The following is a 72,089-nucleotide window of genomic DNA, read 5'->3' on the forward strand; positions in this document are numbered from 1 at the left end:
AGAAATAAAGGGGACCGCGGTGGCTCAGTGGTAGAGCGTTCACCTCTGGTGCGTGGGGTCCCCGGTTCGATCCCATCTCGCGCCAAGTGAGCTTTGTGATGAACAGACACCGTCTGCGTGGGTTTTCTCGGGGTTCTCCTGTTCCCTCCCGCTTTCTTCATTGCACAATTTCATTCATTTCTCATCATCACCGTCTCCCTTAGCTTTGGCGCATAATCCTGGGACGTTAAACTAAATATATCATTTTATTTCATTTCATTTCTTTAGAAATAAAGCTTGACTTTTCGTGCCTTTCTTTCAATATGTCTGATTTACAATTGGCAGAGAACATAGATTTAAAAAATTTAAAATAATGGTTGCCAAATGTTTGTTGATATTCAACTTTTGGTGAAAAAAACTTAAGAGATGCAGAAAGAAGATATTGAAGTTATGACTTTATATAACACCATATTTAAAAATGAAGGACGGAACATACTTCGGATACACGCAACTTTAAGGAGGAATGAATGAAATTACTCTTCATTACGAAATTAATTCTCAAGCAACGAATTTCAGGGAAGCTCAGGCCCCATGGGTATGGGCGTGATCTGTACGATCATTGACTGTTTGCATTCAACAAGTAGTGGCGTAACTAGGATTTTTAAAAAGGGGACTGAAAAACCATTTCGGGGCCAAGGTACCCAACACTCCAAAATTCCATTGTTTCGGTATTTTAGGTTTATCTTTAATCAAGAACATAACACTTTGGGGCAAAAGAATTGTGGTTACTATTTCAGTCTTGCACATTTTTAGCAACATAGTCATGTTTGTTTTATTCTTTATTAAATTAAAGCTATTGTTTCTCCAGTGGTGCCCACCCCCCCTTATGTCCATGACGCACCCCCTCAATTGTCTATCCGTAGGTGTTCTTCCATGAAAAAAATCTTCTTTTCGATTAATTTTACCCCCCCAATCAAACATATTTATATATATTTTTAACCCCCCCCAAATATTTCAATGACGCAGTTTGCGTCATAGCCCCCCCTTGTGGGCACCCCTGGTTTCTCAAAATAACTCGACAAGATTCGAGACGAGACAGGGTTCTTCCAACAGAAAAAGATACATTTTTCGAGGCATCACTTTACACAACATATTTTCGAGGCGAGACAACCTCTAATCTTATCTCGTGCGCATCCCTATTTGCACGTAATAATATTAGAATACAGTAAAAAAAGAAAATATTAGTTACCTTATAAAGTAATCAAACCTTAAAAGTCACCTATTTAAAATTTGCCCTGTGAAATAGTTCATATTTTAAGGGGGCTATTCATATAGTAACAGAATATTAATAATCAACGATCAATTACTCTGTGAAGATGCTGAATTTTAAGGTGTGTGTGCACCTTCTGTTGCATTTGGGTGCAAATTCGGTAGATTTTCTTAGTATCCTCTTTTCTAAAAGTATGTAGCATAGTGAAATTTAGCTGGGCTTGTAAGAAATTGGGGAGGCTTGAACACCCCAAATTAGACCTAGTAACGCCACTGCCAACAAGCCACCAGTCACGAAAGACAAAGGGAAATATTTAATTTAATAATAATAAAAAAGTTGAACTGTGTAAATTTAGGACTATAATTGTATATGTAAATCATTATAAATACAATTATGTTTTATATTTAATTGAGCTTTTCTCCCTATCGCGGAACTTATGTCCGGTACGGAATCGAACCCGGATAACCCAAAGATCTCTGCTTCAGATAATCGCTGGGTAGAAATGTCCTCCTTCAAATAAAATGAAATGAAATATTCAGTCTAACGTCCCATGATTATGCTCCGAAGCTAAGAGAGACGATGATGATGAGAAATGAATCAAATGGAGGAATGAAGAAAGTGGGAGCGAACGGAAGAACCCCGAGAAAACCACCGCATACGGTGTTTGTCCACCACAAAGTTCACTTGGCGCTCCTTCAAATAAAGTACAGCTACAAATAAAACATTTTCTACCCTAGAAGAAAGAATCTCCTTTACATTGTTCCGTCCATTAAATGTACATATTAACAATTACTCTACTGAAACCATCCCTGCAACTAGTGATGTGAAGTGGAAAATTTTCCGCTTAAAACTTCCCATTTCTGAAAATTTTCCATTCTAAACAAATATTCACTATCAAGTATTAACTCCACATTAAGCCATGATATTGATTGAATCCATGAATAGAAATATGACATTACAGCAAATTATAATCTTCCAACTTTCTAGGTACTGTAGTGGGAAAATATATAAATATTACTGAGTACCTGGTAATAAACCTAGTATTTGATAACACAAGAATTATATGATAGAACAAGCGAGTATCGTTCTACAGTATGAAACTACGGTAAACTTCCAAACTAGTAGAACTGGAAATAGTAGAAACCTGAAGTAGTTGATTTCTACCACTTACGGTTTAAATATTAGGTTGTCGAAGGAGATGGGACCTATTATTGAAACGACGAATCGTTTCCCGAAAACCGTTTCTCAATAGCTCTTACCGTTTTTGAGTTATGACCAATATTGTTGAAACCAGAAGTGGTTCAACATAGCTTCTGGTTTAACTCGAAGATTGGTGAAAGAGATGGAACCTATTCTTGGGATGCTGAATCGATTCCCGAAAACCGCTTGTCGATAGCACTTACCGTTTTAGGTCTAGGAATATCAATATTGAAACCAGAAGTAGTAGTGAATTTATACCACTTCCGATTTTAGTGGAAATACAGGAGCACAGGTGGTTTGTCTCCTTAAGAATTAAATCGATTTCTAAAAACTCTTTATCGCTAGCTATGTTTTATATTTATTTATGAGTTATGAATATGTTTGTTGAAACCAGATATGGTCGACTTCTACCACTTCCCGTTTAAGTAAGATTGTTGAAAGAGATGGAACCTATTCTGGCAATGCAGAATTGATTCCCGAAAACCGTTTGTCGATAGCTCTTACCCTTTTAAGTTTATGAAAATAAATATTGAAACCTGAAATAGTAGTGGATCCTACCACTTCCAGTTTTAGTAGAAATGCAGGAGTTAAGGTGGTTCCATTCATATTCACCTATTTCCGAAAACCGTTTGCCGATCGCTATTACCGTTTTTTTACTCGTGGTCTTTAATTTGAAACCGGAAACTTCCGATTTCTACCACTTCCGGTTTAACAGATTGACTGCCAAGGTGATTTGAGGGTACCTGTTAAGTAGGAGGTTGTTGAAGGAGATGCAACCTATTATTGGGATGCTGGATCGATTCCCGAAAACCGCTTGTCAATAGCTCTTACCGATTTTGATGTGATACCTGTTGACAGACAGACACACAGACGAACAGAGCCGTTCTATAAGACTTCCCTTTCATATGCATAGCGTAGTTTGGAAATCTAAAAGTAGGTATATAGCCAAAAGCAGGAAATATCTTTTTATTTGATAATTAAATATAAAGTTATTTATTGCGGCTTGCAGCTTTGTACTTTTCTTATTGAAACCTACAAAGAAGAAATAAAGCTTTTTCTTAGTTACAATTTCAGAATGAATGAATATATGAATATTTATTAGTTTCTCTTCTGAACGAATATATGAAAAAAAAACATCATTTCCTGAGAACTTCTAGTATTTTTAATGAGTTACTTTCGTTAAAATTTGAAATTTTCGGTAGCCAAAAACTTGCAGTAGATATTTTTATATATTTCGTAATTATTGTTTCTATAAAGTGAAAATATATAAATATAGAAAAGTAATAAAGTTATGAGAAACATCTTGTCTTCGCGCATGAAAAGCGTATGAAACTGATAGAATATTGATATGACGATTTTCTGTGAACGACGATTAATTCTAAGAAAAAAACTACATTACATTTTCTAACATATTTTCCAGAAATGAAGAATTGCAAGATAATTCATTTTATGAACCCTTACCCTCACCCTCATCTCCCTCACACTCACCCTCAACTGACACCCTCACCCTCCATCACACTCACCCTCCATTGACGCCCTCCACTCACCCTCCCTCACACTCACCCTCCATTGACGCCCTCCACTCATCCTCCCTCACACTCACCCTCCATTGACGCCCTCCACTCACCCTCCCTCACACTCACCCTCCATTGACGCCCTCACACTCACTCTCCCTCACACTCACCCTCCATTGACGCCCTCCACTCACCCTCCCTCACACTCACCCTCCATTGACGCCCTCACACTCACCCTCCCTCACACTCACCCTCAATTACTTTATCGCCCTCACCCTCCAACGCCCTCACCCTCAACTACTAAAATGAGGGTGAGGTGAGGGTGAGGGCGGCCCTCATGAGGGCAAAATGAGGGAGGGTGACCATCTCTGGTTTAGTTCACTAGTAAGCACGAAATATATGAAATGAAATCTGAGTTTTACGTCCCGCAGTTATGCCAGCTAGGCTAAAGCAGACGGCGATAATGAGAAATGAATGCAATGGTGGAATGAAGAAAGTGGGAGGAAACGGGAGAACCTCGAGAAAACTCACGAGCACGAAATATATACGCCCTTCCATTCTCAAGGATCTTTTGCTGTGTCAGAACAGCGATTCTAGAGACCGTCTGTTAAGCACTAGCTGTGATTTTCTTCACATAATCCTCACTGGAAACGTACCTACAGAAATTAGACCACTATTTTTCGGAGCGTCGCTTATAGCGTTAAGGAAGAAAGGTGGTAATATACGGCCCATCGCTGTCAGTAACGTTTGGAGACGGCTCTCAGCTAAGATAATATGCCAAAGAATTAGGGAACCGTTATCTACTTTCTTGTCAACACATCAGTTGGGAGTGTGCGTTCCTTATGGCTCAGAGGTTACAGCCCATGTCGCCCGACTATATTATTCTCATCCCCACGAACAAGAGAAAATTTTCTTTAATTAGATTTTCGGAATGCATTCAACGAAATCAACAGAGACTTTATGCTTACAGCTGTAAAAACGTACTTTCCTTATATATACGCCTTCATATATCAGTGCTACTCACAGCCTAGTCATCTATTTTTTGGTGAAGGTATCATACTCTCCCAGCCAGGTGTTTAACAAGGCGAGCACCTAGGACCTGCTTTATTTGCGTTAACACTTCAATCTATTGTCAGAAATATCAATACTGAGTTAAACATTTGTTACCTCGAACGTGGGACTATAGTTGGAGACAAGGAGGATGTCCTCGAAGTTTTGTCAAAGATTCGTACTCAATCATGTGACATTGGATTACATCTCAATTTCTGCAAATGTGAAGTCGGATTCCTGGGAGTCTCAAACGAACAGGCTAAGACCCTTTACTCAATTTTCAACGAAGTTGCACCTGGAATTCAACTTATATCATCCGACAGAGCCTCCCTTTTAGGTGCAGCGCTACACACTGATACTCAACGCATTTTGTTGTTGGACAAAATATCTAAATTAGATCTCTTTTTCACTCGCCTATCTAAGATATCTACCCACTCAGCTTTTTATCTCCTACGTGCGTCAGAAGCCATTCCTAAATTGTTATATTTCCTTCGTAGTTCTTCATCCTGACGTGAGACAGACCTTTTGGGACATACGATGAATCCATCCGACTTGGCCTAGAATCTCTTCTCAACTGCTGTCTCACATATTAACTCATGGCTACAAGCATCTCTCCCAGTGGATCATGGAGGTCTAGGAATTCGTGGAGCTTTTGACTTGGCTACTCCATCTTTCTTCCCATCCATGTATAGCTCTATGCCGTTGATCACTTCTCTTCTTCGCCGGCATATTCATCAGGATTAAGAAGGTGAGGTAAATGATTGTATTTCCCAGTGGATATCGTGCGGCGGACACTATCTTCCTGATCTCGACAAGATAAGCTTTCAATCTTCATGTGACGCTCCTCTTATAGACTCCAGATTATCTTCTATTTTTCAGCCCTACACCAGTCCTGAAGATAAGGCACGTTTTTTGCTACTTCTTCCCCTGAAGCAGGTGCTTGGTTACAAGCTATCCCATCTTCATCCCTAGGGCTGCATCTTCCCGACGAATGTTTTCGAATCGCTTGTGCGTTACCTTTGGGAGCAGATGTCTGTGAACAACACCAGTGCCCTGCTTGCGGAAGTTTAGTGGATAAGAAAGTTATACATGGCCAATCATGTGTTCACAGTGCTGGCAGATACTCTCGATACTCCACTGTTAAAGATCTCATTATGAGAGCCCTCATCTCTTCAGGAACGCCTTCCGTGAGAGAGCAATAGGGTGTAGTCGCTCTGATGGCAAGAGACCTGACGGGATGTCTTTGGTGCCTTGGAAACGAGGGAAGGCTTTAATATGGGATTTCACTTGTACCGATACTCTAGCCCCTTCTAATCTTTCTTCATCTTCCACAAAACTGGGACGGTTGCAACTCGCAGATAATATGAAAAGAGACGAAAATATAACAACCTCTTGGACAAATACCACTTCGTCACCATAGCCATTGAAACTTGTGGCTCCTGGGGCCAGGAAGGCCTAACTTTCATTAATGAAGTTGGATACTGCATAACTCTTAACACAGGAGACAACCGAGCTTCATCCTATCTTATAAAAAGAGTAAGTATGGCGTGCAAAGAGGGAACGTAGCAGCGATGCTAGGAACTCTCCCCTCAAGAAAAGCTTTGAACGGAATCTTCCTTTTGTAATTACTCTCCTCTCACCAAAGTCTCGCAATTGCTACTAGACGAACAATCAACCATTTTCATATATTTAAAATATTTAAAATGTAATTGGCCGTAGGACCGTGCCTTGTAGCATTCACTTCGAAAGTTTCCAATTTTGGACAGTACACTTTATGTTACCTAAATAGCTACATTCCTGAAGGTTATATAGCAGAATTTTGTGCTTAAAAAAAGAATAATTTGTTTCTGGAAACAAAGATATGTATATATTCACTGCTATACGTATATGTTTCATATTGTTGACAGTTTGTAATGAATATACTGTTTATAATGAACAAAACAATAGAAATATATATATATATATATATATATATTACTAAACAGGAATAAAAATGTTTCTAGGTGAAACTATATCATCCATTGGAGCGACTGTTATAAGGACTTAATACTGTCATACAAGGATGCTTTTCGAAAAATTGCAGAACAATTGATTATCTTTCCATGTCCTTCGAGTCTCTTCAGCTTTCTCGCGATAACGATGAATTGTGTTTTTCGCATGAATAAGTACAGGTTGAGAAGGTAGCTGTTTCATAAACTGTATTATGTCAGATAAAAGTCCCAATTTGGTTATACAATATAGAAGCAAGCCCTTTTCTAATTTGATGTCCACTAAATAAAAGTCTTGAGGCTTACTTCCCTGTACTAATTTTAAACAATATTTATTATTACCTCTACTTTTAAACGTTCATATTAGAATGTTAAATTTTTAGTCGTAAGTATAAAAATACATCAATTGCTTTCAATTTATGTAAGCTTTTCAAACAACAACATATATGGAAAATATAATATTCCTAAGGCATTGTAAAAGATGAGGTCACTCTTCCTTTTCAGAAAGGTTGCAGCAAAGGAAATGCCAGTGCCTGCCAGTATGTGAAGACTATCATTTTGAAGTTACAATGCTATCATTTTTTAGGTAAGGCGTTTAATCATAGAAGTTCTATACACAAAAGTTAGGAGCCATGTTGCATTGTCATTATTGCACTTTTCCATAAGATATGAGTGAAGTTCATTCACAACAAATTACAACGTACCACTTCTAGTTTCAGCTAAGGAGAACATGACCCTTTCGTGGCTAGATCACCATAAATTGTAATGGAATACTAATATACATATATAAAAAGCAGGAGTAACGTTGACACAAGCGTTAATATTGTTGCCACTGTTATTATCTTTGTTAATAGGTCCTACCTAATAATTGAATTATTCCACCAGGCTTGTATTTGTTATATATATATAGTGGAATGTCCCACGCGGTGTGGTATACAAACAACTTCACGCTTATGTTTAGAAACACCACCGCATGATTTTGCAAGAGGATTCTACACACAGGATGGATCCACTATCACCTGCAGACGACGGACTTTTGGTCCCTTCTACGAAGCAGACGACAACAACGGAGTAACAGCGCTACCGCCATCCGAGGACCACTAGAAATTTTATGGACGACAGCAGTCCGGTAACAGTTCTCTGATGTCCTTCCTGTTTGCAAAGAAAACTTAGGAGTAGCCTAACAGCAGGCCTCTGGTCTGCTACGGCACTTTTGGTCTATCCTTTTTCCTGGCTTAGTCTGGTACGGGGCTCTGTCGGGGATCCTAACCTGAACCGCTTAGCATGCTACAGGACCCTGTGGTCACCTAACCAACCCACTGCTTGCCACGGAGAATTGGGAACCGTAACGCCACTCTTCCTAGCCTGCTACGGGGCTCTATGGAGATCTTGTCTGCGACAACACTGTCAAGGTACTACCTATATCTGACCTTGCAAACTTAGAGAAAATCATCTTTGTAGTATTTTGTAAAGTACTGTAAATAGTGGAGCTTTTATAATAAAAGCCGGTAGTGGGAGTAGATTTCGGACGCTCTTTTTATTAACGCTCTACCTTTAACCTATATGGAACAGAGGTTTACAATATATTCTTGCACTATATATTCTTCAATTCATATTCTTGCAGTATATGCATTTATTCTGCAAGAAAATAAATATTGTTACTTGTGTTTTGTTATCGGAATAAAACAAAAATTATTCTATGTGAAATATATATAACTGATGTTAGTAATTAAATCATATCACACAGATACTCGTTACGAACGGAAAGCCAAGGTGAACGTTTTAATTAATTTGAGCATTCCATGCATCAACTGAGTTAATTTTAAAACATAGTAATTATTATGTACCCAAGAAGTAACGTCATTCTGTTACCCTATTTCCAAAAGAAACAGAGGATAATGATATACAGGTGGTTGTCAGTAATGGTAACACTAGCAGTTTGTAACACGTAAGTTGTGTCAGATGCTAGCTGGAGATACGTATGGAGCAGGCATAGGTTTGAGTAATGTGTAAAGTGCTCATTTGTAGTGCATCAGATAGAAAATAGAACGGAGGGAGATATTGAAGCAGACAGACGGTTATGATGCAGAATCGGAAACCCCTCAAACATCAATAATGTTAAATAGTGAATGCGCGGTTAATTTGTACAAGTTTATATAAGGTTGACAGTGTCTTAGGTCTTTCGCAAAGAATCATGCCTAAGGTGATGACAGCCTACAGAATACATTTTGAAACAACATCAGGGAACCGGCATCAGTGACAGAAATCGCCGAGCATTAAAGAGGTTAGTCACCAACAACGTAGGTGTGAACTTTATAAGCACATGTAAGCCTAATATTGTAATGCAACTACTACAATCCGACTCAAGATCCATAACCTGAATCCTAGTCAATTTAAAAGTTTGAAACAGCGTAACATTGCGAACAAGGCTTTAGAGCGAAGAAAATGTACGGAGAGCATGTAAAGTTTCTACGTCGATTATTGGAAGTGCAAAATATGATCCAATAAGTTATGTTTCACATTATTTCAACAACTGGTTGTTTTTATACATGCGGATTCTAAAGAAACTTATGTTCTGATTTTTCTTCTCCCTACTGTGAAAGATGGCGGTAATGTCTGAGTCACAGTTTTTTAAACTCATGTGACTATGCTCGAATGATGCGTCATTTCATATGATTTTGTGGACAATTTAGGCACTACATCATCCTATTGTCCATATGTTGTTTCTAGCCACTGGTTTTGGTAATATCTAACTTTGAAAATAGAACTACTATTTTCCTGTCAAAATTTTAGAAAGTTGGACTATAATGCCCACGTTCTATTCAGGAAAAAAGACCAACCTACCCATTTATATACAGATATGGCACAAGGAAGCCTCATCTTAGAGGATAAAGTAGGAAAAATGTTGCAAAAGTTGACTATTTCACAATATTTTATCCATATAAGGGAACAAGATCCAATTCTCCAGAGGTACATACCACGGTTCTATACAACCATAACCGTCTTTAAATTCGACAGAGTTACACTTGGCTCACCCTTAAATTTGGGAATTGTCGAAAGGTAAAGGTTGGTAATTTTATCTACAACCCCTTTTGGATGGTCCATGTAAAAAAAATCTAATTGGGAGCTTCGTGATCTAATTTATTCCATAATACGTAGTTTCATTTTAATATACCATCATATGGATGAATGGAGAGACCTATTTTGTTTCATAGGACATGAGTATCTTCAAGAACTCCTTTCAAATTTTAGGAGGGATACATTTGACCCACTCTTAAATTTGGGATTTGTCAAAAAATAAATAAATTGGCAACATTCTCTAAGATCTGTGTATAACATTTGTAAATTTGTGTGGTACAATTTGACCCCTCCCATCAGTTAAAAAGAATCCCAAATCTCAAATTTGGATTATTTTAGGCTTATTTAGGCAAGATTAGTACTGAATCTTACTTCCTTTATAAGAAAGTGCCAGGGGCGTAAATAAGGGACCCGCAGACCCCCATTGCGGGGGCCTTAGGCCATCGGAGGGCCCCAAATCGTGAAGTAGACGTAGAGAAGGGGCCCTCTTTATGCCGTCTGCGGGAGGGACCCCAAGCCTGGACAGTGTTGCCCTGGTGCACTCCATCAGAAAGATTAGCAGGGTACAATTTGTACAATGATTCACACTAATGTTTGAGAACTGTCAAAATAATAATAAAACCAGTAAAAGTTGTCTACAACTCGCAACTCTACTTTTGTAAATTTGAGTGGTTCAACGTTTGTTCTTCCTTGAATTAAACACTGCCAAAAATATGAACGTAAGTAATACATACTACCAAGTGGTCGGTTTTGCCTAATATGTTCTCTGTAGTGTTGCTTTATTACAGTACACGATCAATCTCGTTCATAAAATAGTATAAACGAGATACACCCCTTCTAAAATTTTTGGCAGGGATACAATGCCCCACTTCTTAAATTTTTTAGTTAAAAAATGGGTAAATATTCTCTAGAATTTAGGTATATACTTATGTAAATTTAAATAGATTATTGTCTTTCCTTTCATGGTTCAAAATGCCAAACTAAATTCGAAACTAGTAAATTATAATTCACGCCTTACAAGAGTTAGTTTATATCTGTATTATAACTTATGGTAGATTTAATGCTAAATACCTGGCATTCATGAGAATTACATGAAATTCATCATAGTTGACGTACACTCCCCTAAACTTGGAAAATTAAATTTCATAGATATGATTGTGGCAGGTATTATATTTAATGAATTCAACTTAGATACTGTCATTAATTTTAAATATTTCAGCGTACATTTCATGTCTTCAAAAGCGAAACTTATAAATTTACGACTTGAAATCTGATAGGTAATTATTGAAAGCAACTGATATATATCATCAATCTTATACTTTGAACCTTAAAAACAACTATCTGTCTAATATCTTTGGTGGAAACCAATCTTAGTGCTATCTAATTCGGAGATCGCTTTGACATTTTAGTTTAAAAGTTTTAGTTCACTGAAAGATTTTCAGCTTTATCTTTCTTATTTCATTTGGAATATTTGCGTTTAGAAAATCTTTAACTCACTGATTTGTTTCCCTCACCGGAAAATTTTAAAATATTTTGTTTCAACTTTGAAAAAAAAAATATTAATTTTCTTCCTTGAAAAGAGTTTACAATCGCTGCAGAAAGCTCACTTTCAAAATTTTTGGCTTGAATCCCCTTTTCTTTTCTTTCACTGACTTTTCATTCACTGAAAGTTTGGCAAGTCTAAGAATGAATACTGTTTCTAAGGAATCGGATCTTTGTTCAAAAAGAAGCTAACTCTTTAGAACATAAAAGCTGCCAACATACAAAAGTTTCATCTTTATAACGAATCTTGCATGCTTAAGTTCTATTGAGTTGATTTTGAGTTTAACGTCCCTTTCAGCAGCGAGGCTATATGAGACAGGACCTTAACGGATTCCAAGTTCATCAGTATGAATCCGAACCAGATGAGTTCCCGCCGGAAATCTAACCCAGATCTCCATGCCAAAGGCGCGTACCCAAACCACTTAGCTACGAAGCTCTCCTTGCATATCTGAATAAGTTTATAAAACCTCAGTTGAATTACATCACAACATTTATGACGTATATATCAATGTTCTCATTCAAAACAAAAGTTCGAAATAGTTGTTGAGTTGAGTTGATTTTAGTTTAGCGTCCCTTTCAGCAGCGAGGCTATATGAGACGTGGACCTACTGATTAACGTGGAATCCGAACCACATGAGCTCCCGCCGGGAATCGAACCCGGGTCTCCCACGCCAAAGGCGCGTACGCTAACCGCTTAGCCACGAAGGAGCTCAAGTTCGAAATAGTATTAATCATAATGACTTAGTGGCTATTTCTTAGCAGTCTCCAAGCACACGGTCAAATTATTTACTAAGAGTACTACTTTACAACAGCGCATACTTAGTAAAATTAAGGATAGGCCAAACATACCTCTGTGGAGTTTAAAGAGGGGGCATCAATGTATCCATGTGTTATGAAACAAATAACCATCCATAGGATCATGTTGTAACAATACTAAAACCGAGGAAATGAATGAAGATGACACCCGACAACGTGACGTCTAAGAGAATACGTATACTTACATATATACTTTTGACAATCTCTCGCTATTGAAATAAGCAACTTCGACCAACCAAACTTCAGAATTGTGTACTTTAGTTCTAGACATCAATAATTAATTTTTAGCTTTGGCTATTCCACAAATTTAAGGGTACAAGAAATGGACCCCTCCCAAAATTTGAGAGATGTGCCTATGAGAACCCATGCCCTATGAAAGAAAATGATTTCCAACATTTCGCAAGTTTTATTTTTGACAAACCTTTGAATTTAGGAGTTCACCATGCGCGTACTTCTTGCCAAAAATCGAGAGATGTGCATAAAGGTACCATATACTTTGAAAGGTAATGAGTCCTAACATTTTGTGACAAATCTTCAAGTGTAGGGAACAGCCAAATCAAAAGAACTTGCCAAGTTTTGATATATACATCATGGTGCACACAGTGCCATAACAAAACTGTTCGGGGCCCTGGTGCAAGAGGATATTTGGGTGCTCCCACAAGCGAACGAATATTCCAATATAATAGTAAAAGCAGCAAGCAATGTTACATACACACACATATACACAGAAATACTTTTTTTTTTCAAAGTGGTTCTCAACCTAATTCCTATCACGATCCCGATTTTATGACATCCTCTTGCCAGTGATCCTCTTTTTCTGGTTTGTAATAAGCTTGCGTGGGATTTTTAATATATCTATTGCGGAGATCTTACGATATCCATCTATTTCTATAATAGTAGAAACCATAGCGGATACAGTAACTTCTCTAAGAGCGAATGAATTAAAACCAAATTTGGTCAGTTCACTCATACTAAAAATATCGAATCCGATCATCTTTCATTTAAAATAATTTTTAAACAACTCTGCGCCTGTTGAAGATGTTTAGCAGACCTATTTTTGTTGTTCTAAACAGGATGTATAAAAATAAAAATATGCCTATCAGAACAAAATTCAAAATAATAATTATTTTGCGGTATTAGTTTCTAATTACATTTATCTCTTCCGCTTATCTTCGCGACTGCTATGAAACCCTCTCCAAAGTAATCTTAAATAATAGAATAAGATAGAAAACTTATATTTACATACTACATCATTTCACAATTTACGATAATTTTACAGGGCTTTTAAAAATACACAGTACCACATCAATCGTGCAAAGTAAGTGAAATGTCTTTTCAATGTTAGTCAAAATGAAAAAGGTATTAATCTCATACATTTTTTAAAGAAAAAAACAAGAAACATAAATGATATTTGCACATTATTTACAGAGAACGCCATGATCAAGAAATAAAGAGGAATATGAGGTATGCTGCACAACTGCTGAAACAATTTCAAAATAAACTTATTGTAATGGATTCAAATATTCAAACATGCAAGATACCTTAAAATACAACAAAAATTTAAAGTCGTTTGAGAAAGCTGTTTCTCGTAGCTTTAGCATCAGCAAAATCTGAAACGATCTTGTCTATGTTTAGTCTGGAAGTTTGTTTTCGTTCTACTTTTAACATATCAACATCTGTTAACTTTTTGTAAGGTATTACTTCTCAAGAAGTTCTCTATGAACTTTAATTTCGTGATCGAGCATTGAACAGAAGTAACACTTACTGTTTTTGTTAGAAAAATTACACACAGGCCCGTATGTAGATAAGTGCTATTCTGTGCTCGAGCACAGGGTGGCAGAATTTTGGGGGACGGCGAAATTTTGGATGTTTTCTTTAATTCCATATTTTATTATTACAATGGTAAAAGTAAATATTTAAGAAATGCAATCATAATGCAAGTGAAATTATAAAATGTAAAAATGACTTAACGGTTGATTAAGAATTAATTGAATGCTTTTTCTTCGTACAGTAAATTAAAACCTACATGAATAAATTACATGCCAGTGTTGAGAGATTGTGTCCCCAATGAATGAGTGGTTAGGTTCCTTGCCTTGTAATCAAAGGGTGCCGAGTTCTATTCCTGGTGGGGACACAAGTGGCTCGGATACCAAGTTAAGCTATAGATCCCATCCTTAGTATATCATCATCATCTCATAGAAGGCAGCGGTAAACTACCATGGGTTCACCTTCTTCAGGGACTTTTGGGTCAAACACCTAACTTCGGGCAGAACACATCATAATCATCATTGAGATAATTACGCTATTTAAAATTATGTTGTAACTTTTGTAAGTCGTAATACCTAAACTGCTACTCATTAAGAGATGGTATGTTTGAAAAATCATGGCTTGTTTCCTTGTTTGAGACATAAGTTTGTGCTGGAAGGGGGAAGAACAAATTATTTAGAGCACATGAGCACACAATATATAGATACACATGCCGTAAGCACAACAGGAAAAGGTGTAGAATACCCATTCTCCACTAAAAACAAAGCTATTGTCCAAGGCTACCTATTTTAGCTCTATTATAATCTCTGAACATCAGTATTTCCCGTGGAAAATCTCAGCTTACATCACTACTGTAATTCGGAGAAAAGTCAAATCCAGATTTCTGAATGTTTTCCTCAGATGCAAACAACGATGTTGCTAGAGTGAGAAAAGTAAAGCTCTGAGCACTTCAGTCATTCCGTGGAAACGGATGCTAAGTTGTGACACAATATATCCAGAATCGTATAAAATACAGTGACACGAAATATATCTTCCGATACATCTAGTCTACTATCCGTTGCCAGTTCATCAAAATATTTCTTTGCAAACATTTTGCGTTTCTCTTGAGATGTTTCTGAAATACTCAATTCTGAGCACAGGCCTTTTGTGGATTTTACAAGCTCGTCATACTTTCCCCGCATATCTTTCATTTACCGACGTGATTTCTTCAGATTTCTCTGCAGAGCAATGCCAGAAGACTGCAAACTTTGGAAGTTACATACATGGACATTAGTATATTTTTTCCAAATGACTAGCGTCAACACAAATTCAAATGAGTCTGTCATCTTTAGTGTCTCATCTTCTCTCAACACCTCTGTTTTTTTTTAACTTGTCAGACAAATTTGCTGTAAGGGATTTTTGAACATCAGCAATTCTGTCTTCAATGCAGCTAACAGATTTTGTTTCCCATCTAGTTTTACAGGGTTTTCTCAGAGTTTTCTTCTTTACTTTTGAAGCCATTTCATCACCAAGAGCTAACAGTGACCATCTAGGAGCACTAGAGCTAAAAAAAAATATATTAAAGAACATTTAAAAAAATGGAAATTATGTGGAGATTTCGGCAGCATCGGCAATAACAAGATTCAGAGTATAGCGACATTAATGAACGTACGGAGCATTTGGGGTAGTATTATTAATTCTTGCTTATAAACCACTATAAGCTCCGCTCATTACTGATGCTCCATCAAATGTCTGCCCTTCGTACCGTTGTATGTACGTTTGGTTGCTGAGTAAAATTTCACGAACGAGATCTTCTAGATCGTACCGAAGTCTTATACGTTAACCACTAGCTAGATCAAGCGAAAGATTTGCATATGCATCTTACGGAATATTTGGCTTCTTTGAGGTTTGGTTATTTCTTTTTATAACTGGTTCCAATGTCCGACGTGGGGGAAATTTTTTTCCTGTTTTAGTTCTATGTGACGAAATGTTTCTGCAAGGTCAGTGTTCTCACCTGCTCGGAAGGCAGGGGGTCTTCTCGGAAGGCAGTAGCAAGTCTCCTGGCGGAGACAAAAGGAAATCGTTTAACTACAATGATAAGGGTTGAGGAAACGGGAGAACATCTGTGATTTTTTCCAACCCTTCAACTTTCATTCCCAAATAGGTTCTTATGATCCGGGACCCGCGCCACTTTGATTTTTCTTTCTCGGTAATTAAAACGTATTTTACAGTATATATAGTTGCAAGTAAGAAGATACATAATGTGAATTTTGTAATTGAAAATTTAAAAACACAATATGGTAATTGATTGTAAAGTACTAACTTTATTTCATTACTTTCAGCCCAACAAATGAAATTCAAACAATTCGCACCCTGGGTCTTGGTCATCAATACTGCATCTTATTCTTTGTCTTACACAGTCAAGTCTTGGTCTTGCATTTCGTAGTCTTGGTGGTTTTTCATGCTATACAAGAGCCAAGAATGCTAGCCTCATCGGTACGAACGAAGACCAAGTGTGATTTTAATTACGGTCTTTCATACTATACGGAAAGCAAAAAAATTATTATCGCTACTTGGTGATAACCAAAACAATGCCAAGAGTATAATTACTATGCACTTCGTCCTCCATATCCAATCTTTATCTTGTTCTTTTATCGATGTTCTGGGGCATGGTGAAATGAAATGAAATATTCAGTTTAAGGTCCCTCGATTCTGCACCGAGGCTAAGGGAGATGGTGACCATGAGAAATGTATGAAATGGTGGAATGAAGAAAGTGGGAGAAAACAGGAGAACACCGTGAAAACTCACTACACGGTGTTTCTCCACCACAAAGCCTACTTAGGCCAAGCTGGGATAGAACCATGGACACCACGCACCAAAGACAAATTCTCGACCACTGAGCCACAGCGGCCCCGCTAGGGTTTGGTCGTCCATATTAAATCTTTCTTTTGGCCTTGCTTAAAAAACTTCCAGTATTGTTCTAAATCCAGACTCCATATTGGCCTAGATATTAATATTACAGTCGATTGGTAAAATTAATTTTCCACATCTAAAAATTAAAATACACATAAGTACAAAAATAAGCATTTCCCACAAAAACACTAGCTGCAAGTGTTCAAAATAGGTTTATGGTTTCTATAAAATCAATTGAAAATTGCTTTTTTTAATCAGCCAGCTACTGAAAGACAGCAGCTTTCGACTCTAGCTGAGTTAGAGCTCAACCTAAACTCAGTTGACCAAAGTGAACTGACCCGACTGACCCGACCCTACAAACCGATCAGACCTGACCCGACTGACCCGACCCGACAACCCAACCCGACATCCCAACCCGAGTTGACCCGACTGACCCGAACCGACAACCTAACTTTCGTCGTATCATCATTAATTGAAAGCTGCTGCATCCAAATATCCATCTACGAGACAAGGATTTTCATCGAGAATCCCCCCTTTCCCAAAAGCTTATTTGCGTGTGTGAAACGGTGAAGTGTTATGAGTGAAAACGAAGTACAATAATGTGCGTGTTTGTGCTATACGTGTCAGTAAATGATTACCCGGCACATCGATAAAATATTATCATTATTGCTATTAATATTTTTCTTATAGTAATGATTCAGAAATATTTGCTACTAAAGGTATAACAATTGCAATATTCGTAAACGTTATTTTATATTTAATTATGAATACGTAAGTATTTTATTATTTAGAAATAAGTATGTGAATTGAAGCTTGCGGAAAATAAATATAATGCAATTCCTTGTATGTTTAGATATTTGATTGAATCAAAACACAATATCTTTTGAATACGTATATTTTGGATAAAATCGTTATATACGTGTGCTGAAATAATAATGAAGTAAACATTTCCTTTTTACATACTGGTGCTCTTGAAAATTGTAACATTGGAAATCACGTAATTGAAGACATTAATATTCCAATTGCTTGGTGGTTCGAATCCTGAACTCTATATGCAGTACGTATAGATTTACTTTGAGTTGACCATCAGCGGTAACTAATTGTAGTACGAAATATAATGTTCGTTTAATCTGGTTGATACTTAATGCTGACTACGTCTACCCTTTGGGGCCGCGGTGGCTCAGTTGTAGAGCGTTCACCTCTGGTGCTTGGGGTCTCGGGTTCGATCCCAGCCCCCACCAAGTTAACTTTGTGGTGGACAAACACCGTGTGCGTGGGTTTTCCCGGGGTTCTCCCGTTTCCTCCCATTTTCTTCATTCCACCATTTCATTCATTACTCATTATCACCGTCTCCTTTAGCCTAACCGGCATAACCGTGGGACGTAAAAACTCAAAGATTTCATTTCATTTCATTTACGTCTACCCTAAGTATTAGCGTCCAAACTATAGGCTGCAACCACTAGGCACTTAATAGAATTAGCGTCCCGAACTTTAACGAACTCTATGGACCGTAGAAAAGAACGTGAAATTCGCCTCATCCCGTTATAGAATGAGTGCACCGACTGGGAGCCGAACCTGTTGATGTTTTAGAATTGGCGCACCGAACACGGACAGAATCTCCGAATCGTAAATCTTAAAATTGATGATTAATGGTTTCGATGCTTGATTGTGAAACATAAAAGTGACTCGTTGGCATAGTACTTTCCCTTTCTTGGCGTAAAGTTGTTCTGTTTAAGTGTAACAAAATGAATCAAAGCGATGTTAAGTTACTGTTGGACTCAATTAGGGCAAATAAAGAAGAAATGCAACTTTGCACAAATCGTTAGAAACTAAAATTGCTGCACCTAGTAAAGAAAATCAAACTTTGCACGAATCTTTAGAAACTAAAAATGCTGCGTCTAGTAAAGAAATGCGAGTTTTGCGGGAATCATTGGAAAGTAAAATATTAGAAAAGTGGGAAACAAAAAATAAATCAATGATAGGATCGAAGAACAAATTCAGTTGGTAAAAGAGGAATGTTTGGTTAGGTATGAACAAATATCTAAAGAGATAAATGGAAAATATGAAAACGTAAATGACAAGTATGAGAATATATTAGCTAAAACGGTGAAAAATACTGAAAAAGTCGACACTATTACGGTTAATTTAGGCGCATGGGAAGAAAAGGCAAACCAAGTGTTAGAAAAAATTGAATCGTTTGAGGAGACAGTACGTAACTTTGAAAGTAATTTTACAAAATGAAGAAAAGACGTTAGTTTTAGTGGGTAAAATTTCTCATAAATTAGAAAGAAATGTTGCTTTCTACGCCACATGGTTGATAGTTTATCCCAAAATGCAGTTCCTCAAGGTATAGATGTAATTAACATGAGCCAGGATTTTGCTTCAATAAGTGATAGAATGTTGGGGTTGGATATAAAGGTGGATGAAACCCAAACGCAGTTAACTTCCTCAGTTGACTGTGCTAATAAAGACGGGAATGAACGTGTTTTTTTATTTCGTGAAAGTTATTTAGAAAGATCAAATATATTTAATTACGATAGAAGTAGCAATAAGCCAAAGCGTAGTGAGAAAGAAAGTAGGAGTTCTAATCAAACGGATTCTAGTTCTTCATCATCTAGTGAGACAACTAAGCTGAAAAATGAATCAAAATAAGAAAATCAGATAAGAGTGATGTGAAAAATGCTAAGCGGCGAATATTACGTCACGGTGGCATTGAAATATTTCCTAAATTATCAGGTTTGGACGATGGTGAGTCACAAACTTCGTTCTTAGAGCAGTTTGAAAACTCGGCACATGCTGTAGATTTACCAGAATCTCAATATCTAGATGTTTTGGGATTCATTCTTACAGGTGTTGCACGTGAATGGTACAAATCAAAATTAGGTACGTTCCTCTGATTTTCGTACTTTACAAAAAAATCAAAGCTCAGTTTACTACCGAACAAAGTATTGCGAGAAATTGTAAGTGTTACAATCTCAGGCGTTCGATCCGAAAACTGATGGTACCGTCACCGATTTTGTTTCCAAAAGATTTAATAAGATACGTGGTTTGTCATCCTGTATAATGGAAACGTTCATTGTGAACAGAATTAAGCAATTGTTACCATTTTTTGCAAGCGACACTTAGCATTGTTTCAAAATTAAGATTTTACTTCGTTCTTAACTGCTATGCAAAACCTTAAAACTTTGTATTACGACAATAGGAACAGTGGAGACAGGAATAATTTTCGTGGTAGAACTGTTTCAGTTAATCAGGTAGTTCAAATCAAAGGTAATGATAACAACAATAACAAAAAAGGTAAATTCAAAAATGAAAACCGTGAGAATAAAATTAAAGGAAAATTTAAGGATCAAATCAAAAGGGAAACGAAAACCAGATATATTTTCGTTGGAAAACCCGAGAACGACCACGTTACAGGTAATGATAGCGATCAGGGTCAAAACGCAAGTAATGATAATTAAGAAGGTAATTACGATCGAGTTACGCCGAATCAAAATGAAGAAGTTAGTTTTGTGAACAGTAACCACAATGAAGTCATGAATTGACCAGAAGTGCCCTCTTATTGTCAATCTGCACCACAATTTCCATATTTTATTCCAAAAGTCATGCTTCCGCAAAATAAAGAAGATAATTTAATCTGAGTATGCTCTCCAACGTTTAGTGCCGTTGGTAGAGTTGGTAACGTAGTCATGGTAACGAACGTATTCAATATGAAAATTCACTCAAACAAAATTCTCAATGTGAATTTGTTGCTATTGGCAAAATGTAGTAAATGTGGTTAATCGGGACGTTGATTCATCTGAAAGTAGCGATGATGGATCATATTTTTTTTTTTTAGAAAATCAGTTATAACATAACTCTTGATTCTTAAAATATTATTGAACCATATGAATAAACCAAGATAATTCACTCACTATCGCACAATACTCACATTTTAGATCTTTATCGTGGGACAACTTAAAATGTTATAACTTACTTTTATAGCTAACAGTAACAGTATATATTCTTCTTTGTTTTTCATTACTATGACAACATTCTATTACATACATTAAAAGTATATAAAAACGTTAATTCAAAATACAAATCATAATTTTATGTCTTCTTCTTCTTCTATTGAGATAGTTGTCTGGTGCATATAAAAAATCAAGTATCGCCCAAAATTACAAGCTTAAATTACAATAAATGATACAACATATCCTTGTATAATGGCGCTTTGAACGTACGGACCTTTCTGTTATTTGGCTATCAATTAAAAGAAAAAGAATCCTGGTCCGTTAACTTTTACATATTAGTTATTCACAATTTCAGACTGCCCTCGTATATATAAATTATATTTCATATCATAATTCTTATACATCATATATACTTTTGTATCGATATCTATATTTATTTATCTTAATTTCATAATTAACTATATTCTTATATATCATAACGTCGGTAGGGCACGGCAGAAATCTAGTTTATAGATTATTCAAAATTCGTTCTAGGTCATTAAAAGTTTGTTAACAAAATCTAAGTTATATATTTGGGCGCGGTGAAAAAGGGTTTGACAAAGATTAATTTTATGAGTTATTCCAGTTATACTTTGGTTTGATATCTAAAAACCGTTTATTCTTTTAACTCTCAATTTGCTGCCAATTTGCTACGTAATGTTTTAAACAAGAAGCAATCATAACACAAATATAATACAAAAGAACTACAAAACGAAGACGAAAACAATGATGATATACAAAACAAGAGATAACATCAGGACATACATTAACATGAATAAAGAAATTGTTATATTAAATAAAAGAATTAAAGATGTAATATCATAAATTAAAATATAACATAATGCGTTATATATCTCTACAACTCTTAATTTTCCCCTTTTGAAACTGAATGCCATCTGTTATAAACAATTTATATTAACTCTTGTTATAATCCCAGATGGAACAAAATCCTTAACTAAGTCCACCAATGATCCTAGTGTACTGTACTTTGAAGGACGCCAAAGTTTAATTTCATCAATATTACGTAATCCTAATATTTCCTGTTTTTACATCCATTAGCTCGAAAACTTTAGGATTGATTTATTTTATACACAAGTAAGTCCAGCAAATAGATCAAAAAACTTATAAATCCTTTTCAACAATGCATCACTTTGTTGGTGAAGTTTTACAAAAACTAAATCGTTAGGTTGAATTTTAATTTTGCCCAATTGTCGCTTTTCTATTTTCCGATTACGAGTTTTAAATTTTTGCATCTTGCGAAATTGCACCATACTCACAAGGTGTGAATAATTTACTTAATCATTTTCACTAAGTTGGACGCCAAAATGTTGTTCAATCGGTTTTATAAAATCCGTTCCATTATGTATGTTAGCTGGTGCTACTCCCAATGTATCGGATATTGAAACATTTAAAAAGTAGGTGATTTCAATAACGTACTTCACCCAATCCGATTGCTTATTACGACAGCATAGCTAAATAGCATACAGAGATTCCTGTGTAATATTTTCCAGAACTGAATTAGTGGGATGATAAGGAGTAACAAAATATACCTTTATATTAGCGTTATTTGTAGCACGAAGGAACAAGTTACTTCGAAATTGTCCATCATTATCACAACGTATGTGCTCTACGGGTCCACAATAAGGTATATACACATTTAAAATTCGGTTAATAATTGCTGACGATGTCGCTTTACGCAAAGGATATGCTAGTAGGTATATAGTAAAAATATCCATAACTGTAAAAAGCAAAGTTTCACCTGTGGATCCTCTTGGAAGAGGTCCATACAAGTCTATTGAAACGAAAGAATGGGGTCGTTCAGGCATTATTGACATCATAGGTTTATATAACGATTGATAATTGTGTTTGAACTTCATGCATTCCTCGCAATCATTGATATAGGTTTTGATTTGTTATCTAAGTTATTTCCAATAAAAATATTTGCTAATTAAAGAATACACTTTTAAATATCCAAAGTGTCCGAAATCATCGTGATATCCCTTGAATATATGGGGCACCAACATTGGCGAAACACAAATTTTAGTTCTATGTTCGAATTTGAAATCTTTAATTACCAATACGCCATTAGATATTCGATACATTGAGTTCCAGGAACGAGGACAGTAACAACTTCCTGAACAAGATGTCAAATGATGTATAATTTTCACATATTCTTCATAACTTCTTTGGAATTCTCGCAATCCTTCCAAAGAAATATTGGATATCTCTTCTCGCAAAATTTTAAAAACATTTATATATAATGCGTGATGATTTCCACTGGGAAACAATCAAGACAAAGTATCTACTGGAATGTTTCAATTCCTTTTATATGCTGAACATCAAAATCAAAAGATTATAATTCCAAGGACAATTATAATAGACGACAATTATATCCTTGTACTTTCTTTAAATGACATAAAGAACTATGAGCCGTGATGACTGTAAAATGACATCCACTAAGGAAAAGGGCAAATTTTCGCAATGAAAATCGTACAGCAAGTAATTCAATTTCAGTAATTGTATATCCTTTGCTGGCATTCTTTAGCGTTCCGCTGACACAATGTATAACAGCCGGTTCATTAGTAGAATCACTCGGTTGCCAGGGTATTCCAGAAATTCCCGATAACACATCATCACACTTTACAAAAATAGACGATCATAATTAGGATGATTCAAACGGATATTTTTCATAATACACATCTGCAATTGCTGAAAGCTTTGCTCCTCTGAGCTACTGCAATGCTACAGTACTCCTTTCTTAGTGATTGAAAATAAAGGTTTAGCAATTTCGGCAAACCAAGAGACAGACCTTCTAAACCAATTGAATAAGTCGACTATTTGCAATTCTTTAATATTAGTGGGAGTAAATATGTATCTAATAGCTTGTACTTTCGAATCGCTATAACACATCCCTCTTGCGTCAATAGAAAGTTTTGATTTTTACCTGACAATTTTTGATTTTTAATTTTTAAAATCAGACCAGAATTTTCTAATCATTCGAGAACAATATCCAAACTTCCCAAAAAATCTTTTGTGTTTTCCCCATAATCAAAAAATTATCTGCATAACAAACAACATTATTGCGTAAGTATCGTCCTAGTACTTGACTTAAACTGGAGGCCAAAGCTGCACTACCATTAATTAATCCGAAGACTACACGATTATTTCATATAATTGCCCTTCGAACAGAAAGGCTATAAATGGTTTCTAGCTTTCGCCCAACATAATTTGCTTATAGGCCATCACGAGATCAAGATTTCCAAATATAGTACTTCCTTGTAGCGTACTAAGAATTTCGTCCACTGGAGGATATCTCACTGGTTGCAATTTAACATTGCAACGATAAAATATAGTCTATTGTTTCGTTACTATAGGATCTTTGGTGTCAACTTCAACTCATACACAAAATCTTTACAACATCCCGGTCTAAGCGAAAAGGCCTCTTTAAGTTTATAAAGTATATCTTTAAATTGGGATACCAAATCCTTATCAAACAAATTTAAAGAATTTACAATATTATCTACAAATTTATAAATGAACAATTCCGTCTTCATTCAGAAACGGTTCCTTTTCAATTTCACCAACATTGACTTTCTTTAAATTATCTGATTTAATGTCAAAACATTATTTACGAAAGGTTGGCATTGACAAGCAATATTATCTTTAGCAGAAATTAATTTTTGAATTATTAAGTCATCTAGCGTACGAATTAATTTTCGAAATCTAAAACAACACGAAATTGTGTCAGAGAGTCTAATCCAATTAACATTTCCTCATTTAATTCATTGATAGCCAAAATACGAATAGTAATTTCATAATCCTGTAAGCTAATTACAATTTTTGTTTTTGCCATCACCCTTTTCTTATGTCTACCTGTGTAATCCATTAGTATCAAATTATCCACCTTTTGTAGTCTAGGCTTAAAATAATTTTGTGTAAGTTCACGCCAAAATGAATAAAATAGAAGGGACACTGTAGCACCTGTATCAATCAAAGTTTGAAGAGAAACTATTTTTTTAATAAGTATTCTCGAAGTACTAAAGGTTTTGAAGAAAACAAAATCTTTTTCAGAAGCACCTTCCCCATTTCATGATCAAACATCCAAAAGCAGTTGGCAATTAGTCTTGGGGCCAGACCATGTCTGTTGGAAAAGTTGCGTATCTGGCATTTCACTTTTGGAATAGTTTGTATGGTAGTATAGGACTATTTATGGGTTGGTCACGTGATCGGAATAGTACGCAATTGCTCCCAATATGGCCGCCAATATGACCGACCAGCCAAAGTGCAACGTTTGTAAAGAAAAGCACATATCTCCTAAACTAATAGTCCAATCTTCGTTATTTAAAAACCAAATGACGTAGAAGGTAACAGACTATAATAAATTATCTAAAGTGTTTGAGTAATCATTGAAATAAACACCTATAAAAATAATTGTATATTAAAATTTGCATTTTTTATGATGGGCATAACTCATATTTTCAAACATGACAATTAATAACTGGAATGATCGAGGAACACATTTTATAACTTAGAAGGGTATTAAAATATCTTTCATTAGACACATTGCAACGTACCCCGTCCCATATAATATGGAATAGCAGTGACGTTGGGTGGAAGTGAGCCGGAACAATTAAAACTGCCCTACAAAACTCACTACACTGAAATTACAATTGAATTTAAATTGTTTTAGAATAATGATTATATGATTTAATAAAATATAACAAGCTACGAATCTAATTAACTCAATACCTATCGGGTTCATAGGTCAAATGAATATATTAATTGTAATTTTATTGCAAAGAAACAGCTGTATATGATCGAAAATATTTATATGACAACTTGAATAGATAGATATATATATTACAAACGCTATTCATACAACAGAATTTAATCTATATGTATTATCAAAGCATATAATTGAGTCACTTACCAATGAGTAAAACTGCTTGTCCCTTTTACAACACATATATGGGTGTTTCAGTATTCCTCTCTAAATATTATATTTTTACACTTCTTCATAGAATCAAATGTTCTTACGAGAAATAGAGAGAAAATTCTTTTCTATATGTCGTGGAATTTCTATTTAACGAACAAATAAGTAAGGCAAACTGGCCAACCATTAATCACATCACTCGAAAAGAACCAATTTCTTCAATACGGAATGTAACTTCACCCACAAAATGTCTCATGACGAAACCTTATAGGAGGAACATAACATAATAATATTTTAACGCAGAATATAATATAAATCACACTCAAAAGTAAGGTTTCTTTTCACGGTGTTAATCCACTTTACGTTAATGTCCCTTCGAACCATAGCTATGCGTATTCTATTTAACAAGGCAAAGCTTCAAAATTCGATGTGTTCCACCTGATACTTTAAGTAGCTATATCAACCCGAATCCGAATCCGCTACCAACAGACATCGTAGTTCCATTTTCTGGCACTACGGCGCTGCGAAACTGAAATAATATCATAAGTCTCGAGTTCTGCTTTTTTTTTTAATCTTTCTCTCTTATTCTCTCTTCCAAATATCGTTACACAATCCCATTGTGGGGATAAAAAAAAATATTCTAATATTTTTTTTTTACATAACCATATATATATATATATAATAACCTTTTTTTTTACTTTATGAAAGATAAATTACCATAGTCAACTGTCGATATTAGTATTCAAACTACCTATTTGACCATTTAACTACCTCAAAACAAAAAAATAAGTGCACTAAAAAATACTCTACAGTAATCCACTCACCTTTCTACTAAGGTTAATTAGTCTAATTAGTCATAAGTCACAGTAATTCACTTTCATAATTACACAAGATCAAGTTAATAAAGAAACACCCTAACAAAAACTTTCAATATAGAATTCACTCTACATATATATATTAATTGGTTATATATAATATGCCTTATAGCATTAGATCATAAGTATATTTTTATGAAATTCCAGACATGTAGGAAAAAGAAAAATAATGATAATATGATTACTATGATTCCATATTCCATTCATTCATGACCTGAGCGTCGTCCATCCAGCAGAATCGATACTCGAAGATACATTCAATCCAAATACATACCACATAGAACGATGATTACAATCGGTTATACAAGGACAAACTAACAATGCCGATCGGACTTATCTGAAAAGAGAACTATATGAATATCCATACAACACAACCACATTCATTCACAAATATAATGATTAAAAATGAGACCTATGAATATGTATGATTTAATGAATGAATCTCTAAAATTTCCTAATAAAATTTACAAATGATAATGTAACTACATTTCTAGAAATTTTACAAAACATACTTATGTTACTATACAGTCATCACTAATCAACATTACGGGGTTCTCGAAATCGTTTGGTTAATGATACATGAGACTTCCTAATATCATGCTCATTATTAACTGCTTGTACTTGAATGGTATTAGGATTTAAAATCTTGACCACAGAATAAGGCCCCGACCACCGATTACAAAGGCTTTTTGTTATTTTATCACTTAATGAGGACTGGACCTGTGCTTTTATTAATACCTTGTCCCCAATTTGGTAAGATGTCGGTACCCTCTTCTTATCATATTTTCGCTTCCTCTTTTCCCATGCATGTTCCATGTTTTTGAGAGCACTTACCCATATATTAGGATCTCTCTGTCTAATATCAGTAGAGTCTATCCTCCACTTGATATCCAATGGGTCGCATACATCGTATGTATACACTAATTCCATGGGACACTTTTGATGTTCGGAATGAACTGATGTATTAAGCGAAAATTCTATCTCATGAATCCCACGATCCCATTTATTTTGTTTATCCGAAAAGTAAATTTTTAAACAATCTTTGATTACTCTGATGTATCTCTCACTGGGATTACTACCACTATGATAGGGTGCAATCCTTATGTCTCGTATCCCGTTAGCATACATAAAATCTTTAAAGCGAGACGACGTAAAGATACTGTGATTATCATGGGTCAGAGAGTGAATAAATCCATGTCGACACATTAGTTTGTATAACTTATTAATTATTGTTTGACTGGATAGATTCCGAAAAGGTTCCAAAAATACCCTTTTCGTAAATGAATCAACCACTATCAAGCAAAAGCGACCAGACTGCGTATCTACCAAAGGACCTATGACGTCACATGCCTAATTTCCGTTCGGAAATTTCTCAAAACTAGAGACCAATTGCCCCATAACTTTCATATTATTACTTTTACTCAATTGGCATAAAGGACACGATGTTATGTACTCTCTTATTTGCGGTATCATGCCCTCCCAAGTATAGCGCATACAGATCTTCGCGACACATTTAGAAAATCCCAAATGCGCCCCCGGCAATATCGATTCGTGATAGAATGCAATTATGTTATTGGTCAAACTTTTGGGGAGACAGATTTTGTAAGGATTTTTAATTGCTCGTGTTTTCTTACATAATATTCCTTTCACAATCTTATAATCAGGTACATTCTCCTTATTCTTAATTCTATCAAAAATAGCTTTCAATTCTGGGTCCCTTTTTTGATGTTCTTCTATCGATAACTGCGCATAAGGCATATTCCATAAATTTACCATCAACATATTGATTACTTGTTCATCCAGGGATGGATCCTCCTGGAAATCCTCAAAATCTTCAGTATTATGTATGCGGGAAATAAAATCCGCTGGTACATTTAATGAGGATGGAACAGATTTCACAGTAAAATTAAATTCAAATAATTTATACAATAGGCTACCGTATTTTTTCACCCTTTTCAAATTTTTCAATGCGTACGCTAATCCCATATTATCTACACGCAATTCAAAAGGTGCGTGAAGAAAGGTTCGAAAACGCTGCATGGTTTCTAATGCGGCCATAAGTTCTAAAATAAAAATGGGCTTGTTTACATCGTATTTACGCAATTTACGGGAGAAAAATGACACTGGAATTAGTTTCCCTGTAGCTTTATCATATTGTGAAATCGCTCCCCCCAAAGAATGGGTCGAAGCATCCGATGACACAATAAAGCACGATTTTAGATCAGGAAGCTTAAGTACAACATAGCTTTCAAATAGTTCTTTCAATTTCTTTAAGGCTTGCTTTTGCTCATCACCCCACTCAAACAACACCTTAGGAGATCTTAACCTAGAGATTGGTTCAAGAACTTCTTGAAACCCTGGAATGTATCTACTATAATATTGAGCGAAAGAACATAATGCTATTACACCACGCCTATTCTTTGGAGCTGGCAATTTCCGTATAAATTCAACTCTTGATGGATCCATGTACATATTACCACCTTCTATAATTTGTCCTAAATACGAAATTCTCTTTTGGAAAAATTTACATTTATCAATGGACAAGGTTAAACCATTTTCTTCCAATTTACGTATTACCATATCCAAGGTATGTTTATGAGATTCTAAATCTGGGCTACTTATGATTAAATCATCTGCATACCATGTTACACCCTGATCTTTCATAGAATAAAAGATATCTGTGATAAGTTTACTTAATAGAAATGACCCATTAGCAATGCCAAAAGGAACATAACGATATTCAAATAAACCACGATGTGTGAGAAAGGCTGTAAATTTACTTGAATCCTCACTAAGTCTAATCGTGTGGTACGCTTTCATTACATCTATCCTGCTAAAGATCACACCATCAGATAATTCAGCAAACACATCCTCTATTCTAGGAGTATATTGAGAATTCAACACTAAACGTTTATTTAGATCAGTATAATTAATTACAAGTCTCCTGGATCCATCTCTATTACCTACCATAAAACACGGAAAAGAAAACTCACTAGTACTAGGGCGTATTATATTTTGTTCTAAAAGAGAATCTAGAATCTTATCCATTTCTCTTTGAGCCTTTCGCGACATTGGATAAGCCTTATGTCGAATAGGTGAATAATCTTTAAGCTGGATCCGATGTTCGTAATTAGGAACTTCACCTACACGATTAGAAAAAACAGTAGGATATTTAGTACACAAACATTGTACATACCCTTCTAATGTTGGATCCATTTCAAGAAGAGCTGGATCAACATCTATGGAAAACTTCTGACTCTCATTGGTCATCCTGGAGATGCCTGGATAGAAATCGTTCAGATGAGGAGACATGGCAACCCTGGGTGGAATACTCTGCTCTTGTCCCAATCCATGGATTTTCTGAACAGGAACACCTGGGAAACTCCGTACTTCTGTATCACTAGCCGACGGACTTGGGATGGCAACACTGGACACCCTTGGCTGACTCTTCCTCTGCCCCATCATCCATTGTTGAGATGTCTGGACAACTCCTTGACCCCTGGCTGGAACATCTGGTTGGTCCTTCCTTTGATAAGTTCCATGGGTAGACATAGGTCGATCAAGGCTGGCAACCCTGGAGACGCTTGAGTGGTTTATCCCTTGGATCCTCTTCCGACATTGAGAAGATTTAACAACTCGTTGAGACTTGGACTGGATTACATCCTCAGAAGAGATGGCAACACTGTCACCTCCATATGGGTTGGCATCACTGATGATCCCACTAGACTCGGCACCTTTGGATGGAACTCGCCCATTGGATCCTATTGGATACAGGAAATCTTGTTCCGCACAACTAATGTGAGGTGAAGATGAATTCACAATAAAAGTTTTCCCAGCATCCATATCATCTGGACCACACTCATATCCTGTCAGAATCGCAGAATCCGCACGAAGAAACATTTGTGAAATTAAATCACCTCTCCCCCTGTAACATAAATCTTGATTAACAGAGTCAAAACTATTTTCTTGCTGATCACCACTAGTGGAAGGAAAAGGATGTCGTATAGAAGAAGATTTATCGTATATTAATTGCACTTCTCCACCTTCGATACCTAAATGTAATACATTGTTATTAATGTCTATTGATGCTTTTAAATATTTAAGTTCAGGTATGCCAATAATAAATGTTGGTCTTAATCGTGGTGCCAAAAAGAATTTTAATCTATACACACGACTAAGAAATTTCAACGGTATACGGACAGCACCCTCCAATTCAACCTTATTATTGTCCACACTAACTCCACTAAATTTATCAGGCAGTATTTGAATCGGATGTTTAAGTTTATTATTCCATGTTAAAAACTGCTCTTTATTGAGGAGCGAAACAGAAGAACAAGAATCAAGACTCCCAAGAAATGTTCCACCGAGTATATATGCATGCACAAATGCAGCAATCATTTTCGATTTATCTATTTTGGATGGCATATCAACACTATTATTCACTTCCTTAGGTTTCAAATACGTTCCCGACACCACCTGCGGGGATCGACCCTGGGACTTTTGATCACACACATTCGAGGTCATATCGTAACCACCTTGAGTGATCTGGTTTACCATCTGTCTATTATTATTATCCTTGGGGACAATCCTAACATTATCTTTTATCACAGTTGACTTCCTGCTCCCCTGATTCGTGTTCGTTTTAATACTTCTATTATTAAACACTCGTTGACGTCGAACCCAACACCTCGAAACAAGATGCGGACCCCCACATTCAAAACACTGTGGTCTTGGATTACCAAGTGTATTCTTCAATTTAAGTTCACTTTTATTTTGTTCTACTAATGCTGAGTACGTTGAAATATTTTTAAGATGCGACATATGCTGCTTGACAGCATCTATTACGGCACCAAGACTATTTGGAGGAGTGTATCGGAAAAGCTCATAAGATAGTTGGGGGTTCAATCCACTCAATATAATATCTTTCACTACACTTTCATGTAAAGCACCTTTCACAATGGTATAACTATCGCACACCTTTTCGATATATGCCATGGCAGTCTCATGTAGTTGTTGCAAACAATAAACATAAGTATCCATTATATATTTTCGACCAACACCCGTAACTAACTTAGTAAACAATGCATTACTAATTTGCACCCAATCATTCGTTACAGATATTTGTGAAATTACTTCAGAATGTAAGGGATTTGCAGTTTTACCCAATGCGGCCATAACAAGAGATTCAGTTGGAAATATATTACGTTTAGCTATTCTATATACAGACAGCAAAAATTCAAAAAAGAGGCGATCATCCAACCCATCACACATTGGTATTTGCATACATAAATTTGAGAAATTCTCACCAGCCGCACGAAGAGTAAGTTTATCCATGTTTACTATAAAAGGTGAAAACCCTCTTAATAAGCGACTTTCGTCTCCATCCCTATTATAAATGCATTGCATTGGATTTGTTCCCTCATTATTCAAATCCCATTTTGGCATCGAAACTTCGGGCTTTTGGTTACCCCCTGTGTTATACCAATTACTCATGTCAGCACAATATGTTGGGGACGATGTTTGTTTATATTGTACAAAACCCGTGTTAACATATGAATCCGTTTGAACCTGCTGGTTGACATGACTAGGCGTCATATCATTTACGTCACTGTCCGACGTAACTAACAAATTATAATCACTTGAAGGAGACAACGAAAGATCACTCCTATCAAAAAATGGATTTGTACTATCATGTCGAATAACATAACCATGATCCCCATTGGGCATATTATTTAATACTAGCTGACCGGGATAACTAATACTAGAGCCCTCAAAATCCATTGTAAGAGGGATTTACCTCCTCTATTTATTCTTTCTCGTCTTTAATTTCTTTCCTTTTTTTATGTGAATGAAAAAAAAAAACAATTTAACTTATTATGAAGATAGTAGCTTGATAATATCAAAACTAACATACACAATAAATAGCATTTATCTATCTTTTCAGCGCTGACCTATTTTTTTTTTCCTGGTGCTGCAAGGACACGTAATTAATATAAACAAGAAACAGGTTTTTAAACACCTGCTCACAACAAAGCAAAAACATCCAATAACAGCACCCACTTCTTATCGGCAGACAGAAACGAGTAACCTTGACTTGTTACGTATCTGGAATGTAAGCTATCTACCCTAGCTAAGGTCAACACACCACGAAAGACAAAACATCGACACGCCAATTCATACAACGATGTCCAATGACTCATAGAAATAACTTAACTTTATTCTTGTAACTTCTTTTCCTACTTTTTTTTTTTTACTGCCGAATAGCGTAAGCAAACTATCAGACAAATTGCATAAATTCTTAACAATCGAGCTAAACAAAAATACTGACGACCGTACTTAACTAAATATATATATACATAACATGTACACTCGTCTACAACAATCAATGACCTGATTATATGGTATTCTGTCGGCTTAACAGAGACAGAAACTCACGAACATGGATATAGCTACTTAAAGCTGTGCAACGTACCCCGTCCCATATAATATGGAATAGCAGTGACGTTGGGTGGAAGTGAGCCGGAACAATTAAAACTGCCCTACAAAACTCACTACACTGAAATTACAATTGAATTTAAATTGTTTTAGAATAATGATTATATGATTTAATAAAATATAACAAGCTACGAATCTAATTAACTCAATACCTATCGGGTTCATAGGTCAAATGAATATATTAATTGTAATTTTATTGCAAAGAAACAGCTGTATATGATCGAAAATATTTATATGACAACTTGAATAGATAGATATATATATTACAAACGCTATTCATACAACAGAATTTAATCTATATGTATTATCAAAGCATATAATTGAGTCACTTACCAATGAGTAAAACTGCTTGTCCCTTTTACAACACATATATGGGTGTTTCAGTATTCCTCTCTAAATATTATATTTTTACACTTCTTCATAGAATCAAATGTTCTTACGAGAAATAGAGAGAAAATTCTTTTCTATATGTCGTGGAATTTCTTTTTAACGAACAAATAAGTAAGGCAAACTGGCCAACCATTAATCACATCACTCGAAAAGAACCAATTTCTTCAATACGGAATGTAACTTCACCCACAAAATGTCTCATGACGAAACCTTATAGGAGGAACATAACATAATAATATTTTAACGCAGAATATAATATAAATCACACTCAAAAGTAAGGTTTCTTTTCACGGTGTTAATCCACTTTACGTTAATGTCCCTTCGAACCATAGCTATGCGTATTCTATTTAACAAGGCAAAGCTTCAAAATTCGATGTGTTCCACCTGATACTTTAAGTAGCTATATCAACCCGAATCCGAATCCGCTACCAACAGACATCGTAGTTCCATTTTCTGGCACTACGGCGCTGCGAAACTGAAATAATATCATAAGTCTCGAGTTCTGCTTTTTTTTTTAATCTTTCTCTCTTATTCTCTCTTCCAAATATCGTTACAACATAAATCATTAAGATTGGTTAAGAAACAAAGAAGATACAACGAATTACTTGAAAGCATACGTGGGATCTGTTGGAGAAAGTTGCGTATACGGCATTTCTCTGTTCGGATAATTTATGTGGTATTGATGGACTAATTAAGGGTTGTCTACATGGTCGGGATAGTGCACATTTTGTATTAAAGAATAAATAGGCTTCGTAGGTTTTTGCGCCCACAGAGGAGGGATTGATGACGTCATTATGTATATTGTAATACACACTTATAGAGCACCATTGTCGTTACTGCTGTATGGGATTATTTCCAGTTTGATCAAAAGATTTGATATGAACAGATTTTTCCAAGATGTCGGAAAATATTTAAAACTAAAAGTTACAATCTTAGGAGTTAGAAGAATTTGATAAGTTCAAGCTTTTAATGACAATCTTTTCTCTGAATACTTATAATTTTTAATTATGTAGTAACAATTGCTATAGTTTCAGAAATAATACGTAGTGTACATTGTACAAATAATGATATCATAGTAACATAGTCAACAAAAAACACAAAAAATACACATTATTTTGGATGTTACAAAAGGATGACACAATACAGTGTTATTATATGAACTTCGTTATTTGGTACTACAGCTTGCATGTTATATGGATTATTACAACCATTCAGACCACATTCACAGAATTTCGAGCGCGAAATCACTGCTAAACGACACTTGCAGACAGTGCTTTTGGCACATTTATTGCATGTGCACGGTACAAGCAAATCCGGCGGAAGTCTTTCTTCTACTACAGATGGTAACCAATCACCGTCTTCTACGAAACCATAGTCCGTGAAGTATATTGTACCAACGATGACTTTGAAGATACGCTCTTTTTATGTGTAAGTCTGTTGATGATAATGATGGTGGGAGCTTTGTAAAATCAATACGTTTCATTCTGCGATATTCCGTAACTCTGAGTTCATCCAGTGTGATATAATTTGCTTTCATGGTGCTTGCAAGGTATGACTCAGCCTGTTGAACCATTACATTGTTTAACTCATTCTTCCCAAAATGTTCCAAAAGTTGGGGTGACTCCTTCGCGCGTTTAACAGCAACGTGTTTTGTCGAAAATTTGCTTGTGGTATCGCATCCAGACAACGCATTGACAGCTGGCAAAACTTTTATAAAAGGTTCTGGAATGTAGTCTATAAGTGTGTGAACTGGTAAATATCTGGTTGTTGACCCCTGCCACACAGAACCCACATTTCAAGAAGTCCTCTCTTCTTAAATTCCAAGGCATAAAAGTGCGGTGCAGATACAAATGAATAAGCATGGATGATGCAAGTACAACGCGTGTCATTTCTGATGTCCTGATGGGGTGATTCACATGTAAAACAAGTTTTTTATCTGCTTCTTCAAGATGTGATGTTAAATCCTCTATTTCAGTTGACTCGCCATTCGAAATGCGCACACTCTTTTCCCCCTTGATTCCAAGACCGCCTATGTAAATGGAAATATTGCGCTGGGAACCATGTTCCATAATGTATTGAGCAAAGAACTGTTGAAAATTGTACTTGTTGTGTGTAGACGCCCAAAACGAATTCATGTCCTTTGGTACAGGTGTTTCCATGTTAGATATAATAATTTCAATAGGATCACAAGCCATTCTTCTTCTTCTCTCTGACGACTTAATGCTTCCTTCCAAGTAAACATCCATAACAATATCTACCCTCACAGTTCCTTTTGATAAATGAAGTATTCTTTGAAACACGCTCTTTACTAGATCTCCAAAGGTTTGCAATGACTTTCCACCGGCTGCTGCTACCGTCCAAACATGAACCGTGAAGTCAATCATAGTGGCGGTTGGAAGAGTGGACGCTGGAAGTTGCTTCAGTACCATTCCATCAGGTAAATCTTTCTGAAGCTCACAAACCATTTCTGACTTTTGAGATTTACGGACGAATCCATCTCTCATCAAGTAAAAAGAACTAGATGTGAGTTCCCAACATAGCAGATGATAGACTGAATAGCCTCTTTCACGTGCTATATCTACAAGCCGCAAGGCGTCAATGGTTTCCTTCTGAACATCAACTGACTTCTTTGAATCTGAATGAAACACATTGTTCTTCATCCGGTGTAAGGGTGAAAGCAGTTTCTTTGTTTTCTCAACGAAAACATCTTTCCTAAGTTCCTGGTATTGCTTCTTTCCTATATCAGCACATTCAAGCTTAAATTTCTTTTCTTTTTCCGCGAAACGACGACCTGTAATGATGTTCTGAATTCCATCATCAGATAAGGCAAATGGGTTGCCCCTTTCAGCGATGAAATTCATAGGTCTGTCACTTGTTTTTCATCATGAGATGTTTGTGTTTTTGAAAACTCATGGTGCGTGACGCATTCATCATAGAATTGCATCCGACGTAAAGTAAGAAAAAGATGTTTCATTGCAGCTTTTCATGTTGAAAGAGATTTCTTTGCGCTACAGATTCTTTTCTGCGGGTTATTCCAATGATTCCACTGGGGAGTTTTGCAGGCTTGTTGTACACCTGCTCTAATGCCTGATCCATAGCAACACTACTGAAATGTCTTTTAGTTTGCTGCACAACGAAATGCCCTCGTAAAAAGTCTTCATACAAATTTGGATGTTCTTCAGCTAGTTTAAGAGTCTTCAAAGAGAGTACTTCCCCACCTCATGTAATTCATCTTTCCAAAGCAAAAAAAGTAATGGTAGCGCTCTGAGGAAAGCGGACACATACATTCCCAAATACCTTCCCTGTCTCTACGAATGAAGTCTCGTAAAATATTAAACAAATTTTGAACGAATTCGTTCCAATACTTGAACATTTCGTTTTCGATTTACATATTTCGTGGATAGCCTGAGCAGTGGTTACGTGGAAAGGTGCATGTTTACCACCACCATGAAATATATAGTACATTATCTGAAAAAGAACATCCGCTTTTCTTGGAATGTCAGAAGAACGTTTGTAGGAAGGAAAAATAGAACTAATAAAGTTCTCCCACACTACAGGACGATTTTCTTCGAAGTCTTTTAGAGCAATTGTAAGATCATCTTGATCACAAAAGGAATTTTCAAGTTGAAAATCATAATCTTTGAAAACTCTTTTCAACTTTTCTACTGTAAAAACTATGTACAGAAGTTTCTACATTCCTCACTTTATCAACAACATCTGGAATACCCACTTGTGATGAGTAAACCCCTTTGTGGAACCAATGGTGCAATTTGTACCATACGGGTGTTTCGTGGTACATTGCGTTATAACTCTCCTATCTGAGCTTTTTCGCCTTTTTTTTGTTTTCCAAGTCCAGAGGCATTGTAGAAGACCTTACGTATGGTTTCACACCTTCCTGAGTCGAGACATAGGAGGTGATGACGTCATAATTCTAAAATATATATTTTCTTTTAATATTGCGGGGCCTGTCTATGCTCATTATTTTTTGGCGGCCTTATTTTTGCACGTAGAAGATTGAAATTTTGCCCAAACATTCAGTCCACCGAGTAGTATTTACCAGATTTTTTCAGATTTCTGTGTTAAAACAGGGGGGATCCAGAGGGGCAAAAAGTTGAGAAAAGGGATATTTTTACCAAAAAAAACCTTTTCTTTGCGATTTTCCCGTCTTAGACACATGATGAAGACACGCTAATGGTACCACCTGAAAGGCAAAACTATTCTGAAGAAAATGATGTGCGACACATGACAGTAGGGTAATTAGGAAAGTGTCAGGGAATTTTTATCAAAATATACTTCTGTATCGGGGAATTTTTTACATTTTCGGTATTATTTTTGGCGGGCTTATTTTTGCTCCTAGAAGATTGAAATTGTGCACATTCAGTTCACCGAAGAGTATTTACCAATTTTTTTGTATTTCTGTGTTAAAAAAGGGGGTACAGAGGGGCTAAACGTTGAAAAAGGGAAATTTTTACTAAAAAATGCTTTTCACGGGATTTTCTCGCCTTAGATACATGATGGAGACAAGCGAATGATACCACCTGAAAGGCAGTTCTATTCTGAAGAGAATGATGTGCAATCCATGATCCTAGAGTAATTAGGGATGTCTCAGGGAATGTTTAAAAATTTCCCTCTGTATACGGGAATATGGGACATTTTCGGTATATATTTTTTTGGCGGGCTTACTTTTGCACCTGGAAAATTGGAATCGTGCATAAACATTCAGCCCACCTAGTAGTATTTATCAGATTTTTCAGATCTCTGCGTTAAAACAGGGGGGTGGAGAGGGGCTAAAATTAAAAAAAAAGGATATTTAGACCAAAAAATCCTTTTTTTCGGGTTTTTCCCGCCTTAGGTACATGATGGAGACACGTGAGTCATACCGTCTGAAAGGCAGTTCTAAGCTGAAGAGAATGATGGGTGAAACATGACCCTAGGGTAATTAGGGATGTCTCAGGAAATTTTTTACCTGAGATCATGGTCTTTTACAGTAATTTAGGGCATGGTGGGAAATCCTGATAAAATTTCTCCCGCCCTTAGTATTCAAGATAGAAACTTGAAATTTGGCACATACATGCAGTATACCAAGTACTATATATCAGATTTTTTTTAGATGGCTACGTTCACACAGGGCCGCTCCACAGGGGCCAAAGTGCGAGAAAAATATCTCTCCGAAATTTTCCCTTTGACATCCCCGCTCCTGTTATATGGTATGAGTGGTACCATTTGGTACCATTTGAAAACCAGCTCTATTCTGAAGAGAATGAGGTATGAACCATGATCCTAGGATAAATAGTGACGATGCAGTAGCTCTTTGACTGAAAGTCTAAAAAATAGCCCAAAAAGCTTGGATCCGGAAAGGGGTAAACTAACTGCGATTTGTTCTTTTCTTTAGGATAAGCAAACATTATTTCTTCACCAAAATGATTTATCAATAGCTTCTTAAGCACCTTGTTTGTCACATATTCGGTAGATTTGCATTCTTCATTCATAAAGGAGCACAGCTGAGAAAGTTCATATCCTTTGGCGGGAAATGAAATCGTCTCAAGAAGTTTCTTGAATGCTTCTGAAACAACAGGACTCAATTCTTTTTCCTGGTTGTTGGTAGCCATTGTGTATTTTAACAAATACATGCTCATGCATTGGCGATGGTACATGATATAACTGGCAAAGACACTATATTCGTCTGTTAAAGTGCTTGTTCTTGAGAATACATCATCTTGAAAGTATCGAGATGCTGAGGGAAATTGAGCAGCTCTGTCTCTTTCACAAATCCTGTACAATTTTTTGTCAGTTTTGTTTGATATCTGATCACACACAACGCACCGTTCCCTTATGGAAGTATTCTTTCGATTGCGCAATACTCGATCTTTATCGTAGTTACCACTATCACCATTAACACAAACATTTTCCACAGATCCTATTCGTTCTTCTATCCGGTTCCCTTTTAACACGTAGGGTCTATAACACTCAATGTGATAGTAAATTTCACTGAACTCCACTTTATCTAAAAGGCCATTCTTGAGCTTCTTCGAAGACTATGAAATGTTTTCTCTACCACTGTCGGTCCCATAAACTCTTTTCCCTCGATTCTGGATCTTGCACAAAATACATTCTGTATTCGCATTGTTTTCTGTTTTCGATTTCTTTTTGATCGGAGATCGCTCTAAATTTGTTCCCTCCATTTCAAATGATGTAGAAAAAAAATATCTGAAATGATACAAAACAGAAGAATGTATTATAAGCAACCAATTCACTATAATTCAATAATACATATGCAAGCAAGTGACGTAACTTTAAATAAAATCTATATATACTGCTGTCCGCAAAAGGTTAAAATTCGGACCAAAACTAAAAGGAACGCGTTGGTCATCTTTATCACGTGACCAACCCATAATTAGTCCATCAATACCACATAAATTATCCGAAAAGAGAAATGCCGTATACGCAACATTCTCCAACAGATCCCAGGTATCCTCCTAAGTAATTTGTTGTATCTTCTTTGTTTCTTAACCGATCTTAATGATTTACATGTCAAATGAAAGATATTTTAATACCCTTTTAAGTTAAAAAATGTGTTCCTCGATCATTCCAGTTATTTACTTGTCATGTTTAAAAATATGAGTTATACCTATCATACAAAATGCAAATTTTAATATATAATTATTTTTATAGGTGTTTATTTCAGTGATTAGTCAAACACTTTAGATAATTTATTATAGTCTTTTACCTTCTACGTTATTTAGCTTTTAAATAATGAAGATTGGACTATTAGTTTAGGAGATATGTCTTTTTTCAAAACGCTGCCTTTTGGCTGGTCGGCCATATTGGCGGCGATATTGGGAGCAATTGCGTACGTGACCAACCGATAAATTTCTACTAGTACCATACAAACTATTCGAAAAGAGAAAGCTTTATACGCAACTTTTCCAACAGGTTCTATGTGTGGCCCCAAGACTAAATAGGGATGTATTGATATCTAGCATCTGTATCTACAATGTTGAGACTAGTTTCGTAGTGAGAAGATGATTCAGGTACATTTAGCGCTGACGTGGTTTTGACCCCTCCACGTGAGCCAATTATAGTTTAAATTAAGGTGTTCGGAGGATTCTATTATTCACACTGTATTCCACAGTCTTGAGTACTTTCGTGTCTGCTATATGTTGTCACTCTACTTTGATTTCTATTGATGTAATTCCTGCTGTCTGTAGAGGTACTTTGTAGGTAAGTGCCGCGATTACTATTTCTATTGAAGTTTCTATTATTATTTTGAAAATTTCTGCTACTATTTCTACCATTAGATCCAGTTGCGTTGCCGGTAACATCTTGCCCATTAGTTCTATTATTAAAATACCGGTTATTGTTACTTCGTGAATTGGAAATATCCTTATGCTGTATATTTCGGTTACAAAGTGAAGCATAATTAACGTTGTTACGAGTAAAATTACTCTGCCCTCCGTCATTACTCTGCATCAAGGATTGAGTATCAAAATTCTGTACAATCATGACAAGATGGTTAAAATTAATAAATGGAGCTGAAATCAACATTTGCTGCAATTGAAAGGCAATAATATACGAATTGAAGCTATTATTCGGAACTCAGGATGAAACGGATTAATAGATTCTAGTTCGTTAGAAGTACATAGTACAAAGTCAGTAACACTTTTATGTAATTTAGGATTGTAACACCTCGAACAAATTAAAGCGTCCCTATTAGCACACATGAAGTCGTTTTCGTAATTAGACAACAACGAACGTTTGAAGTCCGAGTATTTTCGTAGATTGCCATTAATAGCTTTAAAGCAGATTAGACGAGGAGGCAATAATACATGAGGTAGGGTTTTTAGGAACTTAGATTCATCTACCCCCATTAACTCATACTCGTCTTCAAAATTTTCTAAAAGTACGCTGGCAGGCATATCCTCGGATACCCCACGAAATTTGGCAAGAAATCGAATATCACTAGAACGTAGAGATATACATGTACAGCATACTTAGAATCCATTCGCACATCTTTACGGTGACGAGATTAACGATTTACTCTCCTTTCCTTATTAGAACTGGCTTCGCTACAGCCCGAAGAGTCACTATTTTCCACTGCCGCTCTTGATGGATACTGTACTAGTTCCATTGGTGGATGTTGTAACGGTTCCGTTGACTCCGTGTTGGTAGAAGGAAAACGAACACTATTCCCCTTATCAATGTTGCGATTTTCAATAACAGGCACACTTCCCTATAAGAGAGTTCACTTTCTCTTGTAGCTCCCTAATTTTATTCAAATGTTCATTGATAACGGTTTCAATGACTTCCACCGTATCCTGTATTTCCGTGAACCTACGCAGTATCTGTTCTACCTTACGGTCACTGTGTTGGAATTTTGCACTGATTTGCTGGTGCAAACGCTGTTTTAGCTGATCCAACTTGTCATCATTTCGCTGTTGTAGCTGATCGAATTTATTGTGCAATTTATTACCAATTTGTTGAATAACTAGCAACAACTGATGTTGAAACTGGTTGAATTTGTCGTCGTTTCGCTGTTGGAACTGGTTGAATTGCTGTTTTATAAGTTTCACTATACTTCCAGATGTATTTATTCCAGCTTCCCTATCTTCATTAACTTCATCTCTTGAAACACATATCTTAATATTTCTATTTATTTTAGTCCCACTTCGCAATATGGTATAATTCACGTTGGGCTCAATGGTGAAATCCTTATACTATACTTCTAATCAAGATCACAATTCCTGGCGTTTCGGTACCATTTTTATATTATATAACATCACTCATGATCCTTAAAATATTATTGAGCCATATGAAGAAACCAAAGTAATTCACTCACTATCACACAATATATCGTTTATTCAACTTTTTAGATGTTTATCGTGGGACAACTTAAAATGTTATAACTTACTTTTATAGCTAACAGTAACAGTATGTATTCTTCTTTGTTTTTCATTACTATGACAACATTCAATTACATACATTAAAAAGTATATGAAAACATTAATTCAAAATAAAAATCATAATTTTATGTCTTCTTCTTCTATCGACATAGCTGACAATAGCATATAAAAAATCAAGTATCGCCCAAAATTACAAGCTTAAAATTACAAGAAGTGATACAACATATCGTTGTACAGTCTAGATCAGCTGAGATAATGGTACAGGTTTTAAGCCAATCTATTGTTGTCTTATGCGACTGTGGAGCTTCTGTTACAATATTGTCCTTGGAGGCATGGAAAGGAATAGCGTCTGTAATTTCCTATCCTCACTTGCGACGTGCTCCTCATGTTTTGTTGGTAGGTTTCTCCGGGAAGAAAAAAAAAACAGGTACAAGTTGAAACAGTATTGTGTAGTGAAAGAGGGAATATTGCTTTTGACGAACGTGCGTTAGTTGTTTCTGATTTAAATATATAATGCATGTTGGGCAGAAAATTCCTTACTCAGTCTAAGGATAAATAGATTTTTGTAGTAATTCTGTCATTGTTCGAAAGGAAGGAGAAATTTAAACTGTACCTATGTTCAGTAATGCGGGGAATAGCATTAAGTTTACTAAAATATTGACTAAAAGTGAAAAGCAGCCAAAGGTAAATTTTGTTTCTAAAGCTGATAGAAGTAATGTAAATGTCGTTAGTGATACTGGTGATGAATCGGAATGTTAATTTGAGATTTGAAAGGCAAATTTAGAATGTCCCGTAGTCAATAATTTGATTTCTGAAAGACCAAGTTTTAAAAAAGAGTGGATAAATTATGTTGTTGAAACTGACCATATTTACACTAAAGTTCGAAATTCTTGTAGTAATGAATAAGAAATGAAAAGGTAGAAATTAGAATTTGCCAGTCAAGTTAATTTTTTAATATTATTTGCAACAAATTTCGGAAATTTATAACAAAATCCAAGAATCGCATTGTAATTTGTTACATAAAGTTGCAGTTTATAGTGCTAATGTTAGTCAGTCAACGAATGAATTTGTTTCTGTTTCGGAAATTCAGGAAAAGGTTAATAAAGCTAAATTATCTTAAAGAAAGAATTTTGTTCAAGTTGTTGTTGAAACAATATTTTTTAAGAATACTCCTGGTCGTTGCAATAAGTTTGAGTACACAATTGAAGTAGATAGGGATGATCCTTTGGTAAAAAGACAATATACATTATCATATACATTTAAAGAACATATTGATTCTCAAATAGATGAGTGGTTAAAATGCGGAGCTAAGTGTGTAATTAAATGTTTAGAATATTTGTACTTTGTGCATCTAGGAATATTTTCTGCAATTGTGGCAGACCATGGTAGTTGTTTCGTTTCAAAAAATTTCAAGCAAAAATGGAAGAATATGGTGTTAATATTTTCTATCTGACTCCTTACCACTCTTCTTCGAACGCAGTAGAAAGAATCCATCGGAAAATGAACAGATTGTTTAGGTTGTTTTGTAAAGACGATAGTGCAGAATGGGAAAATTTCATACCGCAAATTGTGTTGTTAAATTACTCAATTTCAAGCAGTCTTGGCGTCAGTCCCCCTAGTTTGCACTTAAATGTCAAAGCTGAAAATCGAATTCTTGCACACTTTGGTATTTTTCTAAATGAAACAAGTTTTGATGATAGTGAAAATTGGAATAATAAATTTGAAATGACAGATTTTACAAGAAAGGAGGTACTACGAAAGATTAACGAAAAGTATAACTCACAACAGGAGAGTAAAAACAAGGTAAAATTAAATGAATGTTTTTTTTGAAACACACAAATTTAAGTTTGTTAGCTGATAAGAAAATTCGAAGTTCTTCAATGTTTTCAAGGGACCTTATTTGTGCGTGGATAAGGCATCAAATTCAGAAAGAAATTTTATTATTGGTTCCGTTGACTGGAAAATCTATTGGTTCTCATTCTGTAGACCGCTTCAAGGTGTGGAAACCCACAAATTCGACTCGGAAAATCTGGCTTCATTTAGCAGTCAAGCATAGTTCGGAAAAGTATAACAATTTGATCGCAAATGAGTTTAAAGATTCAGATTTAGAACGTAGTGTTGAAACTGTTACTTGCAATGCATCAACCACAATACCTGTATGTTTATCCTAAAACTTAAAGACGCATGTTAACGACAAAAGGATAATTGAAATTTTAGAAAAGGTACTAGATATCGAAAAATATTTAAATTTCTTGTACTGTAAAAATTTATGTTTATCTGATGTGATGGAATTTGCTTTGATTAATGTACAAAACCCTTATTTTTTTGAATAAGCATGTTCAGACCGAATAACATCATGGTACAAAAAAGAAATAGTAACATAAGTTTATAATGTTGTTTGAGCAAGCATCCGTTACCAGCTGTGCGAGATCCAGATAACAGTTGATATTTTTAAGTAATGGAAGAACCAGCCAAGCTGTATGCTAAGACACTGAGATGAGGTTCCCTCCCCTCTTTGGGTAATATTATATTTATTTAAAGCTCGCAAATAGCAATTTTCTTAATATATCTGATCTTTACTATTCTAAGTTTCTAATCTTCTGTTCCGTCATTCACCCTCATCCCGAGGTCGAGAAATAAGTGATCTTAATGTGGGTAGGTATCTTCAAATTTAGCAAGGCAGACCCTGTCGAGTGGTCAGAGAGAAGCACAACTAAATTATTAACTTGTATAAGTTTAGGTGTAAAAACTCGAATTTGCCGAGAATTTTTAAATCAAATCTCGACAAAGTATGCCATAAAATGCTACTCTAATAATAAAATGTTTGATATGTAATGTGTTGTAATGTTTTCATTTACTTGTAAGAAGAATTATTTTCATATTTCTTGTGTCATTATAGTTTTGTGTGTTATGTAATGTTTATTAATATGATGAAGTGACATCACTTTAATGAAACATTTTAATATATCATCTAACGGCAATAATATCTAAGAGAAAATTTGCTTGGGAAATTCTTTAACTGTAAACTTCCATATATATATATATATATATATATATATATATATATATATAGAGAGAGAGAGAGAGATTAGTTGTGGAATTTAGTATTTTATTTTATGTAACGTTGTATTTAAAAGTATATTTATTTGATAATGTGTAATGAAAATATTTAGTTTAAGATCTTATGGCACGAGTCACAAACCCAACATATGCAGATTAAATAGTATGTTAGTCACATAAACCCAAGAAATATAAAGATTAAATAGTATGTTAGTCATATAAACTCAATTTATATTAAAATAATGTAGTATGTTTAAGGTATTTTGCTGTAAAGATATTGTGTAGAAAAAGACCAAAATATGATATAGCCCAATGGATTTAAATACCCAATCTACGTTTTTATAAAGCGCGAATAAATCATAATATGTTCTTTGGAACTCATGTTTGAAGAAGGAAAAAGATTAATGACAAAAACCTACTTCTTCGTGAAGTTTGAATTCATCAAGATTCAGGTTCTGATAATCTTCGTTCAAGATCATCGTCCCCCCTCAGCGAGCCATCTAAAACTGGCTAGACTTCCTTCCATTTTATCACGCTCTATATTAAAAAATTCCCATCTTGTATGGAATGAAGCTCTTGAGTTGCAGCAAAATTTTCGTTAGTAGCACTTTTCTTGGTAGTACAACAGTACTCTTTTTCGTAGCACCCAGCAGGGAGCACCCGAAAAACTGTAATTAAACTAGATTATGCCTGTATAGTGTGGTATTATTAATTTTCGCTTAGAATTTAATGTGAATCAGCGCTTTTCACTGGCGTAGGAATACCAAAAGTGACGTAATTAGCCCGTGAGAGGAAAAAATGAAATGAAATCCTTAAATATAACGTCCCACGGTTATGCCGGTTAGGCTGAAGGAGACGATGATAATGAGAAATGAGTGAAATGCTAGAATGAAGAAAGTAGGGGGAAACGGGTGAACCCCGAGAAAAACCACGAACATCTTGTTTGTCCACCACGAAGTCCACACGGCACATGCTGGTATCGAACAAGGGACCCTAAGCACCGGAGGTGAAGCAGTAATGCTACCGAGTGGGGCTGCAGGCATCGATACAAACATTGATAAAGTGACCATTTATTCTTTTATTTAATAAAGTGTTACGAAAAAATATTATAAGGCTAAATCTCAATAATTGCATTGGAGTAATTGTGCTAGAATATTAAAAAAGAAGTTAATATTGGCAACATCAGCTTACCGACATTGAACCACGCTGTCATAGGAACATCAAGAATGGAAAGAAAGAAACTTTCATCGTATCATCATTAATTGAAAGCTGCTGCATCCAAATATCCATCTACGAGACAAGGATTTTCATCGAGAATCCCCCCTTTCCCAATAGCTTATTTGCGTGTGTGAAACAGTGAAGTGTTATGAGTGAAAACGATGTACAATAATGTGCATGTTTGTGCTATACCTGTCAGTAAAAAGATTACCCGGCACATCGATAAAATATTATCATTATTGCTATTAATTTTTTTCTTATGGTAATGATTCAGAAATATGGGCTACTAAAGGTATAACAATTGCAATATTCGTAAACGTTATTTTATATTTAAATATGGATACGTAAGTATTTTATTATTTAGCAATGAGTATGTGAATTGAAGCTTGCGGAAAATAAATATATTACAATTCCTTGTATATTTAGATATTTGATTGAATCAAAACACAATATCTTTTGATTAAATATATTTAGGGTAAAATCATTACATACATGTGTTGAAATAATAATGAAGTAAAAATTTGTTTTTTATATACTGGTGCTCTTGAAAATTGTTTCATTGGAAATCACGTAATTGATTGAAGACATTAATCATCCAATAGCTTGGTGGTTCGAATCCTGAACTCTATATGCAGTACGTATAGATTTACTTTGAGTGAACCATCAGTGATAAGTATAATGTTTCTTTAATCTGGTTGATACTTTATGCTAACCACGTCTACCCTAAGTATTAACGTCCGAACAACAGGCTGTAGCCACTAAGCATTTAATAGAATTAGCGTCCCGAACTTTAACGAACTCTATCGACTGTCGGAAATAACGTGAAATTCACCTCATCCCGTTATAGGATGGCGCACCGAGTTGGAACCGAAACCGTTCACGTTATATACTGTCGGTGTGGTGTCATAACGCTATTTAGCGATGAAGACAATATAAGAAAAAGAGAGAGAAAAAAGAATTTTTCTTTAACGGCAGGATTAGAGAGATAGATAGATAGATAGAGAGAGAGAGAGAGAGAGAGAGAGTACTGTTGTTTTTACAAAGATACAAAATTTATTATCAAATACTTGGAATTAATGAAAGAAGTAGCTACATTGTTATTCCATTGTAGAGTGGTATCTTATTTGCAAAAATAGCAAAATATAAATGTATAAATTGAAGAAAATGAATTCGTAAATTAATATTTTATTAGATTCGTCACAGTATTATATAAATTATTTCTCATGGAAAGGAGTATTATACCCTGTAGGGTATGTTTTCTTCTGACGCAGTTTTCCGAAAACGTCTATTATGATTTTGTTTATATTTTGTAATAATACTCCAGTATTAACTGCAACATGCCCCTATTTAATTTTAAAATTTTTTGGGGTTTGAAGATTTGTGTTTCTCGTTCTTTATGCAACAATGCAACTTAGAAATTAAAAAGGACATAACCAACTATTAATTCCGAACCACAAACGGGGTTGAGTGCTGCGTAATTGGCTAGTGCATAGATCAACATGAAAGATCGATCCGCAGAATGTATTCCATTACCCACCGTAATCTCACGTTCAAGAAATATAAGGGGAACGAAACCCGTACTTTATAATACAGTAAAAACTCTTTATTCGCGCTTCCTTCATTCGCGTTTCCACTATTCGCGGATTAAAAATGTGACCCAATTCCTATATTCGCGGCTAAAGATATCCTTATTCGCGGATCTAATCAGTACGTACATAAAAAATAATAAAAAGGATTCCAATAGGTCTCCAACCCAATATCCTTTGTAAACGTCGTCAAATGGACTAATGAAGTGTAAAATAGACCTTATTACAACTTTGCCTAAAGTATGTTGTTAAATGATATCGCCGCTGTATTGGTTTCGGACTTTGAGATAAGTCGCCTTCGCCGCGATCGGTGTTTTTGAGAATGTAAACAAATAGAATGAAAGCAACCTTATTACTCAATGAATAAAGTATACTTTTAAATGCCGCCACATTATTGGACGTTCCGTCCTTTGGTAGGAGCCGCTTTGCGTGATTTATTGTTTCGTCTTTCCATTCGTTACAAAAATTGTGATCGAGTACCACTGTCTTCCTAATTTATACAGCAATGCAACTAAAAAAGAATGAGAAACGAGTTTCGACACGAACAAAATGTGTGTTACCGCTTAAAGTGAAAATATAAATGCTTGATCGTTTACGCCTTGGAGAGTCGTTTGCATCCATATCACGCTCATTCAATGTCAACGAATCAACTGTACGATCGATAAAAATATCCGAAGATAAAATAAGGTCGTCTGTAGCTTCAACTTCACTGTCAGCGAAAATTGTTCGTGAATCAGCAATGAAGAAAATGTAAGTGGCATTCTCATTATGGATCGAAAACTGCAACCAAAAAAGGATGTACCTGAGGGGTCAGATGGTCCGGGAGAAGGCAAAGCGTCTTTACGCTCATTTTAAAGAACCTGATTGTAGTTGTAGTGGTGAATGTACAGATGGAGGATTTCAAGCATCGGAAGGTTGGTTCAATAAATTTAAGGTGAGACAATCATTGCATAACATTAAAATCTTTGGAGGAGCTGCATCTGCAGACACTGCTGCAGCAGAACGATATCCAGAAGAATTTGCAAACTTAGTAACTGATGGAGGATACAAACGTGAGCAAGTATTTAATGCAGACGAAACTGCACTGTTTGGAAGAGAATGTCAAACAAAACATTCATTTCTAAAAGCGAAAAGTCTGCTCCTGGATTTAAGACGGCAAAGGATAGAGTTACACTGCTGCTATGTTCTAATGCATCTGGAGATTGTGTCATTAAACCACTGATGCTTTACAGATCGTTCAATCCTCGGGCTTTAAAAAATTAAACAAAGACGACCTGCCAGTGTTTTGGCGTGCTAATAAGAAAGCGTGGATTACAAGCGCTATTTTTTCTGACTCGTTCCGGAATTGTTTTCTTTCTGATGTTGAAACTTACTTTTTAAAAAAAACAAAATTTAGACTTTAAAGCAGTTCTAGCTTTGGACAATGCACCAGGTCATCCTCGCGAACTTGAAACTATGCATCCAAATATAAAAGTGACATTTTTACCTCCCAACACGACGGCTTTGCTTCAACCTATGGGCCAAGGAATAATCCAGGCCTTTAAGCTCTATTACATTAGACGAACCTTCAAAATCGTATTGGATAATATGAAATGTAATCCTGATATGAATGGTATGGAATGCTTGAAGAAATTTGACATAGCAAAATGCATCGTAAACATAAAAGAATCATTGGAAGACATGAAAGCACACACATTGAAGTCATGCTGAAAAAAAAAACTCTGGCCTGCTCTAACTGCGGAAAACGACGAAGAATGTGTGCAAGTTCAAACTTTGACTGCAAACATAGCCGAAATTGCGAATAGAACAGGACGAGATGGGTTCGAACAGATAGAATCAAGTGACATTCAGGAATTGCTTGAATCCCAAGATGAAGATTTGACTAAAACCGACTTGGAGGAAATGTTAAATTCACAGCCGATTGAAGAAGAGGCTTCAACAAGCACTGGAAACGTGACATTTAATTTGCAAAATCTTTGTAAAGGTTTAAGAATGGCAAATGAGCTTTGTGATTTTTTTATGAAAATTGATCCGTCTATGGAACGAAGTCTTATTTTTAAGAGGCAAATTGCAAATGCCACTGCTGAATATCAGTCTGAATTGAAGGAGCTTTTAAAAACTGCCAAGCAAGAAAAAATTACAAAAAAGTCTTCAAACCATTGCCTAAGCCTGAAGATAATAATTAATCAATATGGTCAAAAACTTCAATTACAGCAGCCCTGGCCACGGCGAACAGATAGTGGAAACTCTGCTCGTGAACGCTCACGAGCATTCTACGTGCAAATACCGTTGTTCGTGCTTCGTGAATATTCGGGTTTTGTCCTTAGAGGAGCGGAAGTGTTGTCAACCTTGGCGGTAATCACTAGCTTACCAAATAAAAAAACAAAGTATGTATGGTAACTTATTGCCATTTAGTGTATAGTGTTTTTTACAATGTGGTAACCGTTAACTATAGACAACACAAACTGGTAACAGCAATCAAATGATAAACTATGTATGTTCCTTTTCTTCTTTTTTCTTTCCTTTTGTTAAAGAAGGGTGTGGTGGAACCAAACCATCGCTTACATTTATAAAAATTTGCCAGTTTGCCCAATGGAAAACCAGTTTTCAATATATATATTATCAAGTTCTTAATCCGAGTGTGGGTTTGTTACATTATGTTGTTTCGCTTTTTAGGAAAAGAGAGAATCTGTTGATACGAAAAAAAAAATACTGTAGCACTTGTTTGTAATTATCTAAGTATTATCTCCAGAAAATTAGCTTATGCATGTATGTGTGTATGAATAGGCTTAGCAAGGGGTTGGTTGTGGAGATTAGAAGCCACTATTACACTATCAATAGGAAGAATAGTATTTCTTACTCCACTTTTAAAGTGGGGCCGCGGTGGCTCAGTGGTAGTACGTTCACCTCTGGTGCTTGGGGTCCCGGGTTCGATCCCAGCCCCCGCCAAGTGAACTTTGCGATGGACAAACACCGTGTGCGTGGGTTTCTCGGGCTTCTCCCATTTCCTCCAACTTTCTTCATTCCATCATTTCATTCATTACTCATCATCACCGTCTCCTTTAGCCTAACCGGCATAGCCGTTGGACGTAAAACCCAAAGATTTCATTTCATTTTTTCCACTTTTAATGTTACTTTGATCTCAAAGAATCAAACAAAATATTAAGAGAGCCAAAGAGATTTTCCATTTTTAAGAGTGACCATTAGTGAGTACCATTAGTTTCTTTTTCTTTTTTTTAACAAGGAGTGTCTTTTTAATAAGGAAAAATATATTGTCCCTGGCTGGTTGCTTGCCGGTGGCTTGTTAAAAGTGAAAAAGAATGTTAAATCATATCAACGACTGAAGCTACACGCTTGTCTTTCTTCGATAGTTACTGACTGGTTTTGAAAGTCACGATGTTGTAGGCCTACTGTAACAGCGTAAACTTGGAAGGGAACGTTCCAACTGAATGATACGAACAATTCTTGTCTTGTCTTACCAATGTCTTGAAACGTGGATTGCACGGATTACGCTTAAAGTGGGCTGGACTGCACTGGAATTTCCTTCCGGCAAATAAGTGTTTGGTCGGAACTCAGTTCTTCTGTGTAATTGTCTTTTAACAACATTTGAACATTTCTTTTAGATAATAATAACTAACTAACTCTATGGCCTATGGAACCCGAAGGTTCAATGCGGCGTTTACAACATATTTCCACTAACTTCTGTCCTTAGCCAACTGGATCCAGTTTCTACTCTGTACTCTTATTTCGGCAAGATCCATCTTAATATTGTCTTCCCATCTACGCCTAGGTCTTCCTAGTGGCCTTCTTCCAATTGGGTTTTCAGTTAAAATTATGAAAGCGTTTCTAATTTCTTCCATTCTGGCTACATGGCCTGCCCACCTGAGCCTTGTACACTTAATGACCCTAACAATGTTAAGTGAGCGGTATAAACTATGCAATTCCTCGTTATGAATTTCCTCCAATCCCCATTTTCATCCCTCTTTGGTCCGAATACTACTACTACTACTACTACTAGTACTACTAGTACTACTACTACTACTACTACTAATAATAATAATAATACGCATTATTATTATTATTATTATTATTATTATTATTATTATTATTATTATTATTATTATTATTATTATTTATTTTTTTTCAACCTCCCGTCGTTCTGCCATCAATCTAGCAACGAAAGGCGTTCACAACTTACCAAATGTGAAGCGAGTGACAAGTTACAGACCGAGTGCTAATGTAATACAATGTCACGAATTGTGTAAGCAAGCTAAAAAAGGCCTGAAACAATTCGTTTCCGATTTTTGCAGTCGTTTTTACGTCTGTAAGCTGACATGTTTAATATTAGTTTCTTTCTTTCTTTTTCATTTGTTAGTTACTTCAACGCTAACTGTAACCTCTATCATGCGTCTTCCTCGATCAAGAAACGTACCAATTTTATTTCCTGCAGTGTTTTCGCGTCACTGCTTTCGAAATGGGGAGGGGGAGAGCACACCTGCACATTTCAAGCTTGCGTCTGCTCAATGCTTCAACATCGTGCGAATTTGTGACCAGGCTTGGCCGTAGGTTTTTTACCATCATGTGTGGTTGGCAACACTTATCGGATGCAGTGGAAGGGGCGGAGCTACCAACACCTGTGCTCACCTGTTCTTATCTCCGCTCGTTCTCGCTCACGCTTCGGCTCCGGGAGCCAATTCATGGACAGTCCTGAATTACAGTAAATCGATTTTTTTATACTGTATATGCATTTGCTTTTTTTTATTTTGTCACCTAGGAACATATCCCCAATAATTCCATATAAATTATCATTCCGTGTTCACAGTTTCAGTATTCGCGGCATATTTATGGAACATATACCCCGCGAATAAAGAGCTTTTACTGTATTTTTTTCGGATAAAGAAAACAAGTATAGTGAGATTTCTTGCTAAGTTTATTGTTATATATAAAAAAATTGTATTCTTACATGTTAGAGAGTGTATTTTTATATTCGAACTCCCTTCCTATGCATTATGAGATGCAGAAAAAGATGAAAGGTGTAAATTCGATATTTTGTTAAGAAAGGATGTAACGTAAATACATGCAATGAAGCAATAGCGGTGGGCGTCAGTGTTGTGTCTATCTTTTTCAAACTAGTAATTTAGATGCTATATGCCTAAGCTATGTAAACACAAAATAGTCTATAAGCTATTGGCTATATGCTTAATGTAAGCGTTTTCGGCGCAGGAGACCCGAATTTGATTCCCGGTGGGAGCTCATGGGTTGGATTCCACGTAAGCCGTAGATTCACCAATCAACCAAGGAATGTTCTATAGCAGCATATCAACTGAAGAGTGAAGCATCTGTATACATCATACGATTCATCTAGTTGCGTAGAATGGAGTAATTTTTCATTTTACTCCCAATTTTGAATTTATGTATGCATACAATGATAAAATAAAGCTGTTCCACGACTGTATAAAAATACATGCATCAAAAACAATATATCGGATTTCGATATGTGCATGGAGCCTCTCCCCTTTCAAATTTTGATTCAAAACCAAAACCAATTCTTTGTTATTGACAGTTCTAAAAAATACTTCGTTTCGAAAAAAAATTATATATATTTACAAAATGAAGTTGGTGGCTAACTTCACACTGATCCCTCTTTTAGAGTTCCGAACTATATACTATGTCCGTCTGTTGACAAGTATCAGAGCAAAAACGGCAAGATATATCGAGATGCGATTTCTTACAATCGATAGTTTCCATGTCTTCCGTTAACTCTTTATTCAAACCGGAAGTGGTTCCACATAGATACTTCCCGTTTCAACGTTTATCGGCATAGAACGAAAACGGTCGTAAAGCGGTTTTTTTTAAAACGATTTATCGTTTCAAGAGTAAGTTCCACTTACTTCGTTAACTCTCTTTTAGTACCGGAAGTAATTCAAATTAGCTATTTCCTGTTTTGATTTCAACGTTTACGCCATAAAGGAAACGGTAAGAGATAGCACAAAGCGTTTTTTTTTCTACAAATGATTCAGGATCTCAAAAAAACATGGCTATTGACAACACACTACCGAAACCGGAAGTGATAAAAATTTACTATTGCTTCCGGTTCCAACATTTATCGCCATATATGGAAATCGGAAACATAGGCATTATTTTTAAACACAATCAAGTGTCTCAAGACAACGTATCATGACTAACCACAACAATCTACAGAAACCAAAAGTGGTTAAAATTTACTATTTCTTTCAATTTCAGAATTGATTACCGCAGAACAAAAACAGTGCATGCTATCAAGATGCGGTTTTCTGCAATCGATTCAGTGTCCCAAAAGTAAGTTTCATCTGCTTCGTTAAGTCCCTATTGAAACTGGAAGTGGTGCAAATGAGCAATTTCGTGTTGAAGTTTCAACGTAAACGTTTCATAGAACGAAAATAGTAACAGATAGCAAGAAACGGTTTTTTACAAACGATTCAGCATCTCAAGACAACATAATATAATATCTTGAGTAAAGATGTCTCACTGAGTGAAAACGCCCCTGCTCGAATTGCTCAAGGCCTGTGACTCGTAGTCACAGGACTTGCCATGCGCGTGAAAAGTGCACAGTCTTGTGCAAATATATGTACAAGTAGCATCGGAGAAAGAAGCTGCTTTTGTTCAGGCCTGTACATAAGCTAAGTTATTCTTATTTCAGTGTCTATAATTTTCGAGAGTGAAAAGTAGTAATACAGTTGACGGTAGTTAAATAGAAGTACATGAATAAAACATAATTGCTTAAGAACTTCAGTCTTTTACAAACGCAAATATGCTTTGTTGTGTTTCTTTGTCCATGAGTATGTCACATGGTAGACTGGGGCGTCTTTGCTTCAAAATTGGGAAAGTTGCCCCAGTGAAATCGAAGCAAAGATGCCCCACTTAACACTAAAGATTTTAGATTTCTGTTCGGGACAATAAGTTTATGACGTGTTGGAAGGATTTGTACATTCGTTATGTTTTAAACAATGCTTGGTTTGAATATAAAACAATTGTTCACCCAGAAGCAAACGGGAAATTACTGTTTCGGGCAAGAGCTTAGTTTCCTTGTTGGATTGCTGCTTTCAATGATGTAATATTCTATTTATAAACTTCTTTTCTTTTCGTTCGTTTTGTGATCAATATTGGGTTGAATGAACTTCACATAATATGTGACTATTTGGCTAGGAATCTGAATCAAAAGAATGTACATGGATGGACTGAGTTTTAAGCCATTTGTGAGAGTTGAATATGTATGAGAGTTTTCAAAATACTGAAAAAATATCCTTCGGTAGGAGTCCTGCGACACACTTCATTTGTCACAACTTCCTTTATCTGGTTGAATTATTTTGAAAAGGTAAATCTCTGGGCGAATCAAATATCCCTTCATTGCAAAACGAAGAACATTTCCACTAATAAACCAGATATCATCATAGGTGTACCAGTGTTGTAGCTAGATAGTTTTTTATAACGGGAGACATTACATTTTTTTAGGGAGCAGGTTTTTTTACATATCAAAAGAAAGCCGTTCTCCCCTCTAGTTCACTGGCTAGTACATGTCTCTTTGGTGCACGAAGTCCTCGGTTCGATTCTCTGCGTGAATGCCTTGGAAAATTTGAACGATTACGGTTGTTTTTATTTAAACTGTAGGTTCACTACATGTCACTGCATTAATTCTAAAGAATTCAATAATAATATGGAAGTTCCACAATTAGATTTTTTTGCCTTTTATTTTTATCCATTGTTCACAAGTGGATTTAGAGAATATACATGGAGAATACTTGTCATTTTGTAGAAAATGTTTTTTATAATTCGTTAGATAGTTAGTAGAAATTAAAGTTAGTAATATTAGTGGTACAAACGCATATTTGCCTGTTTCTATGATGTTTATGAACACACTTTGAAAAATTGTGAAACTGGGGCATCTCTCCCCCCATGTATGCCGAAGATGCCCCACTTGAAGGTTTTTGTGAATGGTTTATTTTAAGTTCTTAAATTTTCTGAAATAAAATTCTTTCCAGATATTACAAACAAGACATCAATCTTCTAATTGATCATAAATTCAACAACCTCACCTCAATTGGAGGACTGGAAAATGGGTAATAATGAAAAAGTAGGGCATCTTTATGAATTAATTTAAAATTTTCGGGAAAATTTTCATCACTGCCTCTAAAGCTTCTGATTTAGAATAAGAAAAATACCGCAGAGGTCAATAAACGTTTGTTAATTCTTTTTTGTATAGGCCATAATCAAAGCCTGCATGTTTGAGAACGAATAAACATGAAATTATATTTGAAATATTCAAAACGCTGTCTTGATTAAGAAATGTCTCATCAAGAATCGGACAAATGAATATTCGACCTCAAATAGTGAACATCATTTATAAAGTATAAAATAAAATTTTGCAGTAATTCTGCAGAGCTATTTTGGTTGCTTCTCAGTCACCTGTTGTTTCTGAGTTTCTGGGTATTACTGGGTCTCCGGGTTCGTTCAGACGGCGAATCAGACTGAGTCTGAGAAGCGAGACCCAGACCCGGATGACTAAGATAAAAGTCGGGACCCAAGTGGCCCATGTTCCATTCCATCATCGCCATATGCATGATCGAATAGTCCGATTTTTCAGTAATGCTTTAATTCAGCAACACTTTTGGTTGCTTTCTGGATAATTTTTACTTTCCAGTAACGATAAGAGAGAAGACAACATGGTGACTGTAATGGATGTGAATGAGTATAATAGAATTGGCGGAATGAAAATGTTTTTAAATGGAAAATCCTCGAGAAAACTACGGCTATAGTGCTTTCCACCACAAATTTGGATTGGCGGGATGAAACCAGGGGCGCCTCACACTGAGGTGATCACTCTACCAGTGACCCATCGTATCGTCCTCAAAACGGCAAAGATTGAATTGAAATTGGAAGAGATTACTTATCTTACTAAAATCTTATGATCTCAGTCTCTAAGTGTGCATATGGCTGGAAAATGTACAGATTCTTATACGAACAATACTCGAACAAAGACAAGACTTGGAAATACAAAAGTAAAGAGTAAAACATTTATTTTAGTTTGTCTTTCGATAGTAATTGCACAAATTTAACATGTGTCCTCAAACGAACACATACAGTGTACAAAAGGACTACGCTAAAAAGAGCCAATTAAAAAAGTTTATGAGGCTAAGTATACTTCGAGAAATGAATGTATTTCATTCATTGTCAATTGCGAGTAATCTTAGGAAGATTAATAAATTAACTGATAATGTTTTAGGATACAAATAATCGTGCTTCAGGAAATTTCCGACATATAATTAATATCGTTTTTATAAATAAAGATAACAAGCAAGTGTCAGGAATCCTTGGTTTAGTTTTATTTATTTATTTAAATATTTTTACATAATTTTATAAGATCAGTATAGTGGTGTAAAGACAAAATAACTCGAAGATTTATGCGCTCAGCGGTGAGCAGTTTATCCAATTCAACCCAGTCCATCTACATGAGTTTTATTGATACAGTAATAAGACATTGAAACAATATTGTATTTCCCATCAACAACACGCGGGAAATACAATAAAGTTGTTTTCATAGTATGTAGCTGCATTTGCTCGCTCGAATATCGTATTGATTGTATTTATCAAATTTGCAACCGATTTTTTTTAATATCTCAGTTTCAGAGTTACATAAATATTCTAGATTATTCATAGATGTTCCTGAGAAACCTTGTAGTGGTTAGTATTTGTTTCCCCATATAATGTGTAACAGAAAGCTGCGTATGAATGCATAGTTATATTTGGTATTTGTGTGTGTTTGGTGTTCAGAGATAAACTCACAGGACGGTCGTCTCCAGTGTCTACCTCTCTTCAGAAGATTGTTATCCCTCCCCTCAAGGAGAGTGAAACGAATTGGAGGGAGAAACGGAATTAGAGACTTGGAAAGAAAACAGATGTGAAAGAAAGCGGGGAAAAATTGTGGGTTCGGTAAGCTGAAGATGTCCATGTATTATAATACCCAGAATAACAAAAACATTTTGCACAAATTAAGTTGGTTCACAACAATGATTGGTTTACAAACAACAATGGAAAGAATAAATTGTAGTCAAATTTTCATCTAAATAACTTGGTCCTGTACTAAATGACAGAATTTCAGAGACCTAGAACAAGCGATAACGGGAGAGGCATTAATTCCTCTACAACAATTAAAAGCTTACAACAATTGAAAGAACAAAATATCGAAGATAATTACCTTATGAATCATACATTACATCACTGTATACTAAATGCGGAAATTTCAGAATCTTAGAATAAACGACAACGGGAAAAGCAATGGGTTCCTCTGCAACAATCATAAGCTTACAACAGTGGAAAGAACAAAATGTAAAATTTTCGCCTTGAGGTTGATATATTATTTCATTCTGTACTCAGTGACAGAATTTAATTGTCCTTGTGCAAACGATAACGGGAAAGGAATCAGATTTCTCCACAACAATTAAAAGGTTACAACAATGGAAACGAAAATACATAATACAATTTTCGTCTTAATATTCATACATTATTACATTCTTTGCTAAATGCCAGAATTTCCAAGTCCTAGAATAAGCAGTAACGCGAGAAGCATTGGATTCATCCCCAACAATGGAAAGAACATTTTTTTAATGCCAACTTGTGATTCATGCATTATATCACGCTATACTAAATGCCAGAATTACAGTGTCCAAAACAAATAACGGGAGAGGCATAGGATTTCTCTGCAACAATTAAAAACTTGCAACAATGGAAAGAAAAAATTTCGAAAAATTGTCACCTTGGAACCTATAGATTACATTATGATGTACTAAACACCAGAATTCTATAGTCCTAGAACAAATGGTATGGGGAGAGGCATTGAGTTCCTTTGCAACAACTAGTTGAACTAAACACTGAACGAGTCAAAAATTCGAAAATCTACACGGAAAAATTGCTGCGTATAGTCATTATCTTGAAACAGACTGACAGTGAAGAACATAATTTAGTATTTGTAAAAGTCATTAATAATTTTTGTAAATATTAATTTACATTGGAAAGATAGGACGATAGCAACTCCATCTCTTATCACAGAAACAAACTTTTTCTGTCTTTAAACTATCCTTAAGAGGCCCTATTTAGAATTTGAGAAACTGTGGATGGTGGTTCTTATCAACCTAAAGGAAGTCACGCATACACAATCAAAAAGTGCATATTTCCTCAATTTTCAATGAGTGACGGATATACCCTACAGGGTGTAATTCTCAGGTATGCTCTCAACATTGTTTTCAGTTATACCGTGATTTCAAGGTTCATCCAAAGGAGGCAAGACATAAACTTTGACAACGATGTACATCCAATACTTCGGACGGAAGTCGGAAGTATTAGGAATCGATAGCACCACGGATTTTATGTTCGAAATAACATGGGTTGCGTGCGACGTATTTCGTCACGGTATATTTCACGTATTTTCATTCATGTGGTTCGGATTCCACGTTAATCAGTAGGTCCACGTCTCATATAGCCTCGCTGCTGAACGGGACGTTAAACTCAAAATCAACTCAACGTATTTTCATTTATAAAGGTGAAAGTAAGAATCGCAGCACGTGTTTTCCCGAATACAAGAGGTCATCCTGCTGACGGTCCTCAATACTTCCGACATCTCACCATGGATTCCGTGTTCACTGCTGTCAACCCTTACCGTTTGCCTACTTTGAACCAATCACAAAGTCAGAGCATGTCTCAAATTTTAGTTTACCGCATGTCTGGGAATTACATCCTGCAGGGAATACTCTGTACACCCATTGAAGGTACATGAAATATGTATTTTTGGATTGTGAATGCTTGACTCTCTTTACACAGCTAAGGACCACCATTCACAGTTTCTTGAATTCGAAATAGAGCCTCTTAAAATTTAACTTTTTCGTGATTTTGGGTAGTCCTTGCTGTAAAACTAAGTACTTTACCCCATAAGTTCATATGAACTTTTTCTCCTATTTCGATGTAAGGAATCTTCTCTTACAGTTTGTCGGTATAGTTCAATAACACCCTGTATCTATCTATCTATCTATCTATCTATCTATCTATCTATCTATATCTATCTATCTATCTATCTATCTATCTATCTATCTATCTATCTATCTATCTATCTATATCTATATCTATATCTATATATATATATATATATATATATATATATATATATATATATATATATATATATATATATATATATATATATATATATATATATGGCGTTAATGTACTATACCGACAAACTGTAAGGGTTTATTCCTCTAGAGGTATATAGATTAGATAGATATAGATATATAATTACTCTGCTTTTCTATTGCAACTAACATAAGAATATGCTATTTTAAATTGCAGAACGTCGGTGGAAACTGCTGGTTTCATAATGGCACAGTTTCCAAAAATGAGATTTAAACGAGATGTTGTGTTTGGGGACATGGAAATGCTTGGTAAGACATCTGTTTAAGCTTCTGTGAAGTTTAAGCATCAATCAGTTTGAAAGATAAAATCCTTTGAAAATAAAAATAATAGCTATTTGACTACTTGAAAATTCTTTGTGTTAGGGGAATGAATTTTATTAATATTTTCTATCACAGGGCTTTAAGACATTTCTTATCACTCCCCACTGGTACTGTTTTGTGCACTTCGGATATTCAGTATTAACAATTATATTAGAATTAAGCACTATTTTGATCTAGTTTTAAGTTTTCGTGCCCTTCAATACACACAAGAAAGGGAATTTACATCAACTAATTTTATTAATCAGAATTATCAGGAAGTACCAGCTCAATCTTTCTCTTGTTTGATATTTGTTTTACTATAGTATTAATTTTCTCTTTTAGTTGGTTGTTTATTCGAGACTATATACCTAATTAGGTATTTGCTGGTTCTTATTCTTGTGACCACCTTTTGATCCGAGCACTTCGGTTTTCGTCTGCTACTGGCAAAGGACTCGCTGAAGATCCCAGCGCTTTTTAAAGACAGTGTATCCAATTCAGCAACTTTTCTTCCAAGTCATCTTACGTTCGCTATTAATTATCATATGAGTTTTCGAAAACTTATATGTTTGTGACACAACAATTTGTAAATAGATTACGGATATTATTGATTAACCTTCTATTATTAAAAATAATAAATACGTAAATTAAGGGGATTGTTGCCTCGCCATTTTCTTTTTTCTTTTCCGTAATTAAAGCATATTTTCTAATATTTATAGTTGCAAATAAGAAGGTACATAATATTATGATTTTTGTAATTGATTTTTTAAAATGTGCTAAATAATTGCAAGATAATAATTAATAATTTAACTTTTTACTTTGAAGCCCAACGAAGGAAATTCAATGAACCAACCCTGCAAATAATGACTAAGTTACTCTTTCTCTATAGGATAAAATAATTTACAAAGCATCATTTACACACAGTCAATATTTAATTGAATTAATATAAATTTTAGGGGATCAAGGAATTAAAATGAAATATAGTGTGATTGTTCGTAAATGAAGCTTTGCAAATTATTTTATCGTATACAGGAAAAGTAATTAATCGTTTTCTGCAAGGTGGGTGCTTTGAATTTCCTTCCTTGGGCCGAAAAGTAAAAACTTTAATTAGTGATTAATTATTAATTATCTTGTATTTAATTAGCATGTTTTAAAAATTTTCAATTACAAAATTAATATGTTTGTTTATACTCAACTATAAATACTAGAAAACGGGTTTTAATTCAGGGAGGACAGGGAGGGGCATTTCCCCCCTGAGTTTGAGATTTATATAGATTTTATCAATAAAATAGTAATGTCAGTGAAAAACGCGAAATTTTACTTATATCAAGGGGTCTTTCCCCCCCCCCCAAACCAAATCTGAAATGCCGCTACGCTTTTAATTACGGACAAAGAGAAAATCAAAATGGCATGGCAAAAATCCCTTTAAGCTGCTCAGTGTTGTCAATTCCATTTCCATGGGTGTCAGCGGACTTGCTCTTTCGAAGTTTGTACAAGTCTGTACAATTACGGTATACTTAGTAAATCTGCTCAAGAATACCCTTCGTGTAGTAAGCTTGTTAGAAAACAAATTTTACAGAAAATAGAACGCTGAAGGAAATGTGTTCCTTATTTTGTTTGGACGCTTTTTTTTTTTTTTTTTTAGCACAAGGCTTTGCATATCCGTCTGTTTACAAACATGATTGTCTCAATATCCACTACTGAGAAAAACATTGGTTGAATTTTCGTTCAGCACATTCGAAAATACTAAGAGCTCAGACAAATTTAGAGCACTTATTGTCAGCGTCTTTTCAAATTACGACGAAGAAGTTAAGATTATTTAACTTTTCGGAGGCATATGTGGTTTAAAAGGGTGCACAATGAATGACACAAGATAATTCCATTGACTGAGTGAGTAAAACCTAATGCATTATGTCCTGGCGCGTGATTTAATTCCATGATCTCCCGAGTGCTAAGCCAAGGCTATACCAGCTGAAAATGAAAGTGTTTAGGATTTTACGTCCTTTTTCAACAGCGGGGCTATATAGAGATGTGGACCTACAGATTAAAGTGGGCTCCGAACCACTCCATTGAAGGTGAGCTTCCGGCGGGAATCGATCCCGCGACCACTCGGGGGAGCCCGCTATACCAGCGGAGCAACGAAAAATTAATTTGTACTCCATTTATAGTTTCATTATTAGTATGCACCTGGACTTTCCATGCGTTTTTTTTCCCCTCTTTGCACTTGTTTTCAGCATATAAGGGATTTTGTCGTGAAAAATGTTCTTGTTATTTTTCTGCAGAACTTTTCGCACTTTATAAAGAAACCTTTTGCTCCCAAATCCACTGTTATCCACAGGATGAATAGTGTCTTCGTATTCACGCTCTTATCATTTTATACAAAATAACTTAAATCTAATAAACCTACTTATCTATTTTCTAAATTTAAATTTCTTGGAGATACTTATTGGCTAATACCCACTTCAAAGGAAATACCACCTTGCTGTTCAAGTCTTATTATTTATATCAAGTCCTTTTGGCTATGAAACGTCAACACGATGTTTCACAGCACAAGCTTTATATATGAAAGAGACGTATTTCTTTAATTATTTTCTCTTTTCCTCTTTATATAGTTTTACATCTATAACATGTTTTCTTGTTTCTCTTATGTTTCCATTCTCCCCTGGTGAAAAATCATTGTTTACTTTGAGAATGAATTTGTAAAATTAAAAAAAAAAAAAAAAAAAGAAATGTGGAAATTGTTGAGTGAAAGAAAATGTCATTCCGTAACTCTGCCATTTTTAAATAAGGAAATAAAATAACTCATCTAAGGGAACCCCCGTTACTTCAAAGCACTCGCCTTCGGTGCACGTAGTAGAGGTCTGCACGGGTCGGAATTTTTAGCCCAGGCTCGGCCCGGCTCGTGAGTTTATAACGTGAGGTCCGACCCGAGTCCGAAATATGTTTTAGCACTTAGGCTCGAGCTCATGTGGTAATCAAATGAGCCCGAAATAAACCCGAATTACATAAACTTTATAATTTACTAAAAATTATATTTTTTTAATTTACAGCAATTAGAAGTTTAATTTTGCAGATCTGCTTTAATAGTTCTTAAGAAAGAATGGTCCAAACGTCCAATAAATATCGTTGTACAGTACATTTACAAAGTTAGGCCCCAAAAGGAATGAGAAATATGATTGTATATTTAAAAATTTACGGCCCGGGCGGCCCCGAAGTGATATATGCTTTGTAGGCCTGAGTCCGGCCCGCGGATTGCACTTTACCCTGTAAGTCCAGTCTCTATATAGTCTCGCTGTTGGGTAAAGACGTCTAAAAACCTAACAAACGAATTTTCCCTTAGAGTGTATTCCCTCGTGGCATGCTTATCACGAGAATTGCTGTCTTATAAAGAATTTGCTATATGAATTTCATTTAGCGCTATGAGAGTAATAAACTTACCGTTAGCGTTGTTTTCAAATTTTGGAATTGATGATACGATTCCAAATGGCTAAGAACAGTAGAATTGTATCTTTTCTTGTATTCATTTGGGGCTGCCACAGTTCGATTCATTGGTCATAGATACGAGGATCTCAAGAAGAGGAGTAAGCAACACTACAACTCAACCACCCCCAGTGAGAGAATGACAACCTTTGTTGCCAAACGTCAACGATCGCTGAAGAGCCACTCTTCTGTCCTATTGCCTCGTTACTTTGCGTATATCCGTGGAAAATATTTAGTAATATTTATGTAAATATATCAATTGTACTGTATATATACATTATTTATTGTTTTTAGTGCGGAAGTTCTATTTGTAGAGTTTAAGTTATTGTCGTGAGTGTGTCGTCTCAAGATTTGATGTGTGTGTGTGTGCGTTCGTGTTTGTGTTTCATTCCCCTTTTATGCTTCTTGTATATAGTATTGTTTTTGGTAAATAGTTAATTATAAATAATGGAACCATCAACATCTGTGCAGTCACCCGAATGTTACAGGATTGGAGGGAGAAAAAAGCTTATTCTTAAAAGTGGAGAGCCACAAATTATTTTTAACGTTTATTCGTATTTCCACTCACAAGAACAGGAAGGGGGAAGAAAAGCTTCCGTACGGGAGACTGTGGATAAAACTGCTGCGGCCACTCTCGTTGCGAAATCTACTGTATATGATATAAGAAAGCAGCATTTATTGAACAACGATAGATTAGAGACCCCACGCAAAGACAGAAAAAGTGAAAAGCGAATGACACGTGTCGACTAGGCCTGTATCCAGGGAGATCTATTGGGGCGCCCCCCTAAATTTTCGCTGGCCACCTAAAATTTTCACGGTAGGCTTGCAAATGAACTATAATATGGTTAGATCGGACACCCTTAACTTCGGTCGGCCCCCCCTACATTTTTGGGCTGGCTACCGGCCTGGTGTCGACATTTATGACAATTATACCCGGGAAACTATAACGCGGAAAGTACATGAATTTCTCAGGGGAATTTAGGGTGGATATATTATTATTATTATTATTATTATTATTATTATTATTATTATTATTATTATTATTATTATTATTATTATTTGGAGAGAAAGAGAGTAACATAACACATCTTTATTTAGATCGCAAAACCATAGATTCTTAAAACCTCTTGATATTATTACACACCTGGAGCCATCCCCTCAAATATCAAACATTATCTTTCTGAATATTTGTAATCACTCGCAGTGGTAATGGCTGAGGTAGTTCAGCTGCATTATTCTTACCAGTTACTGTAATATGAACGTGCAATATATATATATATTTGTAACTTTGGGCGGAAAATTAAATCAGGTGAAATATTTATGCCCTTTTCAATTACTCATGACGCGATCCGAGTCTACCCCATTCCTTCTGGACACCGCTCTTTCCCCCGATGTCTGATTCCCATATACTGACTGTAGTGGTCTGATTGCCATATACACTTTACGTATTATAAATTGACTTTTATACGGGTATACCCAAAAAGGTGCTTTATTTATTCGTTTGTTCTTGCTCTCAGAACCAAAATTAATTCTCCTTATAGCGTCTCATTTTGCGTAACTGAATTAAATTTTTTATCGAACATTACATAGCATTTCATAAGAAAAGTACCTGCACTTTTCTATAAAGTGGGTCTCAAATCATTGCGCTCAATAAATTACAGTTGAATCGAACTCGATGACTATGCACAGCAGAGCCTCAGCCAGGTCGCCCTCGCTCTCCCTCGCACGAGTAACTACACGAATTGTCTAATTCTGTGTTTATGACGAAGTGACAACGCAGCAAGTTGTCGAGTCGGTGAAGAGGAGCGGCATCGAGGCACGAAGTGCTCTGATGAAAAGGTGGAATCCAGTATAGATCCGGCAAAAGATCTATTCACTTCTATAGATATTTTCAATGAGAATATTTTTTACTTTAAACGTGGAATAATCTCGAATCAACTTGAAATTATTCTCTTTTTACTCTTATAGATATCTGTCAATAGAATGGATGAAACATTTTTTTTAAAAAATGTTGCTGAAGTAATGAGAGAGTAAAACATATCCACCTTTTCGTGATGAGATCTTATCACTTAAATTATAAACATAATTTTCAGTTGAGAATTTCTTATACAATTGTCGAGTTCTGATGATTATTCTAATCATACCTTACTCGTATTTTCGGACGTCCTATCAAAATGATAATCAATTAACTCTATGGCCTATGGAACCCGGAGGTTCAATGCAAGGTTCACAAAAGCTCTCCACTGACTTCTATCCTTAGCTAACTGCATCCAATTTCTACTTTGTATTCCAATCTCTGCGAGATCCATCTTAATATTATCCTTCCATCTGCGGCTAGGTCTTCCTAATGGTCGTTTTCCGATTGGTCTTCCAGTCAAGACTTTGAAAGCATTTCTACTTTCTTCCATTCTAGCTACATGACCCGCCCACCTAACCCTCCTAGACTTGACGACCGTAACAATGTTGGGTAAACCATATAAATTATGTAGTTTCTCGTTATGAAGTTTCCGCCAGTCCCCATTCCGGTTCCTCTTGGGTCCGAATATTCGTCCCAGGATCTCGTTCTCAAATACTTTCAGTCTATGTTCTTCCCTCATGTTAATATTGATTTTAGATATTTGAAACTATCCACTCTATCAAAAAGTATTATTTAATATTTTAACACATCTATAATTTGCTGTATTACGGTCCCGACGCACTTCCCGTATCTGATAAAATGCCTTCCAAAATGCTATATTTATATAATCACTCAAACATATCTTATCAACACTCTGAGCCTAAAGAGATTAATTACACGCAGAAGTAAAGTTTTAAAATGTCATCGTATTAGCGTTTGAATTTGCCATAATTATTGATTAGGTCCTTCAAATTTGCCAAATCTGTGTGGTCTGTTTGTGCCGGTGAAAACATCTAAGAAACTCAACGACACAAAATCTGTCTTTTTTAATACTAACATTTATCCTAGCGTATTACCGCACAATATTTTCCTTCTCTTCCTCTCCCTGAGTTTCGTCCGTTTCGTCTGTGATATTTTATGTAAATGAATAACAAAAATACAATTTCGTAGTTCTGTGCTCAACATTTTAGAAGATTGGTGAAAAAAGCCTAATATTCCAATCTTAGAGTTTTAATATCAGAAATCCGGTTTAATCTGGAGCAAGTAGGACATTTATATAAATATTAAGGCTCTACACCTGACAATTTGATAGATCTAGCGAACAACAATAAAAAAGAAAAGAAAAGAAAAGAAAGAAACATTGAAGTTCCATAACCTTCCTTAGGAGCTGTGTTTTGCAAAGCCACTCTTATCTGCAGTCAAAGTGCAAAAATGAAGGTATTCAAAATGTCAAGGTTCTATGCCTAATAGTTTCGAAGATTGAAAAAGTAATTCAATTCTCTTATTCTCCTTTTGGAGTCGTATTTCATAAACCTCCGTCTTGTTTATAACCTAGAGACCACAGAGAGTGTTTATATGAAATTTAAAAGTTCATTATCTGAAAGTTCCAGACAACTCTGGGCCATAAAAGCCCTCCTACCCAACCTTGTATTTAGCAATACTCCATCTTATTTGCAACCTATAGTGCCAGAATATTATTTAAACGAAATTTCAAGGTTCTATGCCTAATTGTTACGGTGATATATTGATGAGTAAATCTTGAGTGAGTCAGATTAATTTCATACCTGTTCCTTGTTAGAAGTTCCAGAAAGGAAGAAATAACACAAAAACCTATTTTTTGAACGAAAAGATTACATTTACAGAATGTATTTAAACCCCTTTCCTACAATATGGATACACATTACAAAGGAAGTTTAGTGGTAAAATCTTTACTGTCATCTTTTTCGATGTCCATCCCATCCCTTTTCCACATATAGGAGGAGACATAAATTTGAATTTAAACACTATTGACAGTGCGACTATTCACCTCACTCATCCAGAAACTTATGGATGGAACACTAATATATATTTTTTCTATTACAAGCGACTTTGGCGTGGAGGCCTAGCTTCCATTCCCGATGGAAGCTCATGCGCTCGAATCTGACATTAAGCTGTAGGTTCGAGTATCATATTGTCTTGGTGCTTAAAGAAGCTAAACTCTAATCCAACTTATTATTAGCATCCGTGTAATGTGGGTTCCTGCCACCACGGCATGACGCGTCCTCAGATTGTGGATCGAGGAGAAGGCCTCTAGATGTAGAGGTTAGCTCTGAATATACTGAATATGCAGTCGCGGCGAGACGACAAGGAGTGATCCTCTAGCATGGGGGTTTGGCGTGAAGCTAACAACCTCATCCTGTAAAAAAGGCACACGTTGAGATACATTCACAGAACCATCGGACCAAGACTGATAACTTGGAACGACCTCAGCAAAATAGAACGGGCATGAGATTTGGAACATATTAGAAGTATTTATAAGGCAGTTGTTTGAGGACCATCTGCTACTTGTACAGAAAATATTGTTTTATTTATCATAGATGCTGATTGATAATAAAGTGATTAAAGCTGTGTTGAAATTTGTACTTAAACTGCACTAAATTACAAGTATCTTCACCAATTCTACAAACACACATAAAACTAACTTCTGCCTTTGAAAGAGTCACAAAATAGATATACCACAACACTGGCGTATTAGCATGAATATTATAGGTTAATGTATCTTGAAATGTATATTAAACACTACTGTTTAATGAGTAAAAAGAAGCACACGGAAGGAACTACATCAGGTAGTTCATAATCGACTTGACCAACAACACTGCCATCTATCTGACAAACATAAATTTTGCTATGACGTAAGCAAAAACAATATATGATAATAATGCAATAAAAATGAAATATACAAACATTAAATGATTATCAAACATTCTCCCCCCGTTGGAATACAAAGTATCCAACCAAGCATAAATTATAAAAGAAAATTAACTGTTCACAGGGTCTTCATTCGGAAGAGGAACTTGCTTTGATAATGACCTCTTATAAGTCCCAGTCCTTGTACGAACTAATACTACACGCACTAATCCATCCTTGCCTTGAAATACTTCTTCCATAATTCCTAACTTCCAAGAAAGTGGAGGTAAGTTGTCTTCTTTCAATACGACGAGCGTTCCAGATTTAATATTGGGTTGAACTGATGTCCATTTTTGACGCTGCTGTAAACTATGAAGATAATCTTGTGACCATTTCTTCCAAATATGCTGTTAGTACCTCTGGATTCGTTGCCAATGACTTAAGCGATTTTCAACAGCGCTAGTTAAATCTGGTTCAGGAAAAGATGTAATAGGGCCACCAACTAAACAATAGCCAGGAGTAAGATAACTGAAATCTCGTACGAATCTGCTAAAGCTATGAGAGGGAGAGAATTAAGACAAGCTTCTATCTGACAGCGAAGCGTTAAGAATTCTTCTTATGTTAAAACGGCATTGCCAGCTACTCTTCGAAGATGATACTTCATAGATTTGACAGCACTCTCCCATACTCCACCAAATGAAGGACTGCACGGAGGGGAAAACTTCCATTCGAAATTTTCCTCTGCTGCAAAAGCCTGAATCCTGTTGCTGAATTCCTTTCCTTAGAATAGAAGATATAATTCTCTGAGCTCATTTTTCGCTCCCTGAAATGTCACTGGTGATTGTCAAGCATTTTCCTCTTCTGGATGGGAATCGACGAAGAGCCGCTATGAAAGCCTCTGATGTGAGATCAGTAACTAATTCCAAATGAATGTCTCTTGTAGACAGATATGTGACAACTGCGACGTATCATTTTTTTGTGTGTTCTTGCTTCTTGAAGAACCCAATTTAATGTGGAAAGGTCCAGCATAGTCAACGCCAATATGAGTAAATGCCTTACTTGGACGCACTCTTGTGGATGGCAATTGTCCCATTAATTTTTGTGCAACTGAGACCTTAAAACGGTAGCATGTATTGCAATGATGTATTACATGCTTTATAGTTTGTCGGATTTTAGGTACCCAATATCTTTCTCGAATTCAAGACATAAGCAATTGAGGAGCGGCGTGCATTAATCTCTTATGCTCATGTTCAATTAAAAGACGAGTGAAATGGCTTTTAGGATGTAAATTTTATGCTTATTATTGAATTCAAGATCATTATTTTCTAATCTACCACTTACTCAAACAATATTTTCCTTATCTAAAAAAGTATGCAATGTTCGCAACGAACTCTGCTTAGAAACTTGCTTCTCACGTTGAAGATCATTGATATCTTGGTGAAAGTATGACTGCTGTCTCATCCTAACACAGGTCTGTGTAGCATCTTGAATATCAAACGCTAAGAGTGATCCACAGTGTTTGTTTTTGGGATTTCTTGCGTTGTGAATAAATCTTTTACATAATGCTATGACTCCCAACAGTCGAGTGAGTTTCGAAAATCTTCAGAAAATTTCTTCAGTTTTAACTTGAGAGAGTAATGTATTAGTAAATGATTTTTGACATTCTTCTGGAATATCTTCAAAATCCTGAGTGTCGTCTAGCAACGAAGAAAGCCAATAAGTAGCTTCTAGCTCAACTAAAGTGTTCCATGCCACCAAAGTTGATTCTGCTGAATGACTTTAGAGTCATTCCTCTTGAAATGAGATCTGCGAGATTATCTCGCGATAGAACATGTTTTCAATCGCTTATATGTGTTAGTTCCTGAATCTGTGATCCATTGTTTGCTACAAATGGTTTCCAACGATGGGCTGGCGATGCTAGCCAAGCTAAAACTATTTGAGAATATGTCCACAGATGAATGCTAGATACTGTTAGTCTCAACGTTGCTAAAGTTTTGTTTATAAGTTTCGCAAGAAGAACTGCAGCATATAACTCTAATCTTGGCAAAGTATTCTTTTTAATAGGTGCAACCTTTGACTTTGAACATAACAGATGACTGACAGTGGAGCAGTTGGTATTAGTAAATCTAACATACACACAACAACCGTAAGCCTTTTCTGAGGAATCTGCAAAACCATGGATTTGAATTTCCTTAACGTTTCCTGGCACTAATACAAATCTTGGAATTTGAACATCACTGAGCAATGGCAGTTGCAAATAAATTTTGTTCCACTGATAAGTTAATCCCATGGGAAGAAGATCGTCCCATGCTATGTTTACTAACCATAACTGCTGAAGAAATAATTTATACTTAATAACTACTGGAGACAACCTTCCAGCAGGGTCAAATATTTTTGCAATGATACTAGCAACACTGCGTTTCGTAGTTTGTTGAGATGAATTCTTATTTACATTAACTAAGTTAACATTAATAAAAAATGTGTCAAGGGTGGGATTCCATGAAATTCCTAACGTCTTGATACCTTCCGTGTAAAAGTGAATAAGTCTCTGAGTTTCTTTTAACGTTTCAGGAATGGAGTTTAACACGGTGACGTCATTGGAGCACCATTTTCTCAAAACGAATCCTCCCCTTTGTAGTAACCTTGTCAAGTCACTATACATCTGAAGTGCCTTGAACACCATCAGATCCCCCTACATAATCGTCAATATAGAAATTACGTTCTAGTGCTTCACAAGCACCGGGAAAGTTAACTGCTTCATCTTG

At 35.7% G+C, this 72,089-nt stretch overlaps 1 protein-coding gene across 1 annotated transcript; it reads right to left on the bottom strand.

The window, feature by feature from the left end:
* Positions 1-71,161: 71,161 nt before the first annotated feature.
* LOC145683046 (uncharacterized) lies at positions 71,162-72,007 on the bottom strand. Its single transcript, XM_081754405.1, has one exon. The coding sequence runs from the start codon at positions 72,005-72,007 to the stop codon at positions 71,162-71,164; it is 846 nt and encodes a 281-aa protein (XP_081610531.1).
* Positions 72,008-72,089: the final 82 nt, after the last annotated feature.

This window comes from Thermobia domestica, chromosome 4 (genome assembly GCF_964235325.1).
Source record: "Thermobia domestica chromosome 4, izTheDome1.hap1.1, whole genome shotgun sequence".
NCBI lineage: Eukaryota > Metazoa > Arthropoda > Insecta > Zygentoma > Lepismatidae > Thermobia > Thermobia domestica.

Bases quoted from the DNA above. Each gene is read 5' to 3' on its own strand.
- LOC145683046 (XM_081754405.1), bottom strand. From the start codon at position 72,007: ATGGTGTTCAAGGCACTTCAGATGTATAGTGACTTGACAAGGTTACTA.